We start from the raw sequence: 67,385 nt of genomic DNA on the forward strand, positions 1-67,385 counted from the left end.
ATAACAAATGATTGATTTGTAAGAGGAAAGAACTAAAAAGATCAATGATCTGATGTTATATTTCTTCTTTTTTTAAAAATAAAATAAAGAGGTGATAGACATGTTCTGTTTGCTTATCCATGGGAGAATGCAGCGTGGAAAAATTCACTCCATCCCATTTCCTGAATCATGAGAGCACTAAGAAGCTCACTGCAGAAGGGTTTTTCGTTGCTGCAAATTCTGAACTTCGTAATTTAGCCAAAGAATGGCTAAAGACCACAGCGGAAGGCTGCTCCGTGGTGGCAGTTCTCATTGCCACCGTTGCCTTTGCTGCAGCCTACACAGCTCCAGGAGGTTCAAATCAGAGCATTGTTGTTCCTGTCCTCCTCAACAAACCATTATTCGTATGGTTTTCACTGTAACGGACGTGCTCTCCCTTACCTTCTCCTTGACATCAGTAGTTACATTTTTCTCTATCCTCTCATCGCCATTTCGATTTAAAGATTTCAAGCATACACTTCCTGATAAGTTGATGATAGGATTGATCACATTTCTCTTCCTCTCTGTGACCATGTTGATGGTAGCATTTGGAGCAACAATCATTCTTATGATATACAACAAGGAAAGTTATAATATCCACTGATTCGCACATCTTCCATGAAATATCCCACATATAATTATGCTACAATAAAGTCTTCACAATTTCTTCATCAATCTGTACGTGATGCTGGTCATGTACGTATCCATTAGCACCAAGTATTTGGTTTCTGTCTGTAAACAGCTACCACCATGGATGATTATAAGTATGATGTCTATAAGAATGAGGCAATAAGTTACTGATTTTTGCATCGTAAGGATTCCAAATAATATAATGTTCTGATGAGTGTGATAGGTTATTTGCGGTCACGTTCTTTACTTGCAAGTATAAGGGATTGCATTATTGCTAGCTGCAGGACAGTCTATGTATGTCAGGGGAGTATAGGAAAGTAGACAAGATGATTGTGTTGTTTGCCCTAATGCATCATTAAGGCAACTTGGCTGCTTTCACATGCATCACAACTTCACAATTTCAAGGGACAAAAAAGCTATAAAAAAACCAATTCAACCTAAAAGCTTAAACGTTTAGATAAGGTCTCAAAATACATTTTATATTATTTTCTAATACATATCCTCAAGTGAAAGCCCTTCAAACTTGAACTTGCACAGACTTATACTACCTTGTGCTTAATTTTTTTTATTAAATAAATAGAGATGGTGAGATTCGAACTCGTGACCACTTGATCATTAAGCTCTGATATCATATCAAAGAACCAATTCAACCTAAAAACTTAAACTTTTAAGTAAGTCCCCAAGATATAATTTATATTATTCTCTAATAAAATTCATCCATTCTTGGAACAGGGTGTAAATTTAACCACTAAGTTCTTGTTCCTGGTCCCTCCTTTTCTTATTCACGACAATATATTTTATTTGAAACTTGGTCAGATGAATATATAGAATGATGAATCTGAACTTGGCTTCCTACATTTTGCTTGAGACAGGGTGAGTTCAATATACAAAATGACGAATCTAAACTTGGCTAGCTATTCTAAACCCTAAATATATATAACTTTGGTGCATTGAAGAATCATTTCCAAGTGAATAATTTGCTTACATGTTCTGTTCAAATATTTATCAGCACTACAAGTTAATAACAGTTCAAGCATTAACTCCATGAAATGGATCTGCAAAAACCTAGTACTGAATTCAACCTTCAATGTCGAAATCTCTTGAAGCGAATCAAGATAAATAACCTTTTGACTATTCTGATTGAGCTTTGGATAGTACTGTTTGTTGTAGCATTACAGCATACTTATTAACATAAGACTACTCTCTTACTTGGCAGGACTGAACCTTCCGAGTAACCATCCACCGAGAATGCTGACTAACAACACTAACATCTAAAAGATTTCTCAAGATTGTCCATCAATGGCATTTACAGCATAAAAACAGATTGGTGCAAACCTCATGGAAAACTTCCAGTATCATTCCATGATACTCTTCAGAGTTCATTGACATGTAATAATTCAACAGACTACGGAGATCTTTTGGCTCTTGTAGCCGGTTTGCCATGATCATCTCAACCATGGACTCTCTAAAATCTTCTCTTGGATCGTAAGAGCTTTTCTCCATAGCTACCATTACTATAAACTTGGTCCCATCACTTCTTAGTCTCCTTCTTCTCTCTCTTTGTCTTGCCTCTTGCCTTTCTCTAATCATCTGGTCTAGTCTCTCTTGTACCATCGCATGTGCCAGGCTTGAGATCGATGCAAACCGATCGGGATTCGAGCTCTCAGCTTCCTCAGAAGAAGAGACACTTAGCCTGCAACTGCAACAAAAGGCCTTGCATCCTCTTTGCTGAAGTTTTTGCTTCTTGTCTACCCTGGATTCTTTCATCCTGAACCAGGGAGCTATGAAGGAAGAGTTGCACAAAAACAAAATGATTTATGCACAATTGGCAAGTGGGTCAGATCAGGCATGATTATGTCTTGAATGTAGAAAGAGGTACACATAACTTATGAGATTAGTAGGTTGGTTGTCTGAGAAAGAAAAGCAAGCACATTTGGTCTTTTAATTGAGCTAGTGATTATGATGTGAACTAGACCTTTAACAATTCCCTTGATATGGCAGTGTTAGGTGGCATGCTTTTGAAAGTATGAGGTTCCAATAAGCCTATGGGATTAAATTAAGATACTGTATTAAGAAAGGAAGCACTGCCTTGACAGAATTCTTGGTTGGTGTCACGTGCCTGGTACGAATCAGTTCGGGTGTACTTGCTGCATTTTCAAGGATTGAAGCGAAGGCTGTTGTTGGCATGGTGGGGAGGGCTAATCATGAATTTGAAGATGATGTTAAAGTGATTATCCATTAAATTATGGGGCAAAGACATTCCTTTTGACCCACATGCTCCCATCTTTAAAGAAGCCATCCTTGCTAGTTAAGGTAGAAAGCACCCTCTCTCTCGAGTCTCAATAAAGGCTCTCAATTATTAACCGTTGGCCTAGCTTTCCTCTTCCAAAAGTTCGAAAGAACAGCTCGTTAGGAAGTTCTAGCTCCAGTCCTTTACCTAATTGTGTACATTCGTGTTCGCAGCAAGCTTAGCCCTAGGATACTGATAATGAAATAGGGAAGTGACGATTTGGGATGGCTGACGACATAAATGCCATGCAAGATTTATTCATGTAGCATCTAGTTGTCAGGTTATGGTAATCAAAGAGCTGCGATCCAGTTCTAGATCTGTTCTGACGATTTTTGAGGCAAAAACAGTGAACTACATCACCACATTCTGATGACGGTGGTCCATATGGCGATAATTAACATAATGATTATCGAGGAAGGTTGTGGGTGGATGAGAGACAAAGCATGTTTTAATTCTCGAGTTTTGCTTCATAATGTAGCCAGGATTCTCCTCTGTAACCACTTCTAGATGATGAGATGAACTGAATCGATGAAGGGTTGATGCAATCATGGAAGAAATCTTACATGGATTCTCACAGCTAGACAGGGGAATCGATCTCTTTAATGGATTCCTCCTTGTTAACAAAGATCAAATGGAAATGTTTAGCATGTGATAATCATTGTGGTACACCATGAATAACCAATCTTGTTCTGAATTAATTAATGGATATGCTTATCTCTTTAAAGCAACTTATTGTCATCTAAACGCTACACACCACATGTTGGCGCAATGATTAGCATCGAAGGTAAAGGCCATTGCCATTAAAGAAGCAGTATAGACTAATCAAATGACAACTGTTCCCTGACCTTTCAGAACATGTAGGACAGATAAAGGGAAGAACCAGCGACTCATAACTCATTGCAATGTTCACAAGAATGGCTACTTTTCGTTAGGTGAAGAAGGCGAATCGGTTAGCCACTAAGCAACCTATCTTCGACCTCTGATCACTCTGTAGTCTGTATTCCAAGTACCTGAGCAGGATTTGGGCAGAAACTTTCATAGCTAGAGCATTTGCATCTACACTGAATAACACCAGCAAGGTAGCTTCAGTGAATTAATGCAATGCGGCGGAGAGGAGATCAAACTGGCCTTTCCTTGAATTGTTTGTTTCACTTTGCGGAACTTCCATAGCCTAAAGCATGCTACTAACTGTCCGTTCAGCAATGGAATAGTTTTATGTCAACAAATTTGACAGCATTATTTCTTAGCTAATATCGAAGGTTCTTGAGGTTTGGTTAGTGTTTTTGGACGCAAGAGACAAATATAGAAATGGCATGAATTTTTTTTTTTTTTTTGGTAGGGACGGAGACAGAGACAATTTTAGAATCTGTGTTTTCAAAACAGGGGATCCAATCGTTTCAACATAGCAATCAAACAATTACTTAATAGTGTTTGCTTCCACTTGAGTGAAAATAGAAAAACAACACCAAGCACATTGCGCAATTACCTGTGCTTATCACTTTGTGTAGCAGCTTTTACTTTTAACTTCTTTTTAAAAATGTGTTTATCTTTAAAAAAAATATTAAAATATTAAATTTGATTTTTTTTAATTTTAATATTTTAATATTAAAAAACTAAAAAAGAAATTATTTTGATATATTTTTAAATAATTTGTTTTTAAAATATTATATACTATAATACCAGACACACTGTAAAAAATAATAATACATGGATCCATGTAAAAGACAATACAGGATACCATCAACTCTTCACTCAAATTAAAAAAAAAAAAAAACTATAATTAATAACTTTTTTCAATTTATTTTTATCATATACACAAAAACTATTACGTAATTTGCTTGGGATCATTATCCAATAAGTATCCTGGAATATCCTATAGCGTTTACAAAACACGCGCCGCCCACCAACAACAACAACACAGTGGTTTGGCACCCACAGCAAACTCAACAAAAGAATCCGAACCGTCCATTTGTACCCAATCAATTCTTACAACACGCCACGTCTAACACTCTAATCATCCATATCTTCATAATACTCTCAAAACCGTGGGGCAGGCCGCAAATTATCGAACTCTCTTCCCAGGGCAGAAGGGACATCTCGCAATCCCCCCCCCACATGGTCCCTCGATTAGGAATATTTGTTCAAATCAGTTACTCTTCTTTAATATCTATCAAATTAAGGCTTGTATTTTCCCTTCTTACACCCTTACTCCCACCTATATCCTTCCATGTGCTTGTGGATGAAAGAAAGTCAACTAGTTAATTAGGCTTCGATTGACTACATGTCAAGACTTTAGGGACTATTTTGGGCGGAAATCCCATTGAGACCCCAGAAACCAAAACAAAACGCTCTCACTCTCTCTCTCTTACAATATATATAAATAATAATAAAAAAACTGAAGTTGAGAGTTCAGTCAGGTGTAACTGCCAAACATGGCTCCTGCTTTTGTAATTAACGGCGACTCCGCTCGGGCCAGCGGTCGCTTTGCTTCTGTTTACAGCGAAGTCCAATCGAGCCGTATCGATCACGCGCTCCCTCTACCTTCTGTCCTAAAAAACCCTTTCAAAATCGTCGACGGCACTCGTAGTTCCGCCGCCGGCAATCCTGGTCATTTTCGTCTCTCCTAACTTCCCTATTTTCACAGATTGATCAGTGTTGTGCTGATTAAACCGTTAATTAATTAATTAATTAAATCTCTGAAGTTTTGATATATTTTTTTGGCAGATGAGATAGCGAAGCTGTTTCCGAATCTGTTTGGGCAACCATCGGCAAAGTTGGTGCCAAACGATGTGGACACGTTGAGTTCAGACCAGAAGTTGAAGATCGGTGTGGTTTTGTCCGGTGGACAAGCACCTGGTGGTCATAATGTTATTTCTGGAATCTTCGGTAAGTCATCTTATTGAACGAAATGTAGCTGTTATGGTTTGGTATCGTGGGGTTTGTGATTGGTTGGTGGCGGTGGCGGTTTAGATTATTTGCAGGATCGGGCGAAAGGAAGTGTATTGTATGGGTTTAAGGGAGGTCCAGCTGGGATCATGAAGTGCAAATATGTTGAATTGAATGCCGACTATATCTATCCTTATAGAAATCAGGTAAAGTTTTCCTCTTTTCAAGTTTTTTATGTGAATGTGGGATGGTTTCGAATTGTAAGTTGGATCAATGTTTTTGTAAGTATATATTTATTGGAAATTGTTAATTTTGCAGTTATGTGGGATGGTTTTGAGTTAATAATGCAGAGAGTTTAGTGATTGAGATGCCTCGAGAGTGTGTATTGGTAATTGCGATATGAGGTGTAGTTAGTTTAGATGTTGGATTATTAACTGGTTCAGTGCAATTTGAAGGCTTCCTGTGTGAAAGTTTTAAACATGGGGCGGGGGGGGGGGGGGGGGGGGGGGGGTCTCATTCTTTTCTTGTCCTGTACTTGTTTTCACTCCATTCTAATATAGTTATTGAATGTCCATCCATTTTTTTACGGGTGTACTTGCAGTATTAAGTGGAAGTTTGTATCTGATTTTATTCTTGTATCTTTTATTTTAGGGTGGTTTTGATATGATCTGCAGTGGAAGAGACAAAATTGAAACGCCTGAGCAGGTGACTATTTCCATACTTGTTCCTAGTGGAGACTTTTTTCTGTAGGTTTCGTGATTTTTTTTTTAAGACTTGCTGAGGATTAATGGGTGTGAACTGCAGTTCAAACAAGCTGAAGAAACAGCAAAGAAACTTGACTTGGATGGGCTTCTTGTTATTGGTGGGGATGACTCAAACACAAATGCTTGCCTCCTTGCTGAAGACTTCTGGTATGCCTTGATGGAAGTTTGTTGTTGGAATATTTTTTGAATTGGGATGTTAATACTGTGGAATGAGAAGAGAACTTTTTTCATCTACCAGGAGCCCTTTTGGTATAAATTTTGTTTCCTTTATTGTTCAATCAGGGTTAAAGGTTTGAAAACTCGGGTGATGGGATGCCCAAAAACCATTGATGGTGATTTGAAATCCAAGGAGGTTCCTACCAGTTTTGGATTTGATACTGCTTGCAAGGTAATTATAAGTATTCTTTTCTATTTTAATCAAAATGTTAGTATATCAGATTTTCCCTATATTACATGTTAAAAAATGTAGTTGTTGTTGGAATTACTTGATTGTACTCTTTCATGAGATCTGCTTAAAAATTATGTGTGATTGGATGGAAACTCCATGCTTGAAGCACAAAAAATTATCTCTGTATATAAAACCTTACAGATTATTGACGATTGAGCTACACTTGTTTTTCTTTTCTAGAAAATTTGTTACTTTTAACCTTATTTGTTTCATTTTATTGACTCTCCTAAAAATGTCAATATATCGTATAGAATTTCATTATACAAATGTGAATCCCAAAGCTCGACACTTTATTTATAGAATGTAGAATCTCAATTTTGTTATTCATGGTCTTCACCTGTATCTATATTTGCATGTGCACACGTGTGCAGTATATATTTACGCACACATATGTGCCTCTCTGTGTGTGTGCAGGGCTAGCCTTTGCACTTGCCTTTAACACTTGCTTGGCCTACCATGCCTGAGTTGTTCTATTTCATGGATGTTTATTTTGTGCACTCAACAGTGAAGTCCCTGCTGAATCAATATTATTGCTTGTATGCAATTTGTATTTCTGATTAACTATTTTTGGAGTTTTCAATCTTATCCTTCCCATGCCATGCTGCAAGTCTTTTCAGTTTGATTCTAATAGCGTGTACAGTCAACTTATTTTGTCTGCGTTCTCAATAATGCTGTCATGGAATGCAGTCACAACCAATCCTAATGCCATTGGTAGTTAGATATCCTTTTTGTCACTAACTTAATGCTATAGAACATTGATAATATTCTTGGTGCATGCAGATATATTCAGAAATGATTGGAAATGTCATGATTGATGCTAGATCAACTGGAAAATATTATCATTGTAAGTTAATACATAATTTTTCTCCAAATAATCTGTTTCTCTGTTAATGAATTTGAAGTGAATATGATATTAAGGTTAGCTAATTGTGTTCGATTTTCCTTCCATATAGTATTGTGCAGATGGCAATTTAAACTGTGCTTTCATGTTCTTTCACCAAGTACCTGTGCTTGAACTGGCTCTAACTTCTGTATTTTCCATGTTGTCACTTTGTTGTATTTATTCCTGAAATCTTTAGTTTCTCATGCAACCACACAGCTTAAACTACCTGTTGTGTCAAATTGAGTTCAATATGCTATAATGAATTTGCTTTCTCCATACTATCTCGAATGTACACAGGCATATTGTACATATTAACAATTATTAAAAGTAATGATTACTCTTAATTTGTGTTTGCTGCAGTTGTCCGGCTTATGGGACGTGCAGCTTCACACATTACATTGGAGTGTGCCTTGCAAACTCATCCAAACATCACCATCATTGGAGAAGAGGTACTTATGTTAATTTGTTTCTTTAGTTTCAATTATTTTATTGGTTGAGTTTGCTTACTGGTAATTTATCAGTGTATCACGTGTTTTGCATCTCTGTGAGAAACCCCCGTTCCATAGTTGGTGACTGCTTTGGACTCTGACAAGTTTCAAGCACCTTGTATCCTTCTTTTCTTGCATATAACTATGGTCTCCATTTTATGTTAGCTGACTTATCCAAACTGATCCTTTGACTTAACCTCATTAGTAATTAATGCTCAAGTTGATATGGGAAAGTTGAGGTTATTTTGACTTTTGATTGCGAAGCTTAGTAATTGATTGGCCCCTGCAATGGGCTGTCAAATGAGAGTGCTTACTTTGATAGATATGAATTTTCAAAAGTTCTCAGGAAAAATCATTTTGGTGGTGTCTGCAGTTCAGTTATTTTCATTTGAAGAAAAGCTTCCCATATACATTCTCTTACCCTGTTTTATCTTGTTGCAGGTTGCTGCAAAGCAGCTGACACTGAAAAATGTTACAGATTACATAGTTGATATAATCTGTAAACGGTCTGATCTTGGATATAACTATGGCGTGATTCTTGTTCCTGAAGGTTTAATTGATTTCATTCCTGAGGTAGGTTACTTTTTTTGTAACTTTAGTGGCACTGCTCCTATGTTATTTTTTTTTATCTTAATGTAATGTTCATTTTTCAATCTACAGCTATCTATTGAAGTGGCAATGTTTATTGGGTGTTTCTTTTCAGGTTCAGTACCTTATAGCGGAACTAAATGAAATTTTGGCACATGATGTGGTAGATGAAGACGGGCTGTGGAAAAAGAAACTTACAAATCAATCCCTGCAGCTTTTTGAATTTTTGCCACCAGCAATTCAAGAACAATTGATGCTTGAAAGAGATCCACATGGAAATGTCCAGGTATTTATACAAAGTCCCATTTTATGTCTGTTTTTCACCATTTGAATTAAGCTGGCATCATTATTCATTCATATCTTTGCTTTTACCTTAAGGTTGCCAAAATTGAGACAGAGAAAATGCTTATTCAAATGGTTGAGACTGAGTTGGAGAAGAGGAAGCAGATAGGTCAATCCAATTGCATTTTCAAAGGACAGTCCCACTTCTTCGGGTAATTATCTCTATTAACTACAAATCTAATCTCCATTTTGAGTCAGTATTTTCTAGGTCTGATATTACATGATCTGTTTGGAAAAATCATTTGACATTGTTCCTATCCTGGAATGTAATGAAAAAATTAGTGCAGGATTAGTTATAGATTTCCTGATATTTGGATTGTACTTAGGTATGAAGGAAGATGTGGTTTGCCAACAAACTTTGATGCTACATACTGCTATGCTTTGGGCTATGGTGCTGGAGCTCTCCTTCATAGTGGAAAAACTGGGCTGATATCGTCGGTGAGTGATTCTACCTTTGTAACATTGTTTATTTGCTTCTTTCTTCTTCCTTCTCCTTCTAGTTTTATTTTGTCTTTTCTGAGTGCTATAAGACTACTAAAAAGTTGTGCTGTTTTTGCAACATGAAAGTTCTGGCACTGCTGAATTAATATTTTAATTTAATATTGTTATGTCTCCAGGTTGGGAATTTGGGCGCTCCTGTTGCAGAATGGACTGTTGGTGGGACTGCATTGACTTCTTTGATGGACGTAGAGAGGAGACATGGTATTCTCCTGTTCTTTAGCATTTTTTGGACAGTCGTGTTTGTGTTGACTATGGCACATTCATTTCCTGGTTGGAATATACAAATCAAGTCATGGGTTAAAGTATTCTGCATTAGGACCTTGGGTTATGGAGATCTAATATAAGCTTCAAAAAGTTCTCAGAACTTTTAGTTGACCAATCTAGTGACATTTTGGAGTTCCCTGTCCTTTTCAAGATAAAAAGGTTATCAAATTTATATACATTTATTCTTTTGCAGGTAAATTCAAGCCTGTGATCAAGAAGGCAATGGTGGAACTCGAAGGTATAAATTCTTTTCTATTCACTCCTCTCCTTAATCGTTTAATACATAGTGCCATCTCACTTCTGATAGTAACTATGACCTCTGTATCATTCATTATAAATGGCTTCTGCACTGATCACTAACATGGATTCAAACTAGAAACTTGTTCAGCAAATTTTACATGCTATCAATGAAATTTCAGGTGGCCCTTTCAAAAAATTTGAATCCCTGAAGAATGAGTGGGCAATCAATAATCGCTACATTAGTCCTGGTGAGTCATAAATTTATCAAACAGTATCCTTTATTTGGCCATCTTGATAGGAGTTTTAATACGCTTTAATCCTTGTAAAACATGCACTTTATATCATCATGCTCTGTGATTGATTATCTGTTTTGATTGAATCTCAGGTCCCATCCAATTCATAGGCCCAGGATCAGATGCCATTAGTCACACTTTACTACTGGAATTGGGAGCTCATGCTTAGGCATATGGATAGGTGCAAATTTATGTTCTTCAAGAGCTGAAAAGTTTCCTGGACATGCATGAGATCCTCTTTTCGTTTTCTTGGTTTTTGATGCTGTTATCTGAGTTAGAGTTGTGGATTTTGTGTGTGTTTTTATTGGATGATGGTCCTTGGAAAACTCGGCTCTACATCCATCGACTGCACTTGTAAAATATGAAGCTTGTGATCTTGTCTTTTCACACTAAAAGTATAGTTTTAAAGAAATGTTTCTTGGAAAAAGAAATATGCTACCAATCCCATCCTGTTCCATTGAAGAAACGCCCATTCATTTAAGATCCAGTACTTGAACTCATCAAGTCGAAAGAAGCAGCAGAAGAATCAAACTTCTTAGACCAGCAGGACAAGATTTGATTTTGACTAGAGCAAGTTAATTATAGTCGTTGGACTTGTGTTTGGATCCCCACTATGATAAAAGTAGTAAGCATCCGCACCGCTCTGGATAGAAAAGGGAATGAGAAGGAAAGATCATTGCAGAACTGTCTTCTTTCCCTCTGGCTGTGTGTGATTCTGGCAGCTGCTCTCACTTTGAAACAGGCCAGAAAGGATTTTGATCACTTCTTTTCTTCTTCTTTTTTCGATCAAAACAAAAAACAAAGCATCCCAAAAAGGATTTGGATCTTTTCTCTAACAAACAGAGCATCCATTTTCTTTGCCGTTTTCTCGTTCTATTTTTATGCTTTCACGTCCAGAATTTCCATGAATCACATGCTCTGTTTATTTGGCTTTTTAGCTCCCTCTTCACACGTTATTGGAAAATGTCTAACCTTTATGGAGCTTGGCATGCTTCTCCAATCTCCATCCACCTTTTCCCTTTTATTTATTCTTTTATAGAGATGAACTCTTTCCCTTTTGTACGGCTTCATTTTTGTATTCTGGTAATCTTTCAGGGTGGTAATATTATATTTCGATCTTGACTAGCAATTAATAATAATCTTGGATGTTCCCCACGTTATTATCAGCAACAAATCTTGAGATAGATCATAAAAAAATAATATTTTATGTAAGAACATACATTTTCAAACAGTTTACCTGCTTAAAACCCTATTGAGAATGGATTTAGTCTTGGTATATGAAATTATGAATATCGGTAGATGAACTGTGATAAAAGAAAACACTAGCTGGACTGATAAGGAAATCATTATTATACACATATGATGCAAGTGATCTGATTTATGGACCTGGTTCAATAGAGGAGAGCTGTATATCTTCTCTACTGATCTAACCACCAGGGACCATGGCTCATTCATTACCTTCTCCCATGCAATAATGGTTCACAAACAAGGTGCAAGAACCGCTCATTGCATGTGAAACCAAAGAGAATAGTTGCAAATTTGGTGTCCTTTACAACATCTTGAAGGGGGTAAGCATCGCATCACATCACAGCCACCCAAAAAGGAAGTGTGTGTGTGTGTGTGTTGTTCATGGGATGGTGATGAAAAAACAAGATGGAACTTGGAAGGAAGAGGAAGGTGGTATAATATATAATACAGGTTAAAGAACTCCTTTTTACAGTGACAAGAACCAAAAGCAATCGAAAGTCAAGAGTGTGATCATCGAGGGAGGGAAAGAGAAGAAATGAAGTGAAACCCAAGGTCTAGTGCTACGAGCCACATGGTGTGTGACTCCAAACCAAACATTTAGTCATCACCATTACCTATGTCCCCCCCATAATCATGCTCGTGTGTAGCTTTCGTTCTAGCTTCACACTTTCATCAATGGCTATGGCTATGTTACTTTTTCCAACGCCTGAGGCATAAAGGCTAAATTAAGCCATGGCACAGGTTCATGGGACCACCCAAATTCTAGCAGTGACTGTAACTTCATGCTATGGCTCGAGGAGGTTATTAATGGTGGTATCATTTTACCCTCACCAACACCACCTACTCAGCTGCCTCTGTTATTATTCTTCCAACCTCCATGAATTAATTCTGATTGTAACAGCCATAATTCCTCCATTTTGTAACCATTAAACACCCAAAACATATCCGTTGCTGCTATTCCTTTAAATGGTAGCAGTACTTCTGTGACTCTGGCTATTTCTTTTCCTTTTTTTCTGATTCATTGAAAGGGCTTTTACGTAGTAGGCCAAATTGCTAAAAACTTCCTAGATTTAGTTAAAAAGTAAATGCCCTTTCAACAGAAAAATCTTTGATTTTTCACCTTAAATAATATGATTTTTAAAAAATACCCTTCTATTAGGGTTTTGTTGAAAAATTGTTGAAAAAAACTCTAAAAAATCCTTCTAACTCCTCTCTTTTACTCTTATTATGGAAAAATAGCTAAATATAAAAAGAAATACTCAAATCTCTTTTTAATTAAACTTGATCATCGACAACAACTACCCAGATCAATTTTTTTTTCTATAAGGAGTTGTATAGAAATAGAGAGGAATTGAGAGGGTTTTCATGGGATTTTCTGTAAATTTATTTTATTTAGAAGTAAATTCAAAAAACTTATATTGTTTAGTATGAAAATCAATAACTTTTTTACTAAATCTATAAAAGGCTCGGCCGCCTGGCCGTGTGAATGGCCATTATTTTTTTTTACTCCATCTAGATGGATAACATGTCGTTTGTCCCAAATGTTTTTTTTTTTTAAATTAGATAATATGTTGTCTGCTGAGGCAAACAACGCGTCGTCTGTAGTTGCCCAGATTCTGGGCACTGTGGTGACTGGAAAAGTAGGGCTTCAGGTTTTTTTTACCAAAAAACCTGTTTTTCAACCTGTTTTTAATCCAAAATACCTTAGTAATTGTGATAGACATATTAATAGCCTCAAAAAACCCAAAAAATTGTTCAAAAAACTGAAATCAACTCGAAATAAAAAGTATGACCGAGCTCAGATCTATTTTTTCATGAACTTTAAAGTAAAAAAAAAAAAACACATAATATGAGCTTTTCTCATCAAATGAAATCATTTGACACAAATATCGATATTTGTGGTGGCCTAAATCGGTGTCACCCGAAATCTACTGACCTCTTTTTTTTCCTCTCTCAATAAGGAATTAAAAGATAACAAAAATAAACTCTTATACAAAAAATGAATTGGAAAATATCAAGGTACTGAAATTGTATAATTTGTGTAATTTTTTAAATTTGAGGATCAAAGTGTATCTTTTTCAAAACTTCTAGCACGATCCATGTTTGATAACTTTTTCATTCCGATCCCTCTTCTTTTAATTTCATCATTAACTAAGAAATCAACAACAATTATCCTTTAATTATGATGAAATTGCATAAAATAAAACCTCGAGGACCAAAATTAATTCTTGAAAAATACACATTGTCGTCTCCACATTAAAATTCCCACACATTTTAGATTATAAGTAAGAATATAACTATTAAATATAATTTCAATTGACATGTAAAATATCTCGAGTATTTATAACTTTTTTTAAAAAAAAGATCGTTCATATTTCATGCTTGCAAGAATTAATTAAGATGCGGAAATGAGAATTCATGAAGTACAAGAATATCCGAGAACTCATGAAAGGGCTGGCTGCCTATAATCAGACAAAGAGATCCTCTTGCACAGTCACTTTGTAGTTTCTAGGGCATCATAATTCATAATTCATATGTCAAGTGTTTTGTGTCATTGTAAAATCAAGGATCATGGTGTCTCTGGCTACCTTAAGGTTTTTCAATATCATAATAATTCCTTTTTCTAAACATTCCTTCCTTTGCATTATTGTGTTGCTTTAAATAGATATAGTTTTATTATTTTCAAGAATCAATTCTCTCGATTCTCTTAATCATCATTATAATTTAATTAGATCCCATTTATTTATTGAAAAATAATTTTTTAAAAAATAAATTTCAAGAAAATTCTATACAAGATATGAAAGTCTTGACAAAAAAACAGAAATACTTATTATGAGTGTGTTGAAATATTTTTGAATTGAAAATATATTAAATTAAATTTTATTTTATTTTTAACATCAAAATCATTTTAGATTACCTACATAACATAAATTTAATGTTTTTTCAGTGAAATAAATATTAAAAAAAATAATTTCTTCCATGAAAACAAACACCAATCAAATTTGTTATTCATGTTTTAAATATTCCAGTCATAAATATAAAAGCAAAAGATATTTTATGATGAATGTACTTGTCACCAAACAAAACTAAATGGAAAAAGAAATTAGTCTTGATACATTAAATCTGACCAAATAATATATAAATCCTTATCAATAAAACAAAACAAAAACGTTTTAATTTCCCTTTTTGTAATCTCTCCTGATCTGAAGCTAGTTTAAACTTGTTGATGATTGAACAGCGTGTCAAGAAATTGCGTACCAAATAATGGCCACACCCCACATGATGCACTCTGCCTTTTTGGAGGTTTTAGCAATGTACTTTTGGGATGCTACTGATCATGCACTACCTGCAGATCCTACTCAATCAAACATTCAATAATGCAAATTAACACCAGGAGCCATTAACTGGAAAAGTCATGGGTGATCTTGAATAGGATATTGAAGCTGGATCTTTTTCTCGTCTGTTCATCACTCGGAATACCCTTTATCGCTAGCTATCCCAACATTTATAAGTACATTCTTGATCTTAAGCATCCCTTTCACATTTTCTGTAGGGTATCTTCCTCGGTGCTTCCGGTATTGCCTTTCTGTAGTGTTTTTTTTTTTAAAATTTTATGTGCTATTTATCTATCTAGACCATGACAGAGAGATCGATCTGGCTCACCCACCGAACGATGATCTGAATTAATGGATGTCGACAACTTAATTCTTTGCATGCGCATGAAGTGTAAGGAGTTCAATATCACGAGAGAGGAAAGCATACCGGCCGGCCGGTGATCACATGCAAGAAACAATTGATTGGTAGTAACTAAAACGTGAATGGGAATTACAAGTGAGCAGACGATCATTGATTAGGGCAACGATCAAGGCATTACAGGGCTAAAACAACAGCTACCTACAAAAAGCCATGGGGCAGTTGCTATCAAGATTTGAAGAATGAGAGAAGGGGTATGTTATGGGAGAGTGGAGGGACCCGAAAGGGTTAATGAAATAGTGTTTGTTCTTGCATGCACATGGCTCATCATTTACCCTACAAACAAACGCCTTTAACAATATAAAACTCATCTCTGCCACGCATAATTCTCTTCTCTTATCATCCTCTCTTGCTAGCTAGATTCCCAAGCGTCCGCGCGACGTCCCACCAAATATTCACCATCACTGCTACTAGCTAGCTCACAGCCAACCACTTACCCATCGTCCCTTTGTTTCCCAAGGGTCCACTCTTGTTGTCGCCTTGTAAACCCCCGTTTTTCTTTCTTCCTTCCCTTTGATTCTTAGCAATATTTTCATGATGCAACCGTGTGATGGATTATAATTTTTATACCTTTGACTTTATTATATATCTCTCCATCACATGGTTCAAATCCTTTGTTGATATTTTGTGGAACCCATCATGACATGAATCATTGTCATTTTCACTAATCTTTAGCTAGATAATATATGTATTATTGTAAAGAAGATAAGACATGGTATGTTAATCAACTATTTATCATGCGCACTTGGAAATTGTACCGGGTTCAATCTGTTTGGTAATGTGCTTCAACTTGTTTTTTAAAATGTTTTTTAAATTGTTTTTTTGCTTGAAAAAACATTAAATTAATATTTTTTCATGTATTTTTAGATCGTTTTGATATGTTGATATTTAAAATAAAAATTTAAAAAAACATTAATATATTTTTAATTGAAATTCAATTTTTTAAAAAAAACTTTAACATCCTGCTACTAAACAAACACGAAGGGACGAAGTTTCACTCACTTTCAAATCTTTTTTTTTATATATATATATATAATAGTGGAGATGTCTCACTTTCAAATCCATGTATATATTGATACATGCACTTGTGGTAGAAATTAAGATCGGGAAAATTTGTCCATTTCGCAAGGCATCGCTCGTACCATCTTGGAGGTTTCTATGTGAAAAAAGATGAGACAATTAATAGCTCATGCAATTATCTGAACGTTAATGGTAGCGTACATTCATATATAATATATTCAATTCAAGACTTGAAGCCCTAATGTTGGTGGGTGGTAATCATCTTAATTAGACATATTCTGTCCTGATTCATTTATATATATATATATATATATATATATATATATTAATTGATGTGTAATTAATTAATTAAATATTGTAATCTTAAACCTAATGTATATATATTAAAATATTTAAACAAGCAAAGAAATAGGTAGTAAATTGTCATCATCCCATGCATAGAAAGGCATCCACTTTGGCAAAGGGTGTTTTCAATCGAATGATTGGTTATATTCTCCCGCTCTAGACTTTTCAATCCATTGAATGGTTGAGATTTGCTGGTGGTTTTATGGAACAAGGTGGGTCCACTCCCGTTACTGCCACGGTGTTACTTTTATCGTCTTCCACAAAGCAATTGATGATGATCATTCATCACGCACGTTATTACTTCCTAAAAGGAGAAGGGACCATTAGCAATATCCTCCATAAAAGGCCACCCTGTTCGCTTGGCTGCTACAGAAACTCTATCACCTAACTAACACCGCCTTTCGAAATCTCCTCGAACCCCCCTCGCCTCGCCTCCCACAGACAATAAACCCTAATTAAAGATCCGTTTAACAATGCATTTGGACACGTTTAAGATGCAACTACGTCCGTACATACATTGAAGAACTAATATTTCTTTTCAAAAATTAATAGATAATCTAAACAAAATATACCTATGGACAATCCAGTTCCACAATTAAGTGCTTCAAAAATCAAGCTAGATAAATATTTGGTCATCTAGGCAAAGGAAAGTGGAGCAGGGATATATATATATATATATATATATATATATATATATATTGGACCTACACTAAAATAAACTATGGAGAATGAAGCGAACCTAGTAAAACATTCTGTGTGTGTGTACATAGAAGAGGAGATCGAAACCGCAGAACCCTCACTTTGTCTTAGATCTTTTTATTCACATCTAAAAAGGAAGAGGCGGCATGGATATGAATAATCTAACATGGGCCCCCTCATATGGATTATCCCCACTTAATTGCCACCCGATTTACCACGACTTGACATCACTCTTTCCATTACTATCTATGTAGGGCCCCCCCTTCCGTCTTGAGGTCAACCCCCACTCTTGTCATCAAATTACCCCCCCTCCCTTTCTCGTAGGGTATACATATTATTATCATAACCATCATCAAAAAGCTCCAAGATTCAAGCATCCCATGGCTCAGATTCCTCGATAGGCTGGTTTTTGTGTGTTTATTATTATGGTGTTATTTTTGAATTGAAATTCAGCTTAAATCGATCCTTGCATGTGCCCTTTCAAGTGAAAATGACAATACGAAAGCTAAAAAAACAATGGAATAACACCCTTTTTTAATTATTCCAAAATGAAAACCAATCAAAGATAATTATGGATATCTTCGATCGTTTGGAGTGGAAAAACTGAGTGTATACGATGATGATAATCATGACCTCTCATGAGATGATCCACAGTTGTTATGATCTTGACAGAAATTGTTAACCGACAGCATGTTTCACTAGCAAATAGCTAATTAAGCTACAGATATATATAATTAAAGCCTTGTTATTATCTTACAATCTTTCTTTCAATATGATCATGAAGAAGGTGCGTGTGTAGATTTGATGAAGCCATCATCTTCCCAATTCAAATCTAAGATCATTAAAATCAAGTTCAATGGAATAATTATTGTGAAAGAGAGATTTTCATGATATACATTACGTTTTTGAAAATCTTATCGTTGAAAAAGGGAATTGGTACTCTCTTTTCTACATATATATATATAGTAGTTAATTTATCGCAGTTTTAATCACAGTTTTTGATGAAATATTTTTTTAATTTTAATCACAGTTTTAAATACAATAGAGATCTTATTGACAAACAAAGACTTTAATATTGGTTTATACGTACAAGCACTGGTTAGAAAATAATTATATAATTAAAATTTAATTTAAACCTATGCTAAACGGTAAGGAATTAAATTCTCATTATATAATTCTCTATAAAAATAGTTTATCTCTAATATATAAATCGAAAAAAAAAACTTAATTATAATATGGAAAAGATCTCAAAATATATCTTCTTAAAAACAAAAAAACAAAACCAAAAATAATAATCTCTTAATTCTTTTTCTTGCATGGGTGCATATATAATGGACCGAAAACCTTTAACCTCCCTATCTCCTCATTTTTATTAGCTCATTCTCCTTTGTTTATTGCTCTTGTAGGGTCAAGTTGCACCGAACTCGGAACCCAGCTCAGCCCCAAGAACACTCCTCCCCTTTCCTCTCAAAAACAAACCCTCTCTCTCTCTCATTCTCCAACAACATGGACAGCCCACAAAGAATATCCATTAAAGAACCTCAAGTAATCCTCTCTCCATGCAGCAGTGCTAGAAGGAGGAGGAGAACAAGCACTTGTTCAAACTCACCCGAATTCGAGTTCTGGATGGTCAGAAACCCATCTTTCCCTCAACCAAATCTTGTTTCTGCTGATGAGCTCTTTGTTGATGGTGTCCTCCTCCCTCTCCACCTCCTCCACCAACCCAACAACAACACTAACAACAGCCACCCTGACCCTGACCCTGACTCACCCGAACCCGAACCACCCAACGCTCAACCTGACCCTGGACCAGAAATTTCACCAGCAAGCATAACCATAGAGCCAACCTCAAGCTCAAAGAGATGGAAAGATATGATATTCAAGAAAGGTGACAAGAAAACTTCAACAGCAGCCAAGAAACAAGAAGAAAAGGATAAGGACAGAGACAGAGACAAGAAGAGAGAGAAAAGGAGTCAGAGTGGAGCGAGTTCAGCTGAGTTGAATATCATCAACATATGGCCATTTTCACGCAGTAGATCCGCAGGGAACAGTGTGACCCGACCCAAGTTGTTTCCCGGGGCCCCTGGAACCCGGAAGGTTAGCAGTGCCCCTTGTTCAAGGAGTAATTCAGCAGGGGAATCCAAATCAAGAAAGTCTTGGCCAAGTAGTCCGAGTCGACCCGGTGTCCATGTGGGTCGGAGCAGCCCGGTTTGGCAGGCTCGACGTGGAGGTAGTTCCGGTATGAAGAGTAGTTTCCCCGAAGCCGTGGTTCGGAGTGGTGAAAAATTGAGCAGCAAAAAAGAAGTTACCGAGCCTGGCCGCGGTAAGAACATAGCAAGTGGCAATGGCAGCACTAGAGCAAAGGTTTTGAATATAAATGTTCCCGTGTGTATTGGTTATAGAAACCATTTGAGCTGTAGAAGTGATGAAAATAGTGCTATCGGTGCCCGCGGCAGCGGCGGTGGCAAAAATGTTGCTGGTGGTAGCACTGATGGTAGTAGTGCTACCAATAGCACCATAAATGTTGGAAATGGTGGCAATCTTTTCAATTTTCGCAGCCTCTTCTCAAAAAAGGTTTATTAAGAGTTTGTAATTAATTGACACTCTAATTATATATTTTTCTTTTAAGGTTTGATTTAGATGTATTTTTCTGTGTATCAAGTCTCTATATTCTTCCTTGTGTAAGTAAACAAAGAGTAAATTAATTAGTTTTCTCACCAACAATTCACGTATTGTACAATTACAAGAAAAGGTTACTAATTTTTCTTGTAGACATAGTATTTTTAATAATTTGTTCAAGACATTCTGTGTTGGCTTTAATACTTTATTATGTTTTTTTTTTTTTGGTATATGGTGTTTTGTAAAAATATTTTTAATTTGAAAATATATATGTTAAAATAATTTTTTAATATTTATTTTAATTTTTATATTAACCCATTAAAAGAAATAATATAAATTTGATGTTTTTTTTAAGATAAATATATATACTCTTACAAAAGTACTAATGGGTGGTTAAAAAAATATGATTTTTTTTCTTCTAAATTTAAATATTGAAATTAGTGTGTAGATTTTAAAACCCAATTAACGAAATAAAAATATTAAAAAATACTACTTAATTGGGAAGGATCAAAACCTTTGTTGTTTCATCGAAATTAAGGAAGCATGCATGGGTTAGCTTCATGCTAGGATGCATGCCATGGGGGCTCATCATTGTATTGTATGAGCTTGTGCTTTTCATCATCGCTATCTTCTGCTATTCTCTGTGCATTGGCTTCCACTGAGAGCAACGGTACACGCGTCAAGTCCAGATAGGAAGAAAGAATGAAAGAAGTCTTGTGATCTTGAGTGCTGTAACGGGGACTGACCTCGGGCAAATTGTCAACCCAGCTGGACAGAATTAATTTACATCAGAAGCAAACTAGAGATGAATGAACGATGGACCCATAATATAATATGAGCTTGGTTTTCTGCATTTGTTTTTCCCGATTCCCATTTGAATTGCAAGTAGTGGATGCCTCATCCCATGTGTCCCCCCCTTCTTTTGTTGCTGTCTAGTCAAACAAATTCACGTAGTGAAGAACACAAGGCGGGAGTCAGCTATGAAAGAAGCTAGGGGAGGGGACAAGTAAACATGGCAGTTCCAATTATATTCATTAAATTCTTCCTGGTCAATGTTTTTATTAGCATGGTGCTCATGCTTCTTTCTTGTCGTGGCAAGCCATGCTCAAACTAATCAGTGCGAATTGTGGCCGCCACCACCACCAGCTACGTACTAAACAGTAGTTGTTTTCTGTTTGTTCCGTGGACCTCCACTGATAAATGCAAGAAAAGAAAGATTGCAAGCAAAGCTCTCAAGTTTCTGTCACATGAGTTTGCCATTGCCCTTCAGCTACTTTCACCCTTTTAGCTAGCCACATGGCTACGAAGCCCCACTGGGATCCATAAGCAATTCCTGCCTTCCAATATTCATTCCATGGTGCGTGGTAGGCTCGACATGTGAATCCCATTCACTTGATTCTTCTGGCCATGTTTATGCAGTCCTTTTAGGGGCAGCGGCTCCTGAGCTTTCCCCCCCTTCCTTGTAGAGTCCTACTAGGCTTGAAATGGAGGCAGGACTCTCCTTTCCAAGACCCAATATCGGGCATGAGCCGAGTTCGATCTCCAATTGTTTTGCACATCAAAGTGACTTTGTTTAGACGAGCCCATGGGGATGCCATGCCTTCTTCACATGATTTCAATCGGTAAAGCAGCAAACAATAAACATGCACTAAATCAGTCAAGCCCATTTTGTATAAGTGGACTAGGCTTTCATAGAAACTCAAACACAAAGATGGGCTAGATTAAGGTCGTTGGGCTTCCATAAGTCTAGTCATCATCCACTTGTCATAATTGTCTGAAAATCAATTACTTTATAAGATACTTCAGAAAATCTAAGATCAATTTTTTGTATATATATAAAAAATACACACAGAGACTGAAGCAGGAAGCAATGGCGGTGTTCAGTCGATTTGCGAGAGCAACTAGGTCATGGCGAACAATCCCCTCCTCCTCTCTTAGAACCCTAAACCCTTCACGTGCCACCTCATGTGACCTTCCTCCTCCCACCCCCCTCTTTCTCCGTAAGTCCTTGATTATTGTGATTATAGCTATGATTAGGAAGTTTTTAATTTGGTGTTAATTCAATGATAAATGCAGGTTCTTTTAATCACCAAATTCATTCAAGTTCATCAGAAATTCTACGGCCCAGATGGGCTTCTAATGCTAATGAGCTGCCGAACTCTTTATTTCCAGCATTACTAGCTAGTTTCATTGGAGTTGGAATGTTACAAGTAGCCCATGCAGATTCTGATGAGGTTTTCTTTCATAATGTATTTATTTTTATTGCTAAATAATGACTTGTATGCTAAGAAGATGCAATCTTTGATTTGGGTTTTAATTTTTGGTCAATTTGGTTTCATGTAGAATGCTAGTAAACCTCCTTTGCCATCAGAATCTTCTCCTTCGAGTTACGGTGACTTGGAGGAGATTGCTAAGAAAGAACGGCAGCGAATTGAAGAGTTGCTTAAAAGCAAAGGAATCAAATATGGGTCTTTTCCTCGCTTCACTATTGCTGTGAAGGGCCAAAAGGTTATTGATTAGTATTTAGTGACGCTACAGCTATTGTGATCACACTTCAAATTGCATTTTTGACTAATTATTGTTTTCCTTTTAAGAGTGTCTGTCTTGTCGTAAAAAATTGAAGTCTTGGAATGTAATTCAATCTATGTATAATCAACATTATGGCGACAGTAATGGGATTAAATGTTGCATTGTAGGTTACAATCAAGTTCCAAATTCCACCTGCATGTGATACGCCACAGTTGATTGCAAACCTTGTTTCTAATCTTGGAGTGAAGGTCGATGAGCGTGGTGCTGGTTCAGATATGTCATTACGTGCTTGGGACAGGTGAGATGCAGTTTCAGTGTCTCTGTATTTTCCGTATGGAGTAATATCTAGTTTTGAATTAGATAGAGACTTGTTAATTCTATTGTTTTTTTCCCTTCCTGGTCATTCATTGCTTGAATTATGCTAAGTTTATCTGATTTTTTGTGTGTACAATTCCAGTGCAGTTGCCTGGCAATTAACACTTAATTATCCAGAGAAACAGAAGGAAATCAGTGGGGAAAGGGGGCATTCAGGAGATATGAAAGTGCCCGAGGGAGATCTATGCATCCTCTTATTTCGTTCACTCATAAGTTCAGATAAACCTGTGAGTTTATTTTTGTAAATTCATTGATTTACAATACTATGAAGATCTTCTTACACATCCGAAATAGTGCATTAGCTGATTATGAATATACACATCATTTGCAGGAAGTTGAGTTTATAAAGAGTGGGAGCTTGAGCACCACAGAGCTTGATGCTTTTGTGTCTGTTTTACAATTAGCTGGTAGTAAATTAAGGCCCCTGGACAGAAAACCGGCGGAAGGTTCTGCACGGGTGCCATCTGCGGACAAATCAGTTGCCAGTTTAGAGTCCATGGGAGTAAGAATATATGGACTTGATGAACCCCTTGTGAATTCTTCTAGCAATGATATATCATGGGAAAATATTGCTGGATATGATCAGCAAAAAAGGTATGCAGAGCATGAGCTTGCATAATGCATCTCTATTAATTCTTTCAAATTTGTATTTTAATTTTTTATTCTATTTTCTGGCATGAAATGCAATCTTGGGCTAAAAATCACAATGAAATAGCATATACTTAAAGACACAGAAACAATTATATAAAAAAAAAAACTTGCAAACACAGACTGTCATATTTCCCCCGTGAATTGTTCTTTCAATAACTGAAGCTTCATGTTGGGATCCATAGAGATGCCTAATTATTTTATTTGAGATGCAAAAGTTTTGAGATTTCATCCCTATGCATGCCCCGTGTTGGGGCTACCAATCAAGAATCGGTTTTTCTCTCGCCTTCCACTTAAAAGACTCTTGATTACTAGTCATGCAGTTATATGTTTGGCCCAAATTATAGGTCCCTGGTTTAGGCAACATAACCAGTGAAGGCTATGCAGTTCAGTTGCTATTGCATGTCTTGATAGAGCCACAAAGACTGGTCACTCTATTGTATGTTGAGTTTAGAGAACGTATGCCATTAGCATGATAGCATATTTATTTCTTCCATGTCTTATCTTTGTATTTGCATCATCCTTTTTCCCTTTAATATATGCATATGTTATGTGATGCATCCAATAACATGCATGGAAGTGCTCATGAATATTTATATTTAACTGGTTGTTAGAGAGATAGAAGACACAATCTTATTGGCTCTTCAAAGTCCTGAAGTATATGATGATATTGCTCGTGGGACTCGGCGCAAGTTTGAGTCAAATAGACCTCGAGCTGTGCTTTTTGAAGGTCCACCAGGTTTGTTATCATGTCCAGATCTCAGCAAAAGATATTGAGTGATTAATCTATATGAGCAATTTTCCTTGTTCCATCAGCGGTGTTTCTTATTTGCCATGCTTTAAGGGTAATTGCACATGTATAAGTATGCCACTTCAAATTCTCAACTCTAAATTAGGTCTGAATGTATTTGCTTTGTGGTCTTTGTGTACTTGTCAGACAATTTACCCAAAACCACCACTATTATTTCTTGCGGTCTTGGATAGAGTATGATGCAAGATAAAAGAAGATTTAAAGTCTAATAAGAAAGAAAAGAAAAGGCTAAGAAGAAGAAGCCAAAGAAAGAGAAGAAAATGCCAGAGAAGAGAAGAATAGGAGTTGGGAAAGTCTGCAACTTTGTAATTTTTATTCAATTCATCAAAACCCCCTAATATTTAGAAAAGTATGATATAAATACTAAAACCCTAATTAAAACAAGCAATTGGGCTTATAGCTCACTAAATAAAATAACCAACAATAATTAAACCAAGCCTAACAAATAAAGCTTAATCAATAAACATCAACTAAAAGTTCAAATAAATTAAACCAAAACATAAGTTAAAGCCCAATCTCTCAATGGTTTGGACTATCTTTCATCGTCTATGATCATATAATTGCGTAAACAATGTCTCAAGTCTGGTGTCTCCACAAGAACAGTTACATTGAATGAGGTGACCTTATAGTTATCTTGTCATTTGTCAGCATTCCTCTCTGCATGCTTACTTTGGCTTTAAGACCCTATATATTGAAAATTCTCATTAGCTGATGGAGTGGGCAGCTTACTTAAAAATTGTGATCAATTTCAGGTACAGGGAAGACATCTTGTGCACGTGTCATTGCTACTCAAGCGGTGAGCCATTAGCAGTTTATGGAAAATTTTAACAGTTCTCATCTTAGCCATCACTGTGCATTAATTGGAACATTAGTTTTACTCTTTGTAGAATTATGATTTACAGTTTAAATAAGTTTTTTAGCAGATTAATGTGCATTGAAAACCTTTTTATACACATGAATTACTTGCTTCAGGATGAGGAAGGTCGCATAGCACGTAGATTTGATAGATTCCCAATGGGGAAACAATATTACTCTGCACATTTTTCTGAATGAGTCAATACTGAAAGACATGCCTGTTGCATATGCCTTGGCAGGGTGTCCCATTGCTGTATTTACCACTGGAGGTTGTCATGTCAAAATACTATGGAGAAAGTGAACGCTTGCTGGGAAAAGTTTTCACACTTGCAAATGAGATCCCTAATGGTGCTATTATATTTCTAGACGAGGTAACATGTGCTAGTGATATGCACTTGATACTGTACACAGTATTATATTTTTTTTCATTATGCTCTATTTCTAGAAATAAATGCAAATCTTAACAATCTGGTTTCATGTTTCTTTTCAAAATTGTAACAGGTTGATTCATTTGCTGCTGCTCGAGACAGTGAAATGCATGAAGCCACTCGTAGAATCTTGTCAGTTCTGTTGCGACAGGTAAAAATGGGCTTGTGTTTTCTGTGGGACAAAAATCCGAGCCTTTATTATCTGCTAAGGACATAAGACTCTCTTCTCATTATTAACGGTCCTGGTCCTGCCCCGGCCTTTCCTTTCTTTCATTATTTTTTTTATTAATGTCATTACTATAGGTTATATTATCAATTTTCTAAACTCTCGGAGTAAGAATGCACTTGCTATACTAGTAAAAAAAAATGCTTAAAATTTTGACTCGTTTATATAGGGCATTTGGGAGTCTCTTATTAGAGGCCTTAATTGTAAGTAGCAAATTAATATTAGAATTTTTTCCCAAATCCAATCTCATGTTGAGCCCTAGATTTCATGCTCCTTTACGTTATAAATGCTTTTTTCCTACCTGTGTTTTATTTATATTGTGCAAGTAGCATTTATAGAATTGTTTGGATGCTTGTTTCATGAGCTAACTTGCATGAACTTCAATGGATGGTATCAGCCAAATTTGTGGTGTCCTTGATGAATAGACTTTCTGTGTTTTCAGATTGATGGATTTGAACAGGATAAGAAAGTGGTAGTAATTGCCGCGACAAATAGAAAACAAGACCTTGACCCTGCTTTAATCAGGTATATCAGTGAAAAGTTGATGTTGATCATCTCACCTGAGTCAATTGGAGAGTTTTCTAACAAGTTTTATGTGTGTTCTCAGTCGGTTTGATTCAATGATTACCTTTGGCCTACCTGATCGGCAGAATCGACAGGAAATAGCTGCCCAGTATGCGAAGCACCTAACAGAATCTGAGTTGGAGGAATTTGCTAGAGTAACAGAGGAGTAAGATTGACAGATCTCGTTCAAATCAAATTCTTCTGTCATTCTCTTAAATTGTTAATTAGTTAGGAGTTCAAATAGAAAATTCTTAAAAATATGGTTTTGAGGGATGGGTGCAATGGTTGTATCCTCATAGTGCCTCTTTAATTTGAAAAGATTTTGGTAATTTGAATACATGTTGGCCCATATGTGGAGATCATTTATTTAACATGCGAGTCTGTGGTCATCTTCTTGTTTCGTTTTCCATTTTCTTTAACACCTATGTTTGCTCTTGCTGTCTTCAGCATGTCTGGAAGAGACATTAGAGATGTGTGTCAACAGGCAGAACGGTCATGGGCATCGAAGGTAACCAACTAACCATCTAGCATCTACATTTTTCAACCTCACATTGGTATTGTTTACATGTCTTTGTAATTGTGGCGTCTGATAGATAATTCGAGGACAAGCGAGTAAAGATGGAGGACAAGGAAATCTTCCACCTCTGGCAGAATACACTGAGAGCGCCATGAATAGAAGGAAGGCTCTAGCTAGTATTGCAGAACAGAAAAGCCAAGGTTCTATCATGCGCCCACAGAAACCTCAATTGGATACATGTTAGAGAGGTGATTTCAGTGATAGAGACACAAACCATAGGTATATCTCTGCATATAAGGTGTATTCCAACAATCATATCTAGATATAGTTTCTTATGCGGAGCATGCAAACTAGTCCTTGTAAATAATTCAGCAGAAGACCAATTTCAAGTTTCGCTGTGCTTAGGATTAGGATGTCCCATGCTCATTACACAACACCATCAAACATAATGCAAAGATTGGATGCAAAATCTCTTTATTGCTCTGTCCATTCTTGATACAGAGAACATCAAGCAGGCATTTTTATTTGTTAAAAACAAAAGAAAAGGACAAGAAATCAGGGCCAGATTGCCATGGATAGACTTCAAAAGAAGTTGTTGCATTGTAGCAAATTTAGTAGCAAAGCTCCTTCCCTGCATTCACCAATCACAACTCAGTGAGTCAATCGATTAACAAACAGCTTAAGGTTCCAAACTTTTTCATTGAAAGAGCACGAACGTTACCTTGACGAGATGGGCATCTCCTCGTCTTCTTCACCAGCTCGTTTCCTCTTGCTTCCCATTCCTTTCCCTGCCACAATCGAAGCAATCCGCAACCGAGTCTGCAGCATCATTCGAGTCAACTCAGCCTCCAACTCCATCCTCCTCTTCTCTGCCTCCAACCTTGAAGCCTCTCTTGCCTTGATCATCTCCATCTCCGCAAGGTCCATCCTTGCCATTGTCTCAGAAAAGACTCGGAAGTTCGCTGCAAGATCAGCAAGTCTTGGTGGTGACACGGAGCTTACAGAGTCAGAACTCGGTGGATTATTAGAATCCTCACTGTCTGAAGGGATTTCACCAGACACCATTCCAGCGTCGCAAGCATGCTTTAAGCGGTTCTCCTCGGCCCTGTTCTGTCTGGTTCGATCGGCTGCGTCTGCCATCACAAAAGCTTTGCTCAATAACGCTCTTTCTCTCCATTATTACAGTCACACATTTGTAAAGATGCTGCCACGTCACCTAACTTCGTGGTTAATAGGACCCACTAACAAGACTGAACCTTTTGATATTTTTAATGATTGAAGCAGCCAGTGGCCCAAATAGCTAACTACACTTCGATTTTTTTTTCATCATTCCTAAGGAAATTTAATGAATTTCAGACTACCTAATAGGATGATTAGCTACGTTAAATCATAATTAAGGAAGTTGAAACCATTAGAATTCATACTTTTTACATTGAAAGAGAGCAATAAATTTGTGTACGGCAGTGTAGCTGAAAGTGTTTTTTTATCCGGAAAAAACTTCATGGTAATATCTTTTTTAATGTAAGAGGGTTAAAATTATGAGAAATTATAAAAAGAATTAAATTGATTTTTTTTCACTTTAAACATTTTTTGAGAAAACAATTTCATGTTTTTTTCACTATTAAATTTTAATTTACACATCATTCTTTATTGTCATTGCTAAAGAATATTCTTAAAATGCTTATCAAAATTACTATGTATTTAAAAAAATAATAGCCATTAATTTGAAATTTTTATGATTGAAAAAATACATCCACTCGTATTACAAAATAAATCTAGATTTTTTTTTTACAAAATTAGCATTATTTATTAGACTCAAATAATAAAATAAAATCATCCACATATTTTAAATATTAATTAAAACTTCAAATGAGTTTGTTAACTATACTATCATATAAAATTAAATTTCTAGGTAAATCAAGATTGTAAAATGTTTCATAAATACATTCATTTATATATGAATAATCAGCTTAAAATCTAATTAAAAATAATAATCTTAAAAATATTACAGCGATTGCTTTTTAAAATATTTTTTTTATTTGGAAATGTATTAAAAAAAATTTATTATTTTTTTAAATTTATTTTTAATATCAACACATCAAAATAATTAAAAAAATTAATTTAAATAAAAAAATTTAAATTTAATAAAAAAAAAACAAGTTAAAACTTAATTCCGAACAGCCTGGGTAAGCAAAGTGATTAGGAAACAATACAAAAAAAAAAACCAATCGCTGTACATAGATTAAAAAAATAAATATAATACACTGTACCGAAATTATTGATATCTGATGATTCTAAGCAGTCCTTTTCTTTTTCTATCTCATCGAGTCTCCGCAAATCAATCTAAAGTAAAAAGCAATGGCTTCAAGGAACAAGAAACCAGCAAAACCCTCAAGCAGTAGAGCAGGCGGTATCCGTACTCTCTCCGATCTGAACCGGCGGTCTGGACTTGACTCTGACAGCGATGATGAGGATGCTCCTCAAGAGTACTACACTGGTGGCGAGAAAAGGTAACAAACAACTACTCTCCCTTGAACCTAACTTTATATTCAAATTTATTTCTTCTGTCTTTTCAAAGTTTTGATTTTTAATATAAAGTTGTAGTCTTTTTTGGGTTAGCAAAAATGGGATTCTCTTATAATTTTATGAATTCTTTGATTTGTCTGTTAATTGATGGGTTAATAGTGGTAATTGGTTGAATTATGAAGTGTGTTTTTAGTGTTGAGGGTCGAGGATGAATTTTTCAAGAAGAAAAATGGATGGGGGGGGGGTGTTTTTAGTCATGGCAAGAGCGATACTTGAAAGTTTAAGCATTGAAAAGCATGGAGTAGAAAGTTGGGCATTTGAGAATTAGACCCTTGGGTGGAGGGATAGTGTGGAAACTGGTTCTGGGTTTTACAGCTTGGTGTGTCGCACGGTGTGATATTAGTAGTGCACTGTTAGTTTTGTTGGCCTGTGGAAACAGTTCCTTCTGTTGGATGGGTTTTAATTTTCATTTTGATTCTGTCTAGAAGTAAGCACTGAACTCGCTGTCTTGAAAATGCTTCTGGGAGGTTGCAAGAGGATCCGGATAACAGCATTAGTAGAGTGTGGATGATGATGGGATTTATCTATAGAGCATACTTTCTGTAGAGGTTCATTTCCCACTTGATTCTGGAGCTGGAGCTGTAGCATAGGTAGAGAAGAAACACCTTATTCAGAGTCTCAAGACTAGGCTTGTAGACTGGGTGCTTACCAAAGAAAGCTTTGTGGTCTTGGAATGTGTATAGATGATGGTTCTTTAGTGCATTTTTAGCATTATTTCAGCCTTGTATTTATCGGGTTGTGTCATCAGTAAATCCGTTTTATTTTGTATTCGAAGCATTTATAATTTTCAACCTTTCATAATTCTTTGAAGAACCAAATTTGATATTTGCTTATTTTCATATTCTCAACTATTTGGTAATTCAATTTTTTTTGTGATTTTGCTCTTTTCAATCCTATAACTGTGGCACCACTATTATCCAATTCTTTTGGTAAATTCCCATGATTGCACTTAAAGCTTTAGTTGCTATGCCTATGTCTATCATTACTTTTATCTGACTCGAATCCCTTGGTTATTCCTTCCTATGTATGAAATGTGTTTATATTTAAGTACTTCTTCATACTTCTAACACTAATTTTTATTGTTGCAGTGGTATGCTCGTCCAAGATCCTACAAAAGGTAATGATGTGGATGCGATTTTCAATCAAGCTAGACAACTTGGAGCCGTTGAAGGTCCTCTGGAGAATCTTAATCAATCTTCAAGCTCAAGAAGCTTTACTGGAACTGGTAGATTACTATCGGGGGAGACTGTACCATCTGCTCCTCAACAACCTGAGGCTGTCGTTCACAATATTGTTTTCTGGACCAATGGTTTCACTGTAGACGATGGCCCCTTGAGGAGGCTTGACGATCCCGAAAATGCATCTTTCTTAGAGGTAATAGCAATAAAAGTTTAAAATGAAATAAAAGAATTTTTTCAGAAATTAGACTATTGCTCTGGATTTCAACATCTCTGTTTCCACCACTCTACTGTGAGAAAAATTCAAAGCATGTGTTGAATGCAACATTCTCGATCATAATTTTTTCACCATTTTTCTTGAATCAACAATGACTCATATCGATCTAGCTACATAGGTAGTTCATCCTTGGGCTTCTTTTTCCACATCCTCTTGAACCTTCACTTATAGCAACATAAACTAGCGCAACTTTCATTATATTTTGTTGTGTTTTACTTTTACATATTGATGTGATCCAAATTAGTATCAAAGGAAAAGTTGGAATTAGAATGAAGGAATTGATAGGAATTGAGAACAAATACATAAACCTTAGAGAGAAGCTCTTTTCTAAAATTTATTTTATAAAATGACATTCAAAACTTCTTAGGAATACAATTTAAGGCCTAATTTATAAACTTCCTACATCTTGTAAACACCTAACAACAATAGTAAAAAATTACAGCCATGACTTGGACAAGAAGTCAAAAGTTATGGCTCAAAACCCAATTGTAAGTTCAACTGAAAGCAGCCCACAATCCTTGCTAGAAATCAGGAACTAAATCATCAATTTAGTCAACATTTCTAGCTGCATACCATTGAACTTGCTGAAAATCAGCAAGGTAGTCAACAATTCAGTATACTTTACAGCTGCACATCATTCTCTCCCTCTTAGGAAGACTTGTCCTCATGGGTGTTAGGATAATATGACTCAAAATGCTTAACATTGAAGGTATTTGAGATGTTAAAATGAGCTGGCGGCTGCACAATATAAACATTATCATTAATCTTAGCCAATATCTTGCATGGATTTAACCTTCGATCAACCAACTTTTCATAGGTCCATGAGGATGCATTTCTTTGGTCAATACCACCCAAAACCAAATTCCATTCTTCAAAAACAAGTCGTCTTCTGTGTTAGTTGATGCTTTATATTCAGCATTGGACTGCTCAATTTTCTCCTTAACTTGAGTGTGGACAGCTTGTATAAATTCTGTAAAATTTTCTTACCCTTGCATTTTCTTTCTTGAAAGTTGGTAGTGGAGTCAAATCAAGAACACTTAAGAGGTTTCTTTCCATAGACCACCTCAAAAGGAGAGTAATTGGTAGTTCTTTCAGCCAAAGGTAGGATGTTCTTCCAATTCCTAGGATTCTTACCAATTAAGCATCTTAACAAGTTGCCAAGACTCCGATTAAAAACTACCCCCACTTTAATAGAGTCATGCTTCCTTTGAGTTAACGAAAGTCCAAGAACAAAATCCATGCACCTTTTGAGATTCACATAGAACTTTTCTTGCCTCAAGATCCTCCAAACAATGTTTGAGGCTGTGCAAGCTTTATAGAGGGTTTGAGTGTAGTTAAAATGGAGAAATTGCTCACGCAACTTTTTCTTCATCTTCTCTCAATTATTAACGTTACCTTTATCACTTCTTTGGCGAGAGACTTGCAAATGTTCCCACCAAGTTGAAGCACTTCCCTTGAGGCAGATAACCACAAGCTTAACTTTCCTTTCATCTACGTCATGGTAGTCAAAAACTCTTTTCACCATGTTTAACCAATCTACAAAATCATCCAGGTTCAAACTTCCTTGGAATTCTGGAAGTTCAACCTTGATGTTTTGCTCAAGTCATGGCTCAAACTGAGAATGTGAATTCTCAAGTTCATGATCAACCACACTAGGAGGAACCATTTGTTGTCCAAGCCCTGTAAGGAGCTCAACTTGTCTTCGTAATTCAACAATCTCATCAATTCTATAATCATTATGCTGCTGTCCACTATTCCTCCACACGAGGGTTGGCTTCAACTCCTTCTCAACTCCTTTTTTTTTCCCCCAGCTAGTAACCATTTTAGAACTTGCTGAAAATTAGCAAGATTGTTAATTATACAGTCTACTTTCCAGCTACATATTACCCGTGCCCTTATTTCTTCAGTTGTATTGTTTGTGGTGATGTTATGATATTGTTCTATTATGTTTTATTGCAGAGCATCAGGAAGTCTGAGTGTCCGAAGGAGCTTGAACCCTCAGATAGAAGGTCCTCAGTTCATGTCAATTTGATTAGGAGGGACCAAAAGTGCCCGGTGAGTCTCTCTCTCTTCCCTTTGTTAGTATTTACTGAGACTAACAATTCTTTCTGGAACTTTATAAATTACCATCTTGTTTGTAATCTCCAATTCAGTGTTCTAGTCGATAGTTCTTGTCCAAAAAATGCACCCGCATGCTTTCGCATGTGAGCGTTTGAAAGACATGGGTGTTTGAGTTGTACCAACACTCTGCTATTGTTTTCCTGCAGGAACCAGAGAAGCAGCGCCATGCTGCATTCCAAGGTATAGGGAGGACTCTAGGAAGCAGCAGTGCTTCACCTGCATCTGAACCACCAGCTGATTCTGCTCCTCTGAGCTCTGCTCCAGCCCCTTTAATGGGCCTGGTTGTGGATGAAACGCTGCCATCGACTTCAATTCAGCTTAGGTTGGCTGATGGGACCCGCATGGTGGCCCACTTTAATAATAGCAACACAGTCAATGACATTCGATCCTTCATTGATGCATCCAGGCCTGGGGGTGCTCGGAATTATCAGCTGCAGTTGATGGGGTTCCCTCCGAAGCTTCTTACTGAGCCAACTCAGACAATAGAGCAGGCAGGCCTTTCCAATTCAGTTGTTATTCAGAAATTCTAGCAAAGCTGCATGCAGGTCGCATACTATCTCTAGTCGTTATTGTGCTGTCTCTTGTAGTAAGTAAACCAATTTTATGAACATCAAGACCTTGAATATCTGTTTCCTAATATACAAAAGGGAGGGTTTTGGTGGCTGGTTGCTTGGACGATGGAGTTGAGTTTTGTGATTCGAAAATATATTCTTCTGCAGTCTTGTAAATTGTATGCTCTTGTTTTGCTAGCTTGACATGTTCTCATTTCTCACTTTTTTCATGCTGCTGGTATCATTTCCCCCGTACAATTGTACAAACCACAATATATTTTACTCTCTCTCTCTCTCTCTCTCTCCTCTCTGCTCTCCGCTCCTTCAAGCATGGCTCAACTTGGTGAAGAGGATTGAAGTATATGACTGGCTATTACAATTACAACAAAAACTAAAGCTTGTGCCTGTTTTTTCGGTTGCGTTTATGAATGCCCACGCGATTTAGGTAGTTTTAGTTAGTGTTTTAGGTAGTTTAGTTAGTGTTTGACATTATAGTAATAGTTATTTTTGTAAGTAATTTTTAAAAAATATATTAAAATAATTATTTTATTTTTTAAAATTTTGTTTTTAATGTATATTAGTATACCAAAATAATTTAAACACATTAAAAAATTATTTTAAATTTAAAGTAAAACAAAAATAATTTTTTTAAAAAAAATATGGTGTGATAGCTATAATAAATATGCTCTCAACATGGATGTGTTGGAAACATGTGGTTATTTTGAAAAAAAAAAACAAAAAGTTCATTTTAGTCCATGTACTTTTGAAGATATAGCTCTTACGTCCCTTTGGTTTAGGAAAATTCAACTTTGGTCTTCATTTATCAATCATAAAACAAAGTTTAAATTTCAAATTCATATATAAAACTATAAGAATATTTTATAAATTAGAAATTCAAACATTACATTAAAACAAAGGGATTACAACTCTAAAACAAAGATTGATCCAACGGAATCGAAGAACACCCTACAGTACTCCACTAATCGTAATTCGATTCCCATTCCTACTTTGGGATGACTAGGAATTTCAACTGTGGTTTTTGGTGACTGATAAATCTGGATGTACGTAGCTGTGGGTGTTGATGGAAAAGGTGTTTGAGAATGAATACTGTGTCAAAATGTTTTTATGCTGAACAAAACGTAAAAACAGTGAAAGATTTATTTTATAGCTAATTCTGCCTTTTAGTTTTAAAAATATTGGCTTTCAAAGTATTTCATTAATTTGGGATTTTACGTACCAAATAGATGTTCTTTTAGAGCCAAAGGTCCTAAAAGCTCTTAAAAATCTATAATATTTGTGTAATTACTAAGACAACAGGACGTCCAACGAATAATATTGAGAGCCTATTTGGCAATTTATGGATTTTTATTTATTTTTTAGGGGCCTTTTTCTCCCAAAAAAAAAAGTGTTTGTAAAGTTTTTAAAATTATTTTGAAAGCCCTTTAAAAAATAAAAATCAAAAATTATTAAACGAGTTTTTTAGCCCTCAGTTATATAAATCTCGTTATGAAAATTAATCTAGAGTTATTAAAAAAATTCAAAACAATGGGTTATAGAGTCAAATTCTTACAATGCTATTACCTGGATTAGAAGGAAAAATGTTTGGCATTGGCACTTCCAAATTGAATTCAATTATATTTTCAATGCATGCAATAGGCTTTCTTTTATGTGTTTTAAACATGTTTTTAGAGAGATATTGCAGATCATTTGACCAAGCAAGAAGTTCTTAGAGAATATAAGGTAGTTGTCTTGTTATAACTTCTTTTATTCAGGGTTTATTATGCTTTATTATATTTGTGGGTTTGGTTTTTTTTTTTTTTAATAATTGGGGAATTTTATTAAATAAAGTTCTAGTGCCATGAAAGTATAATGACAAACCAGCACGGGAGATACATGCAAGACTATTTACAAACTACTATATAAAATAAGAACAAAACCAAGTTGGGATCGAGGAAGTTCATCCAGTCGACTTACTCCTCCATACCTTAACCAGCTACCATTCAACACAGTTACAATTAACAACCAAACTCATGAGTATAACGGAAAAGGGTGACCAATTGTGGGAAATAATCATGCAGTTCTTCTTTAAAGGAAAGTCTGCCTTGGCGATCAAATGATGCTGACTGAAAGTGCCCTTACTTCATGTCAAGTAACTTATTAAGTCATATGAATTATTGACGCAGCAAGAAAATTAACAGAGGGATCCTCACGTTCACCCTCAAAAGTTTATCTGGAATCCACCAGAAAATGAGAGAAAGTCTCAAAACTGTATTGAATATTTGGAATACAAAAGTGAGAGTAAGGCAACGCTTACGTTGTGTATTTATTCTACTTGAAACATGCATGATTAATTATACCTATTGAATGCCATTTAAATCTCAGCGTACAATACTCATGACCTTTTCGTCTTCACTGTGCACCTATCAATTTATGTTTTAAATTCCCCTGCCAAGCGTTCTGCATCAGCAGACTCCTCCACTTTGAAAGAACTCGCCTCTGAGTTATCTTCAGAATAAAGAGCTTCATCTTCATGATACTCATACAAATCTGTAACATTAAACGTGCTTGAAATTCCCATAGATGCAGGCAGGTCAATAACATAGGCATTATCATTGATCTTCCTTAAAATCTTATAAGGTCCATACTTGCGTGGCTTCAGCTTGTTGTAGGTTCCAACAGGGAATCGCTCCTTTCTGAGAAAAACCATCACATAATTTCCTTCATTGAAAACTTTAGCACGCCTATGCTTGTCTGCAGCAACTTTGTACCTAGCATTGATTTTTTCCAGCTTATCTCGCACTTCTTCTTTAACCTCAATAACGTCTTTAGCCATATGCTGAGCGCCTATGCTAACTCCATGAGCTTTGGGAAGTTTTACCAAGTCAACGGCATGGTTAGGAACTGAAGTATATACCAAAGAGAAAGGAGACTTTCCTGTGGCACTATGAACTGCGTTATTGTAAGCAAACTCTACTTGCGGTAAGGCATTGTCCCACTTCTTTGATTTATCAATACATACACTTCGAATCATGTTGCCACGCGTTCTATTAGTCACCTCTGTTTGGCCATCTGTTTGTGGATGTGTTGTACTGCTACGCTTCAAGGTAGTACCGAAAAGCTTCCATAGAGTAATCCAGAAATGACTCGGAAATTTGGTGTCACGATCAGATGTAATAGTTTTGAGTACACCATGCAAACGCACCACCTCCCTGAAAAATAGTTTAGCTATATGAGTAGCGTCAGAAGTCTTTCTACAAGCTATAAAATGTGCCATCTTAGAGAACCTGTCAACCACAACAAACACAGAATCAACCCCACTTTGGGTTCGAGGAAGCCCCAATACAAAATCCATGGACAAGTCTTGCCAAATATCGCTAGGAACCGGTAAAGGCATATAAAATCCAGTATTTTGAGTTTGTCCCTTTGAAACCTGACAAACATAGCAGTTTCTCATAATTTTGCCAACGTCCTTCTTCAACTGAGGCCAAAAATAACGTTCCTCAACTCCTGCAATGGTTTTGTCTCTTCCTAGGTGCCCGCTCAAACCGCCTCCATGAATATCTCGAATAAGCTTCTCTCGTAAGGATGAGCTGGGAATACATAACCTGTTGCCTTTAAACAAATACCCTTCTCTCATGTGGTAGTCTGAAACCGGTTGACTCTGAGCACACTTCACCCAAACTTCTTTGAAATCAAGATCAGCTTCATATAACTCCTTTAGAAATTCAAATCCCACAATCTCTTGTGCTAAAGTAATCAACAAGTCTGCTCTCCGACTTAAAGCATCAGCAACACGATTGAGAGAACCAGATTTATGCTTAATCACAAAAGGGAACTTCTGAAGGAAAGTGGCCCATCTGACATGCATTTTACTCACACTTTTCTCGCTGTTGATAAACTTCAAGGCTTCATGATCAGTGTAAAGAACAAATTCTCGTTGCACTAGATAATGCTCCCATTGTTTCAAAGCACGCACAACTGCATAAAATTCTTGATCATAAGTACTCCACTTTTGACGGGCCTCACTTAATTTTTCACTGAAGAATGTCATTGGTCTTTTTTCTTGAGACAACACAGCTCCCACCCCCAATCCACTTGCATCACATTCGACTTCGAATATCTTTTCGAAGTTGGGAAGGGCCAAAACTGGTGCAGTGCTAAGCTTTTCTTTAATCAACACAAAACTTTTATCTTGTGCTTCACCCCAATGAAACTTCCTTTGCTTGAGACATTCAGTAATAGGGGCTGCAAGAGTACTAAAGTTTCGTACAAAACGCCTGAAAAAAGTAGCAAGGCCATGGAAACTACGTAACTCACTTACAGGTTTTGGAGTTGGCCATTCTCTGATTGCACGTACTTTGTCCTGATCCACATGAATTCCATCTTCGCTCACAATATACCCCAAAAATAGCAGTTTATTTGTAAAGAATGTGCACTTCTTCAAATTAATATAAAGCTTATTCTCTTTCAAAACATCCAGAACCTGTCTTAATTGCACCAAATGTTCTTCTTTGTTTTTACTGTAAATTAGAATATCATCAAAATACACAACTACAAATGACCCAGTAAAAGGACGCAAAACCTGGTTCATGAGTCACATGAAAGTACTTGGTGCATTTGATAATTCGAATGGCATCACCAGCCATTCATACAGACCCTCCTTGCTCTTAAATGCTGTCTTCCATTCGTCCCCTGGTTTAATTCGAATCTGGTGATAGCCACTGTGCAAATCAATTTTTGAAAACACCTTGGAGCCCTCAAGGACATCCAACATATCCTCCAACCGCAGAATTGGAAATCTATATTTAATGGTGATTTTATTAATGGCTCTGCTGTCAACACACATACGCCAGGTGTTATCCTTTTTTGGCACTAGCAAGACAGGAACTGCACAAGGACTCATGCTCTCACGAATAAATCCTTTTTCCAGCAGCTCTTCGATCTTCTCCTTCAAGATCACATTCTCCTTCGGGCTCATTCGATAATGGGGAAGATTAGGTAGGCTTGCTCCAGGGACTAAATCAATCTGATGTTGAATATCTCGCATAGGAGGAAGTTGTGCTGGTAAATCCTCAGAAATCAAATCTTCATACTCACTCAAAATTTCCTGCACTTCTTTTGGAACGTGACTTGAAACATCATTTGTCACCATAAGCCCCTTAAGAACAATTGGATACATGCATCCAACTTCTTTAATAATGTCTTCAAACTCGTGGCTATTCCTGGAGATAGCTAGAAAATTTGAACTCCCAGCTTGTGGTTTTTCTAATTTTCCAGATTGATCAACAGGAGCAAGTGCAATTTTATGAGAACCCCACTCAAAGATAAACACATTATCACACCCTTTGTGGGTAGCATCAACATCAAACTGCCAAGGCCTTCATAGTAATACATGGCTGGCATCCATATCAATTACATCGCACCAAATCTCATGTTTGTAATGCTTACCAATAGAAATAGGAACCCTGCATGCTTCTGTCACTTTTACTGATGGCCCTCTCTTCACCCACCCTAACATATAAGGATTCTTATGCTTCTCTATTGAAAGTTTTAAATAATCAACCAGCTTTTGTGACACAAAATTTTCACAGCCGCCTCCATCTACAATCAATGTGCACACCTTGTTGTCAACAGAACATAAGGAACGAAATATGTGATTCCTCTGTCCTTCTTGTTTAGGTGAAAGAAGAGCTCGTTGTAGCACCATGCTGAGCACTTCGTCTTCTTCAATAGCAGTACGATTCATCATCAAATTAACAACCTCATTATTATCTTCATGTACAAACTCAGCAACATCATAATCATCATCATAATTTCCACTATGATCATCAGCTTCTTCGGTTCCTTCTACAAGGTTCGCTTGCTTCCGCTTTGGACAGTTATTTGATCGGTGGCTAGGCTGGAAACACCTATAACAGACATCACCAGTTGCTCTAGCGTATGGGCCATGGTTTGGTCTCTGATTTCGATTCTGATTTATGTCATTGTTCTGGCTGCTCTCTCCTCTGTAATTCTGCCCTTTATAATTATTTCTTTGGATCGGCTGGACCTCTTTCTTCTCCTTGTTAGGAACATATGAATCTGCTGCCTTCCTCGGGTAATTATTGTTGTTGCCATAGTTCATTTTTTTCTCCTTCTATTCACGTTCCTTCAGTTCTTTCTCTAACTGTTGTGCCTTCATAGCCATATTTTGAGCCTCATGGACGTCCCAGAAAACTTGTAACCCGATTCTATCCTGTATTGATGTCGTCAATCCATTGACATATCTTGATACCGTCTGCCCCTGAGTCTCATTCAACGAATTTCTCTCTGCCAACCGTAAGAACTCATCAGTATAATCCTCTACTGTCCTGCTTCCCTCGGTACAATTATGGTAGAGGCGATAGAGATGCTGCTCATAATCTACTGAAAGGAAACGGTCCATCATCAATTGTTTCATCCTTCGCCATGTCCTGACCGGTTGTTTGGCCTGTCTCTGTCGTGACTTCTGCAAATTATCCCACCATACAGCTGCACTCCCTTTTAAGCAAAAAGTCGTTATCTTAGTCATCCTCTCTTCTGGTACTAACATAATCTCAAAAAATCTCTCTACCTCCATAAGCCAATCTAAAAATGCTTCAATGGATAGATGACCATTAAAATAAGGGATGTCGGCCTTCATCCGATAATCTTCAATGGGTTGTCGATTATTTAGATTAGCAGCAAATGCGTTCTCGGGACGTTCCATCTCCTCCTCAGAATTCGATTCAATCTCCTCCCGTTGACGACGACCATCACGGTTGCCTCTGCCTCCACCACGTTGGTTATCTCGTTCATTGTTGTTGTTGTTGTTGTTTCCCATGTTGAGAAGCAATTGCCGAATCTCTTCAACGCTCGTAGCAAGAGCGTCAAACTCTCTCCTGGAAACTGGTTCCCCACCAGGAAGGGGTCGATCATTGTTCGGGTCATTCGCCATCGAGCCAAGGCAAACCTGCTCTGATACCAATTGACGCAGCAAGAAAATTAACAGAGGGATCCTCACGTTCACCCTCAAAAGTTTATCTGGAATCCACCAGAAAATGAGAGAAAGTCTCAAAACTGTATTTAATATTTGGAATACAAAAGTGAGAGTAAGGCAACGCTTACGTTGTGTATTTATTCTACTTGAAACATGCATGATTAATTATACCTATTGAATGCCATTTAAATCTCAGCGTACAATACTCATGACCTTTTCGTCTTCACTGTGCACCTATCAATTTGTGTTTTAAATTCCCCTACCAAGCGTTCTGCATCAGAAGTTATGAATTTAAGCACACAAATATTGCAGTAGTTTCTGTCATGTGTTGCATCATTTGATTCATACAGCTCTATGTGAAGGCTGTGGAAGCTTATTGTGAGTTAAATGTTGCATTGTGCTATGTTGGTGTCCCCGTTCTAGGTGATAAGAGAGGAAGATATATGTGCTTCTCGTACAGGATGTTTTTGGTCTATTTAGTTCTGCATGTGCAGATAATGCTGGCCTATAAGTATTGACAAGTACACATAGATTCTTCATACTTTGTTCGCTTTGGAGCAAGATAGACTGCTGAGTCTAAAATGAGCACTAATATGCCGGTTTCATTAGACATTAATTAATGAGAAAGTCTTTGTTCAGGTGAAAACAGCGATTAGGATATTCATTCGGTGTAAAAGTGCAATCCATTCCATTTACAACTAAATAATTAATTATTAAGCTCTTAGTTTTTCTAATAGATTTCATTATCATAGGTAATGTTATGATTCTTTGATCAAAATGTCAGATTTCATGAGCATGAACACGGTATGTGCAAGAGTTTCTGGAGCTCACAGGCGTTCTTCAATCTTGGTCAAAGAAACCCTAAACCACCGTATGAAGGTTTCAGAGTCGATACAAGAAAGTTGCTGAACTTGTATTCATATAATCTCCCCCTTCCCCTCAGCAAATATAGGGTAAATTCATAATGAGGTGGTCTATTAGAGTCTCATTGATCTATATATAACTCCATGAAGCCTTGCACTTCATTGCAAGAGTCTCTCCATCGTCAATTGCTTTTTCATTAGACTTTTAAGGATGTTTCATCAGAATCAAATTTCAGTCAAAATGTTACTGAATCTTTTGTTGTAATTCATGCAAAAATTAAGGAACCGGAATTTGCTCATCTCGCCATAATTACATGCCATAACCCTACATTTACATGATGATAGTTAAATTATTATATAGATTCATATAGAGGTGGTAACATATCAAGTTTTGTATGTTGTTTTACTATCTCCCAATGTAAAAGTACTGCAAAAATATGCGATGCTGGTTGCTGCAGTAACTTTGCACGTGTTATTTTAATGCATTATGAGCTGCTAACAGCTCGTTTATGTTTCCATCAGCTTAGGGCGAGGGCAATGATAGGAATGCATCACCAGAAGAAGAGCTTGATGTTAAGAACTACGTCGTAGATCCTCAAGCAGAAGATCAAGAATTGAAAGGTCAGCTACTGCGCAGGTACGGTGGATATTTAGGCTGTCTCAAGCGGGATTTCATGAAAAAGAAAAGGAAAGGGAATTTGCTAAAGAAGCGAGGCAACAGCTGCTTGATTGGTGGAGCGGGCATTAATTACAATTGGCCATATCCATCGGCATGCACATCTTGTATCCTCAAACCTCATTAAAGCCTTATTTTATTGTGCCTTAGTGTAGCTGTGTTTTATAGTCAGCAGGAGCTATGGCTTTGTCGATTTCGAGAAGGGTTAATTTTGCGTTCTTTTGGATCATTTTCTGGGTTTGGTCGCTGTGGTGATTCTTCTAGTCTTGCCAGTCAGTCATTTCGAGCTTCTCATGGTAAAGGAACTTGCTTAATTTACAGGGATTGATTCGAGGGTTTTCTTTCAGATTTTCAGCTTTTGTTTGAGTTTTGTTTACCGTTATCGTAACAGATTTGTATGGACACGTTTCTGGGCATTGCTTATTTTCTGCAGAATCTTCTAGTTTTATCAAGGTACGTACTCATTGAGCGTAATTTTTCTTTCTTTCTTTCTTCTTGCACTCCAATTCTGAACTTGGAGGGTGTGGGTTATTTATGTGCAGCTTGTCGAACTCCATTTGGATTTACTTTGACTGATAAATGCCTTGTGTGTTTTGTTCTTGCATTGGAAATGAACTTACGAGCTGATGGTATATCGCGTTTTAATGCAGGGTGTAGTATCTTCCCTCGCTTATCAGAGGCTTTCATTGCCTAAACTAAAAAAAAATGTTAGCCTTAAAATGTTCATGTATTTAAAATATCGTAGAGATTAATTCTAATTTTTTATGATTGAATAAAGACATCCACTCATATCAGAGTAACATAAAGTATGCAAAGGTGATTAGGAAATAGTGAAAAAAACACCAATCACTGTATAAATTTTTTTTAAAAAAAAATACAAGATGCTGTACCAGAATTATTAATATCTGATGGTCTAAGGCTGTTCTTCCTTTTCTACCTCATCGAGTCTCCACAAATCAATCTAAAGCAAAAAACAATGGCTTCAAGGGACAAGAAACCAGCAAAGCCCTCAAGCAGTGGAGCAGGCAGTATCCGTTCTCTCTCCGATCTGGACCGGTGGTCTGGACCTGAATCTGACAGCGATGATGAGGATGCTCCTGAATAGTACTCCACTGGTGGCGAGAAAAGGAAACAAACAACTACTCTCCCTTGAACCTAACTTTATATTCAAATTTATTTCTTCTGCTTTTTCAAAGTTTTGATTTTTAATACAAAAATTGCAGTCTTTTTTGGTGTGTCGCACAGTGTGATATTAGTAGTGCAGTGTTAGTTTTGTTGGCCTGTGGAAAAAGTTCTGTCTGTTGGATGAATTTTAATTTTCATTTTGATTCTGGTTAGAAGTAATCTCTGAGCTCGCTGTATTGAAAATGCATTTGGGGAGGTTCCAAGAGCATCCGGATAACAGCATTAGTAGAGTCTGGATGACGATGGGAATTATCTATAGAGCTCACTTTTCCCTACTTGATTCCGGAGCTGTAGCATAGGTAGAGAAGAAGCACCTTATTCAGAGTCTCAAGACTAGTTGTAGACTGGGTGCTGACCAAAGAAAGCTTTGTGGTCTTGGAATGTGTATAGATGATGGTTCTTTTGTGCATTTTTAGCATTATTTCAGCCTTGTATTTATCAGGTTGTGTCATCAGTAAATCCGTTATATTCTGTATTCGAAGCATTTGTAATTTTCAACCTTTCATAATTCTATGAAGAACAAAATTTGATATTTGCTTATTTTCATATTCTCAACTATTTGTTAATTCAATTTTTTTGAGATTTTGCTCTTTCAATCCTGTAATTGTGGCACCTGATATTATCCAACTCTTTTGGTAAATTCCCATGATTGCACATAAAGCTTTAGTTGCTATGACTATGTCTATCATTTACTTTTATCTGACTCGAATCCCTTGGTTATTCCTTCCTATGTATGAAATGTGTTTATATTTAAGTACTTCTCATACTTCTAACACTAATTTTTATTGTTGAAGTGGTATGCTCATCCAAGATCCTACAAAAGGTAATGATGTGGATGCAATTTTCAATCAAGCTAGACAACTTGGAGCCGTTGAAGGTCCTCTGGAGAATCTTAATCAATCTTCAAGTTGAAGAAGCTTTACTGGAACTGGTAGATTACTCTCAGGGGAGACTGTACCATCTGCTCCTCAACAACCTGAGGCTGTTGTTCACAATATTGTTTTCTGGACTAATGGTTTCACTGTAGACGATGTGGCCCCTTGAGGAGGCTGGACGATCCTGAAAATGCATCTTTCTTAGAGGTAATAGCAACATAGGTTTAAAATGAAATAAAAGATTTTTTTCAGAAGTTGGACTTTTGCTTTGGAGTTGGAGATATCTGTTTCCACCACTCTGCTGTGTTTGAAAAAAATTCAAAGCACTAATGAAGCATTCTCAATCAGAATCTTTTCACTATTTTTCTTGAATCAACAGATCTAGTTACATAGGTAGTTCATCCCTGGGATTCTTTTTCTACATACTCTTGAACCTTCACTTATAGCAACATAAACTAGTGCAGCTTTTATTTTATTTTGTTGTGCTTTGCTTTCACCCTCACCCTTATGTCATCATCTGTATTGTTTGTGGTGATGTTATGATATTGTTATATCTCAGAGCATAAGGAAGTCTGAGTGTCCAAAGGAGCTTGAACCTGCTGATAGAAGGTCTTCGGTTCATGTCAATTTGACTAGGAGGGATCAAAACTGCCCGGTGAGTCTCTCTCTCTACCAGCTTTCTTTTCTTAGTATTTACTAAGACTAACAATTCTGTGGAACTTTAGAAATTACCATCCTGTTTGTCATCACCAATTCAGTGTTCTAGTTGATAGTTCTTGTCCAAAAAATGCATCAACATGCTTTCACATGTGTGCATTTGAAAGACATGAGTGTATGCATCAATTCAACTTAGGTTGGCTGATGGGACCCGCATGGTGGCCCACTTCAATAATAGCCACACAGTCAATGACATTGGATCCTTCATTGATGCATCCAGGCCTGGGGGTGCTCGGAATTATCAGCTGCAGTTGATGGGATTCCCTCCGAAGCTTCTTACTTATCCAACTCAGAAAATAGAGCAGGCAGACCTTTCCAGTTTAGTTGTTATTCAGAAATTGTAGCAAAGCTGCATGAAGGCCGCACACTATCTCTAGTTGTTATTGAGCTGTCTCTTGTAGTAAGTTAACCAATTTTATGAAAAATATCCGTTTCCTTGTATACGAAAGGGAGGGTTTTGGTGGCTGGACGGTTGGACGATGGAGTAGAATTTTCGGCGTTGTCTTGTAAATTGTATGCTGTTGTTTTGCTTGCTTGACATGTTCTCTCTTCCCACTTTTTCCATCACTGCTGGACCGCTGGTATCATTTCTCTCTCTCTGTTCATTCAAGCATGGCTCAACTTGGTGAAGAGGATTGAAGCATATGACTGATATATGGAACTATTTATTATACCTTGCTGGATGAGACCCATCTCTTACAAGCCGAGTCCCGAACGGAGGAAAGGAATGTTGGCCTTTACAGGACGGCTCAGTTACACTCCATCCCATAGATCAGATTCGAGCCCAGAATTGCAGGTCCAAGTTAACAATCTAATAAATGTCTCTTCTTGCCTAGCTAACATCCTATGCAAAGTAAAAAATTCTCCCATGTGTGAGTACCACATATTGTTCGAGTCTAATAGAAGCCTGTCTCTGTAGCTGATGCACGCATGGTATCTGATTTCACTACCTGGTAAGGCATCTCATGATCACAGTGACCTGGTGAGGCATCTCAAGACACTCCTCATCGTTTCCATCTCCATTCATAGTGCCATGGATTAGACATGATAAAGCCTCCTTTGTCGGCCAGAAGAAGGCATTTGTGCTCGCATTTCAATTTTCTTTCCCTCATTAGGGCTCACCCGACTAAAGGGTCCCTCTAAGCCCATGTGCAAACCATGCATCACATCACAGCCTTACCTGATTTTACATTCCAAATCCCATCTTTAACCATTTATAACATGAAAAATATTTAATTGCATTTTGTCCATGCACAATTCTGTTCCACTATATCTGAGATGGTGCACCTAACCAGCATGAAATTGGTCAAGACAATTCATTTACTAGCTTACACACAGACACACACACACACTAGGATGGTCCTGTTCATGGATCGTTTGTTTACATGACCAACCTTGTTTTAAATTGTAGTTTGCGGCTGAGTTCGTTTGATATTATAATAACGGTTATTTTTTAAAATGTTTTTATATGAAAATGTTGTTAGGGATTCTGCTCCCCCTGCAGAACGGTGGTGTTCATGATCATTGCTCAAAGGAGGCTAAGCACACTGACACAATATTTAACGTGGTTCGGCAAATCGCCTACATCCATGGGAGAGATCGATATTATTAGAGATAGAGAAAGAATACAACACACGGAGGAGGATCACATCCACTCAACTCCCATATCTCATTGCTACATAGGGCAGCAGCTGCATAAGGCAGCAGGGCTGCTGGTTGCAACCCTTCTCTTTCTTTCTCTCTTCTTCTCTCTTTTATAGCTCTACTACAAGACTCTCTCTCATTTTGTGCTGCACTCTTGGTGTCTATTTATAGGCTTCAATGACAGCTCCTCTTACTCCTTTGTCAACAATGGTGGCTGTCAAACTTACCAAACTTTGACATTAGACAATGGTTGGTGGCTGCCACCAACAACCCACCATTGTAGCCTCCTTCTTTGACAATGTCAAGGGGCTGTAAATGCTGCACCAACAGCTCTCTTTGACTCTCACATGACAACCATCTTCTTTGACAATGATAGTCATCTTCTTTGATAATGACAGCTACATAATTGGCAATATTCCAACAAATGTATCGAAATAATTTTTTTATTTTTTTAAATTTATTTTTAACATCAATATAACAAAATAATCTGAAAACACCGAAAAAATTAATTTGAAAAAATAAATAAATTTTTTTAAAAAAACATTTTTAAAATACAAAAACAAATGGAAGTACAAATTTAATGATGGTTAATGGTAGTACATGGTCTAAGATTGTGAATATTTGTTACAAGTATGAGAAACTTCAGAATATTATAGATAAAGAAGTTTGTGTTTTGGCTGGCAATGGTCATGGTACTAGCTTTTGGAATGATGTGTGATTGAGAGAATATATACATGCCTTCTTATCCAGTTAATTCCTAGACTTTTTAGTCTATCTGAAGATCATGTTTGCTCAATTGCTAATATGGATATGTGCAATGGATTTTCCCAAATATAGAATTTCTAATGGAAAAGGGCTCTTAGAGATTGGCTCATTTGATGCTCTCTTGATAAGTTATCTAATGTATTATTATCAAGTGACGTTGATAATAAATTGATTTGGAAGACAAATTCTAATGGTGATTATTTATTCAAATCTATCTGTGGCTTTTATCATCTCCTGGAGTGTCCATTTGATTCTTTTTAATCGGGTATGGAAAGGATTTGTTCCTCCAAAGATTGAATTTTTTTTTGTTGGATGGCTATTCTTGGTAAAATCAATACTAGATGAGTCTTGGTTAGGCGAGATATTCTTGAAGCTAGTGATGCATTTTGACCACTATGTTTCGCGTACGAGGAATTAGTGGATCATCTACTTGTTCAATGCCATAATCACTTACGCATTTTGTCTAAATTTGTTGATTAGAGGGGTTTATCTTAGTGTTGTATAGAAAACATGTTATCCTTATTTCATCAATGGAAATCTCTTGTTTATGAAAAACTCCAAAAAACAAAGTTTGGTTCATGTTGTTCTTTGCAATCTCATGGTATCTTTGGCTTCTTCAAAATGAATTACTCTTTAACCATAATCAGCCAAACTATGATATCACCTTCCTCCCGATTCTAATCAAATTGTGTGTGAGTCAAAACTTTATACTCTGATTTTCATTATTGTTACTCTTCAATCATACTCGGTTTAATTATGATATCATCTTTCTCATGATTCTAATCAGACTTTGTGTGGATTAAGGCTTTATACTTTGGTTTTTTTTTTATCGTGCTCTTGATTCTTTAATTTTTGTTGATGGTTTGATTCAATGGTCAAATAACAAGAGTGTTAAAGCTTTCATTTCATTGTTTCCCTTGGATTTCATATGTTAAAGTACTGGAATGTTGATGGTTTTTCTATTGGCACATCCTAGACTTGCTGGTATTATAAGGGTTCTTCACAATCCTAAAAGCTTAGTGCTTGGCTTTTTATTAGATTATGTTGGGATTAAAGATTCAAATGAAGCTTAGTTGATAGCTATGATTAAAGCTTTTGAACTATCTTCTTTGAGAGATGATTTTATCATAGTAAAGTTCATTTCTGAATTTAATTTTTTTTTTGTGATTAACTGGATGAATAAATCATTTAATAGGCCATGAAAATTTGATGAGCTTTTTATCCTTGCATTTAGATTTTCTTCATAATTGGATTCTATGTTTTTCTCTCATGTTCCGCGCGATGCTAATTGTATGGTTGATGGTTTTACAAAACAAGGTGCGAATAGAAGTTGTGAATATATGGCCTGACTCTGATCTTTTGGGGCTATTTACTCCCTAAAACTCTGCTTGAATTGATTCTAATTCCTTTCTTTTCGGCCATAGATTTTGTAGATTCGTTTTTTAAAAAAAAAAGACATTTTCACCTCTCGTTTGTCATATATATATATATATATATATAAAAGGTAAGCTAGCTGTTCATGAAGCAGATAAGCATTGACATCTTCCTGTTGCAGATTTATGGACCAATCTAAGACCATTAGGGAAACACATTGATCACTTTGATATCCGCGATATAAAGTAAGTGTGGTGCCATCCAACTTTCTAAGTGAAATCAATCGATAAAATAATTAGAGGAGTAGTGGTTGCATTGATTGAAGATCTTCTGCAATGTGGTGCGCATACAATTTTGAAAAGAAAATTAAGACCCCACTAATCAAACTTGGTTTCCATTGATGGCTAATTTCTCTTTAATTTAGAAGTTGACTGTACTTTACATTAATCATAACATCCCATTTATGGTCATGTTCATGTACTGTTTGCCAACCATGTTGGCCTCCAAGTTGAATCTAGATAAGTTGACAACACAGTAGCTACTGGCCTGCTGTCAAAATCATTAGTAGCTGCCTTAATTATCATTTCCATGCCTAAAACCTCTAATAACACCTCCTCCTTCCCCTGACAATTATGCCTTTATAAGCTGTCAATGAACAAAAGCATGCAATTATCATTAATCTCAAGTAATCAAGTGGTTCTTGTAATGACGATCGAGTAAGGCCTTTGATTAATTTGATGAGACCCACAACTCATCTCATAAGCTGTAAAGGAACACGAGCATGCGATTGCCATCAAGCAGAAATCCTTACAACAGCTAGCTGCTATGGACACTCCTGGAATGTTGGAGTTTGCAAGGATGGTATACGGCTTGATGCATTTGGTCGTTTTATAAACATGAAATTTTTTTCATTTCTCTAAGAGAACTAAATAAGGTACGTGTAGATAAATTAACAGGCATCAATTGAAAGATTATCCAATTGGATATCAATCTGGATAAAGGTTAATCAAGACTTAATAACCCCTTCATTCACAAAAGCTAACCAATGACATACATGTAACAGAGTTCATGATCAGTTTTTAGAACATTGTAATTACTTACTGCTTGTTTGAAATTAAATTAATTCTCTATTATAATTTAATATAAACACCATTTAGTACACCATTTAGTAATGTGTTAAGGTTCTTTTTAAATTGTTTTTTATTTTTAAAAATATTAAATTAATTTTTTAAGTATTTTTTGATTATTTTTAAGTATTAATATAAAAACAAAACAATATGCATTGCATTCTTAATTTAAAATCACTTTTAAAAATCAATAAACACAGTTTGAATTCAATTAATAAATAAATCAATTTATTTTATTTTCTATATTACTCTTTATCATTTTTAGATTATACCTTCAAATATCTCTAAAAAAACAAGTAGATGAATATTTTAAAGAAACTAAATTAAATATTAATTTAATTCTTAGTATAATAAGTTAAAAAGGTTAGTATTTAATTTATTTTTATATTATTTTTGGAAATTAAATTAAATTTAAACTTTAATTATTAATATTTAAAATAATCTCAAACATAAAATTAAATTGGAATTATTAGAGAGAGTCGTAAAAACTTAAGATCATTGCATATAAGCTATCCACACTCAAACCCGTAGATGCTATATATAAAAATATTAATGGGTCATATCTTTGCCTTGTTGTTAATTAATTTAAGCTCAGCTAATAATCATGTCATGTACTTGACGATTCTGCCATCATGTTCGTTTGTATTTTATGGTAGAATATAGAAATAAATTTTTAAAATATTATTTTAATATATTTTTAAATAAAAAATATCTTAAAAAAGCTAAGATAAGGTATTATCAAACATGCTCGAAATCCACCCTTATGTGCGCACACAGAAAAAAGAGATGATAGGATAGGACAACAAACCCTAGATGGTAGGTTAAATCATGCCCTAATTTTGAGCATGAGCTAAAGCTTTATTTATTGCAAGCCAAGTGGACCACAAATGATCTCTTAAGATTGATGGGGTCATTCAAAGAGGAAAGGAAATCGGAGCTGGGTAGCTGCTTATAAATTTTGTTCATAGCTATTGCCCCCTTTTTGTGGGACAAGATTGAATAATTTGGATTAAATATTGCAATACAAGGGATGTTAGAGTTTCTGTGGACCTGTAATAAATTTTACTGGCTTGTCTTCTTCGTTGTTTTGGATGTTCTTGTTGATTATGACTACACGTAAGGGAGGGGATTAGGGAAATATATGGAGTACGAACATTTCCAGAAGTGATGGCGTGTAGAATATTTCCATATCAAAGAGAATATATACATATATAGAGAGAGGGCCAGGGGGGGGAGGGGGGGGAGGGAGAGGGAGGGGGAGGTGTTTTTAATTGTTTTTATTGATGAGGTAGGTACCAAAATATTGAGATTAATGTTCTGTTTTCCTTCGTTTTATTGCTTTAATCTAATGTCTAAATAGACTTTAAATTGAAGGAGAAAATGTCCAAAACTGAAAAAACAAAAAAAAAAAAAAAAAAAAAAGAGGAAGAAAACCCTTTACGTTATATCATGCAACTGTTGATAGAGAAGACGTAAAGTGGATCAGAAAAGCTAATAATACAGGAGGTTGAAAGGGCCTTCCTTTCATAGCTAGGGCTTGCTGTCCCTTCCTTTCCCTTCCCGATAATAATATACCCTCTGCATTCCCCTGCTCTCAACACAGCCTTCATAAACCAAAACTTCACTGATGACGTACCTCCTCTCTCTCAGCTTTTCTCTTGTTTGCTTCCCGCTGTTGTGACGGATTCGCGTACTGTGATCCTCTCTCTCTCTCTGTCCCTCTCCAAATTGTCACCCTTGCCCTAACCCTAACCCCTCCCACCAGTATGGTGTCATCAAAATTTATTGCTAAACCCCTGAAACATTCACCTGTTGCTAATGGTTTATGATTACCGTTTTGTGTTTCTTAAATTTTCCTTAAAACCCCTAAAGCATCTTTCAGGATTTAAATCCAAAACCTTCTAGTCCTAAATTGTTTTTTGGTGCTAGCTAGGTTAAAAAAACTGAGAAAATATTTTTCGTCTAGACCAATTTTTCAGTGTTTACCAAATATTAAAAATTGTTGAAAAGATATTTTTCACAAAACGAATACACCCTTAAATTGATAATCTAATATATATATATATATATATATATATATATATATATATATATATATATATATATATATATATATATATATTAGTTTTATCATTAGGAAGAAATCGTACAGAACTCTTGTCTTTTAGAATAACAATCCTTACCATATGCAAACTGCAAAGAAAGAATTTGAGAGTTATGTTCCCATGCGAGATTGTGTGAGAGCCTGTACAAAAACCCAGCATAGTGTCCAGCTTGTGCTCCATCAGGAACCACACACTTCCTGCACCCGATGCCACCACTTTGCGGATCTTGTAGATTTTCTGTTCCTGAACAGGATCATATGCTTGGGTTTGTACATGGACGACATGACATTAACCTTGCTTGCCTTTCATGGACATATCCCTTTTCTTGATAGATTCACAAACAAATATTTAGACATAGGTTTACCTATAACTAGCTCCTTGACTCTTGTTGGCGGGCATTGTCTAGCTACCAAATTCCTTGATCCCGTTTCTAGTTTTAAATTCTTAGGGGAAAAAACTAGATAGTGAAGATTGAGAGAAGAACCAATCAACTTTAAAAGAAATATCAACAGAAAACAACAATTAGGGGATTAAATTAAGGCTTTTAAAGAGGAAAGATCATGTTATAATTTCGTTCAAAAGTAGGGAATAAAGGATATTTTACTCCCCGTTTTTCCAAGCGACTAGCTAGACATTGGCATAAAAAGGAAAATGGAGAGCACATGATAATGGATTCAATCAAGGTTCACCACATAAAACAAAAGAAAGCACCATTACTACCAGTTGATGACTAGCAAAAGAAAAGGCCCTTTAGGTCTCTCCTTTCTTATTACAGGTTCTCAAGTGGATGTGGTTTTTGAAAATAACATTTACACATTAAAATAATTTTAAAAAATACAGTATTTAAATACGTACATGGACAATAGTCTCCACTCTCTCCGTATGCAGGTCCTGTGGCCAAATGCCTTCCTCTCGCACTTTTACTATTCCCGTAAGAAGAAGAGACAAGTTGCTGAACATGAGCCATGATTCTTTGAAGATAGGGCTGCCATCCATCCTTTTTTTTTTTTTGCTCTGAGAGAGAGAGAGAAGCAGAGACATTCGGACTGTCCCACAAGCTTTATCAGCTTTTTAATCGGCGGTAACCCACCTTTTATCTCTGCTAATAAAACAGCTTGGATTAGATGCTATGACTATGACTAACCTAATAATTAGGCTGCAAGAAAAGCTACACATTTCCTATCCAATCCTGCAAAAAGATTTTCTTCATTCTGTTTCTTTTTCGTCTTTACTTGTCCATAAGCCGTAGAGTATTCATGCTGTTGTTGCTAGCGTTGTATTTTTTTTTATGTTGAATATATAACAATAAAGTTTTAATATTTTTTAAAACTCTTGTAAAATATATAAAAAAAAATAGGCTCGTAGTTGGGTGAGCTTACATGTGTTGTGTCATTGGAGGCAAGATCACTAGAGATTTTGCAATTTCTTTTTCAATTGATGGAAATCTGATTACAGGAGAAGAGAGTGCAGTTTTTCTAGCTATGTAAATACTATAATTAGATTTTAAATTTATTTTCTAAAGATTATATAATTTTAAAAATTAATAAAAATACACGTAAACTGAACTGAATATACATCATTATCAAATAATAAAAAAACAAGAGTAAAGATGTCACTAATAGCCTAGGGACAGATTTTTTATCCATCCATATCTAATATCTGCTATTTGCCTCCATCTCCTTGATTTGTTCGGATTGGGTTGGGATCTTTCTTTATCCCGTGGGCACCTGATCCTACATCTTTTTCTTTTTTTATTAGAAAAATTAATTCTTAAAAAGTTAGATTTCAACTTAAAAAAAACACTTTGGATCTTTATCTATCGATCATGAAACAATTTTTTTAAAAAAAAAATACATGTATAAAATTGTAAAAATCTTTCATAAATCATAAATTAAAAGTTCATACATTACATTGAAAAAGAATTACAAATACAGAATAAAATAAAATAAAGATTAAAAAATTGGATTGCAAAATATTTTTCCAAATACATGTTTTGTTATTAGATTTTAATATAATAAAAATAAAAATTAGATATTAAATATTTTTTTTTTTTGGATTTTACCAAACACATGTTCTATTATTGGAGTCAAAGGTCCTAGAAGCTCTTAAAAATATAAAAGTCATGCCATCCAACGGTTCCATTACTTATGCATTGAGAGCCTGTTTGGCATTTTATGGCTTTTTATTTATTTGGATTTGTTTCTCCGAAAAAAAAAATGTGTTTGGTAAAGTTTTAAATTTTAAATCAAGCTATAGTTAAAAGCCATTACCATTCCAAACATTCCCTCAATTACAAGTTAATTGGCTGTAATTATCTACGCTTAATTGATTTTATTTTTTCAAAAAAAAAACTTTTATAATTTTTCTTTTTAGAGGGTAGGGTGCAAGACTGGCCTTGTAATTCTATAAGCACTTTTTTTTTCTAAAAATATAAGATAAATGCATTTTTAAATCAATAATTACAATGCTATTTGAGAATTTTTTATTATTATTTCATACTAAGATTAGTTATTATAGTTGTATTTGCAATGCTTTGTTAAAAATTATATATGAATGTAATACAAAACAAATTAAAAATAAAATTATACATGAATATTCAATGAAAATAAAATAGATATTTTTTATATAATTCTCGCAAATTAATTATTCTTTTATTTTTTTCATACAATCCATAAACATTATGAAGATATAATTTTTTATTTTTTTTATCGTAACTTGTGTTTTAGACTATGATAAGTTTTTATTTTAAAAAAATACAACACTAATTAAAAAAAATACATGTCCTTATAAAAAAGATTAATATGAAAATGGGAGTTTTGTCCCAAGAAATAATAATTATCCCCCCTTAATTCAAACTATTAAGATTCTCACAATATGTTTTATCTAATTACTTTGGGTACCCATTGAAAATAATTAAAAATATTTTTTTTTGTCAAAACAAAAAAAAAACCGAGGACTTCGACTTGAGAAATATAATTTCTCTTCCAGGATTTAAATTATTAATCATGTAGCTTTTAAGTTTTCCACGCAACATGGTGCTGATGTAAAATCCAAAGCACTTGTGATGGGGTCAACTTAACATCAATAGCAGGTAGACATTAATACGATTACATTAAAAATCTTCACATAGTGAGCACTTAATTTCCAGCATAGCTATCAAATCCGGTACAGAGGTAATTCGGTTTTGGAGACAGATTCCGAGTTTTATAGATTAACATAAAAAATTAAATATATATTTAAAATTTTAATATTTTATATAAAAAAATTAAGAAAAAATCTATGTAAATATATGTTATACATATTGTAAATAATAGTGAAGAATCCACTTGACAGCGATGAGTCGTTCTTCGTGGGAGATGAATGAAGTTTAAAAGAATATTTTAAAAAGTTTTTTATTCCATATTAAAAATATACTATGTTATCCTTTTAAGTTGAAGTATTTAAATAAAAAAAAATTTATCCTACATTGAAAAAACATGACTTTTTTCTTGTGAATATAGAGTATATATACTAAAGGGCTTTTAATCTCATTTGGAAAAAATAACTTTATTCTTGGAAACATAGGGTATATATACTAAAGGGTTTCAAATCTCATATTAAAAAAACATAATTTTTTTCTTGTGAACATAGAGTATATATACGAATGGGCTTCCAATCCCACATTGAAAAAATAACTTTTTTCTTGGAAACATAGAGTATATATATTAAAAGGCTTCAAATCCCACATTGAATAGATACTATGCTATCCTTTTAAGTTGAAGTATTTAAACCATAGTTTTGAAACCCGGGACCCGGCCGACCCGGGCCTGGGACCGGTCCGGGTCTAAGTAAAAACCTGCCTGGGAGTTGGCCCGGCGAAACCCAGTCTACCCGGCAGGTGGACCAGGATCCCGGGTGACCTGGGTAAACCCGGCTGAGACCCATCCTTTATATATATATAAGTTTGTAGGTGTCTGCTGCTGCATTTAAGTCGCTTGGTTGGCGAGAACGAGTGCAGGTGAACGCAGAAGCTTACCATTCCGTCGTCGGTCAGTGATTCAGCTAGGCAGGGTATCAACGGCACCACAAAGCAAGCCAACCCCGTACACAAAACGAACAAACTCAGGCTTAACCAAGGCTCTACTCTCTTCCAAAAAGGGAACAGCTCCATCCCGCCCTATACGGGATGCCGGACCGGAATCCGCCTCTTCTTTGTTGGTTGAGAAGTACTCTTCTCTGGTAGGGGAACCGTTTGCAAGGGAAGAGTCAGCAAGAGCAGCCTAGAGATGAGAGGAAGAGGCGTCTATGAAAGAGAAACGCAGGCGCTGTTGTTGGGCACAAGAAACTAAGGGAGAGACAGACAGACAAAGACCGTGCAGTTTGAATTTTGTGGTCCATGAGCTTGTTTTCTTTCTTTCTCAGTGGTCCACTACTCCACTCCACTGTGACCAACTGGTTTGAATTTTGTGTGCGTCTGTGGATAAAATGCCAAGGGTCTAACTTGGACTGGCTTTTACTTGATTTTTTTTGTTGACTCGGGTCAACCCATTTGACCCGTGACCCGATCATTATACCAGGTCGACTACCGGGTCGGGTTTAAAAACTATGATTTAAACTAGTGGTGAGCAAAATACCCAAAAAACCGATTAAATCGAGAAAACAAAAAAAAATAATCGAAAAAACCGAACTGTGAAAAAAAAACCGATTAGAATTTTGAAAAAACCAATCGGTTCGATTCGATTTCGGTTTTATAAGCTTGAAATCGAAAAAACCGAACCGAACCCCAACTGAAAAAAAACCCGAGCCAAACCGATTTTTGTTCTAAAAAACTGAATTGAACCGAAACCGATCGATTTGAATCGGTTTCGGTTCGGTTTCAGTTTTTTTTTTTTTAATTTGGTTTGGTTATTTGTTTTTAATAAGAGCCAAACCGAACCGAAAATGATCACCCCTAATATATTTAAACTAAAAATTTTTTATCCCACATTGAAAAACCATAATTTTTTTCTTGTGAACATAGAGTGTATATACGAAAGGGTTTCAAATCCCACATTGAAAAAATAACTTTATTATTGGAAACATAGAGTATATATATTAAAGGGTTCCAAATCCCACATTGAAAAAACATAATTTTTTTCTTGTGAACATAAAGTATATATACGAAAGGGTTTTAAATTTCACATTAAAAATATCTTTTTTCTTAGGAACATAGAGTATATATATATTAAAGGACTTCAAATCTCATATTGAAAACATACTATGTTATCATTTTAAGTTGAAATATTTAAAACAAAAAGTTTTTTATCCCACATTAAAAAAATATTATTGTTTTCTTGTGAACATAGAGTGTGTATATATATATATATATATATTCATGAAAGAGCTTTAAATTTCACATTGAAAAAATAAGTTTTTTCTTGGGAACATAGAATATATATACACGAAAGGGTTTTAAATCTCACATTGAAAAAATAACTTTTTTCTTGGAAAAATAAAGTATATATACTAAAGGGTTTCAAATCCTATATTGCAAAAATAAAATATTTTTCTAATATTTATATAGTGAATTTAAAAAGTGTTAATAACCAACTAAAAAAATATGAAAAAAAGAGGTATAGGAGAAAAACCACATTTGAAAAAAAAAACATCGGGTCTCGTCCGGGTTCGCCTGGGTTGCCAGGTCATGGGTCGACCCACCGGGTCGACCGGGGTTTTGCTGGGTTGTTGCACCGGCCGGTTTTTTAACAAACCTGAACCAGTCCAGCCACCAGATTAACCAGGTCTTAGGTCGACCCGTCGGGTCAGTCCGGGTTTTATAACAATGCTTTACAGAAAGCAGCACTTTAAATCTATCAAGTTCCATGACATCACATGATTTAAACTAGTAGAAAAAATATTTGTGTTCAAAAATTTAAAAAGGATTCATATTTTTTACTTCAAAGAAAATGCAGTGCTATTATTATAAATATAAAATATTAAGAAATGATTTTGACTTTTATGAAAAAAATTGTAATCTTAATTTTTTTTTTTGAAAAACTTGGTATTCATTTATTTTTAATAAACGGACACAATTTTTGTTTTTTATTTTTATTTAAAAGATAAAACAATGATTAAAAAAAATTGAAAAGCTAAATGAAAAATTGTTTTCGGTTAAAAAAGCAACCATGGTTTTGGTGTTTTTTGGAAAATATGGTGGATGTTATTTTTCAAAATATTTTCCACTTGCAAATGCATCAAAAAAATATTTTTTTTAAAAAATAATTTTTGATATTAGCACATTAAAACAATCAAAAAATATATAAAAAAATAATTTGAACTGCAATGACAAAAGGAGCCTTTTATTACTCTATAGAAACAAAAAATTTATATCAATCAAATTTCATCATGTGTCATTTTTATTTTATTTTTACATCAAAGGATAAAATAAAATTGAAATGAATGACATGGAAAATAAATAAGCCTTCATATATTTTTTTTGTCAATGAAAGATTAACACTTTAGATGAAATATTCAAGATATCATTAATAAAGATCAACCAATAAAATCATATCACGTGACATTAAAAAATGATATGAAAACGCCTATAAATCTCTATAAATAGAGGACCTCCACCTAGAAAGAACAAAAAAAAGAATTAAATTTTCTTTAAGACAAGCTTTTTAAGCAAGAAACTCTCTCTTCAAGTAAGGAAGTTCTCTGCAAAGTTTTCAAGCCTCCTTCAGCTATGCTTGAAAACTATAAAGAACAAAACTCTGTTGGTTTAAGTCTAAACACTCCATAAAAGTTTTTTAACAGCACTTGAAAGCAAATAAACGATACTCTTCAAAACATCAAATTTCACTTCACAATACACACTAAAATTCAAGTTCTTATAAAGTACAAATCTTGGCTTGATTTCATAAATAAATTAAATCACCATATATCAAATCCAAGAGAAGAATAAGAAAGTTGCCTTATTTTTTTGAAAGAATATTTTAAATAAAAATTATATCCGGTCATATATTTAATAAAATTATAAATTTATATACATATACTTGTTTAAATTTAAATGCTTAAAATTATGTCTATATACTAATGAGAAGAGAATGAGATGTTCATTTGTTAAATGCCTTCTAATTAAAGTTTTCATAGAAGGGGCATTCATTTCACTAATTAAGACTTTTAACACCCACATGTTATTTTATGTTTTGTTATTACTGTAACTTTTGTTTTTTATTTGAAAAATTATCAAATTGATATTTTTAAATGTTATTTTTAAGTGCTTTAATATACTTATACAAAAAATAAAAAATATATAATTTTAATTAAAAAATACATTACATCATATTACAAATACTTTGAGACCTTATATAATACCTTGCATCATATTACAAACACTCTCGGATCTTATCCGAGAGTGTAACAACTTTTGTTTTTTGAAATTAGTTTATTTTGAAAAAATATTAAATTAATAATTTTATATTTTTTAATAATTTTGTTAATGTTAAAAATTAAAAAGATTAAAAATTATTTTAAAGTAAAATATACTTTTAGAAAACACTAATCATAATATTAAACACGCATTTAGTCTATTATCACGACCCTTCGCAAAAGATTTGTGACAAATAATATAGCAGCCGAGAGTCGTGGCACCGAAGAGGTTGAAGGTAATGGCAGCAAAAAAACAGTGGAGAAGAAGAGGAGGTAGCAAAAACATAGTGACCAAAAACGTAAAAGAAAGACTAGCGGGCACACTGTCACAGTCAAAAAGAGAGGAGGAGGAGGGGTAGGAGGATTGAAGTTTTTGCCTTTTGGGTCTTTAGGGTTAAGGGGAAGGAAGAGGACAACAACATTTAAGTTTGGGAGAATATTAATTATCTGAGTGGACAGATTCCAATCAAAACTCCCCCACCTCAGTCAAAATCTTAGAGATGAAATGAAATTAAAGACTCTGTAGTACTCTACAATCTCCTGATACTGTGAGGGAGGGAGGGAGAGAGAGAGAAACAGTAGCGTAGGAGTCTGTTGATATCCGTGCCCCTTCAACGCTTCCCTTTTACAACACTACACTGCACTACGTTTTCCTGCTTGGTTTCTCTTGCTTCCTCGTTTTGATCGGTCATTTCTTTCTCTGCTTCTTTCACAAATTGGAGAAAAACAAACACTTTCGCTTTCTCTCTCCTTTTCTCTGACAGTAATGGCAGTGGCAGTGCAAGACAAGAGGGAGGTAGAGAATTGAGTTTTTATCGGGAAGGTAACGTTTTTGGTCAGTCCCTCAGAGATCACCCAAATATTTGCTTTCATTTTACCATCTATCAACCCACCACCAACCTCTGCTGTTCTTTCTCTCTCTCTCTCTCTTGTGCAATCTGCTCTTCCTCCCTCGTCTAAAGACCAGAAATCCAGCAAGAAAAAAACACCCATTTTCCAAAGGAAATCTTTGCAGTCTTTTTTCTGCAGACAGATTCTACCTCTCTCTTGCCAAGATTGAACAAAACCCTTCACAAGAACACAACAAAATACTGACTCCTTTTCTGCTTCTTGCTGCTGCTGCTGCTGCTACTCTCATTATTTAGGATTTCCCTGTAATACGTGTGTTCTTTGTATAGCATAAATCCCGGGAGAGCACTGCACAATACTAATACCACACCCCACTTTTTGAGCAAAAGAAAATAAGATTTTGCCTAGGTTGGTGAGAAGACAAGAAACAGGGAGAGGGAGAGAGAGAGAGAGAGAGGGTTAAATTTTGGTACTGCTATTACTACATCTACACAAGTTGCTACTACCAAGTTGCAAGGCACACAAGAGAACAACTAGGAAAAAGATAAGATAGTAAGTGAGAGAGAGAGATAATGGAGGGAGGTGGTGCTGGTTGTTCAAGTACCCCTTCACTTATGATGGCTTTTGGAGACAGCAGTAATGGACTATGCCCTATGATGATGATGCCGCTAATGTCTTCTTCATCTTCTGCTCATCAGCATCACCATCAGCAACAACATGTTAATGCGGGGGATTCATCAATATCAAATACCTTATTCCTTCCTCTACCTCCTACCAACTATCAAAGTCAAAACCGTATTAATAATAGCGCTAGTGGCTCTTCTATGATTCTTGACGATCACAACCACAACAACAACACTGTCACTGCGACTGGGTGTTATTTCATGGAGAACAATGATGGTGGTAGTAATTCTACTTCTGTAAAGGCTAAAATTATGGCTCATCCTCACTACCATCGGCTCTTGGCTGCCTATGCCAATTGTCAAAAGGTGAAGAAAGACACTGGATTTTCAGCCCTAGTAACCCTACTAATTACTAAACATCCCAAACCCATATATACCTGTTTTTGTTATTTCTCTAATGCATGTCCAGTAAAAGAACTCCTCTTCTTGTGGGAAATAGATTAACTCAGTTGCCCTCATACATTCCAAAAATTCTTGTAATTATGGATCTAAGAAGTGATCAACATCTCCCAAATTCTCAACCTGTGTGCGTGTGTTCTTTCGATGCATCCAAGAAAAATTCTGTTGCCAAGAAAGTGGGGGTCAGAACCCTTATAAGCAATCCACATGATAGGGACAGGAGCTCAATTACTTCTTCTTTTTTCTTCCCTTCAACCCTTCATATATATATATATAGACACATACATAGCTCACATGTGTCAGTATTTCTTCAGGTTGGAGCACCACCTGAAGTCGTGGCTAGACTTGAAGAAGCTTGTGCATCTGCTGCCTCAATGGGCCCTGCAAATACAGACGGCATCGGTGAAGATCCAGCCCTTGACCAATTCATGGAGGCCTACTGTGAGATGCTGACCAAGTATGAGCAAGAACTCTCTAAGCCCTTGAAGGAAGCCATGGTTTTTCTTCAGAGGGTCGAATGCCAATTCAGAGCCCTCACTCTTTCCTCTCCAAATTCTGGTGATCATAATCTCTCTCCCACTCTCCCTCTCTTCCCCATCCTCTCTCTCTTGGTATGTGTGTTCGTGTCTTTTGAGCTCCAAAAATAATTTTGACTTCTTTATTTTTTGTGGATTTGTTTTTTTATTGAAGGACCAACAGTAATTCATGCATGTGTTTGTTTCCGAGACGGATTAATTAACAATATATGAGAGCTTGTTTCCCAAAGTGGGTGCTATTCTTTATATCTTTTTTCCCCAGTCTATACGTTTTTAAGTTTAATCTCTTTCCCTAGATGGAACACTTTGAGGTGGTAGGGTAACCATAGAGAAGACAGTATTTCTTGCTGGACATAGATGGGATGGTAGAGTAAATATTCCCTGACTTGCTCTCTCCTTGGTGTTTGTGTATTTTATTTTGTTTCTCGTCAATTCTACTTGCTGTGTTGGTTAATGCCTGTCACATTTCTTTCCAATCAATATTGTAGTTGTACTATTGTTGATGCTGATAAAACTAGGTTTTTATATTTATATTCGTTTCAGCAATGCAATTTAAGTGCTTTTGGTTGAAAAGCCTTTTAGAGATTGCTAGTTCGATGTCTGGCCGCTAGATTCTTGATTGCATAGAAGATTCTTCATAGAAAACAACTCCTCATACAACTGGCTGATAAGATGGAAAATTGCAGGTTTTGATGTTTGAAGTATTGTAAATGGGGCTATGTTTATTGAGCCGAAGGACATAGGGGGTTCTACTTTTTGTTTAGATTCTTAGGGTTCCCTAGGATTTTGAGTTCTCATACGTTGGATCATGAGCATGGACAGGTGGATTGAATCTAATCATCTGAAGAAACTAAGGGCACAAGTACAGGTATGGATCATATGATGGTATTTGGATCCGCATGGATTTCTTAGGTATGGAAGTGAGCTGTACTGTCCAATATCGAGGGATTTATGCTCCTGCGGTTGTATATTTAATGGAATTTCGATAGCTTCTAACACCTATTTTAGTTCTCTGCATTGCTAAGTCAAAAGCATTACTAGAATTGGAGTAGGGGCACCTGTAGGATACTTCAATTATTGTACTCGTTAAGGGTTTTTGTTCACATACTTTGATTCTCAATCTTCCCATCTTCTTTCATGATGAACCGTAACGATAACCATTTATTAATCAAGGGACTAGACTTCTTTAAATGTTTTCTGTAGGCATAGCTTATGGATAGATATGAGAATATAGTCAACATGTCAAACTTTTCATTGCTTATCTTTTGGGATAAAGAGGGAAGCATCTACAATTAGGTGCTGTGAGGAAGCTCATCCAGTCGACTATTCCTCCATGCCTTGAAGGGAGTTGTTGTTGTCTCTCTCCAATGAAAGATTTCTGTAAAACAACCGAAAATTTCTTACCCAACTACTATCCACCATTGTTCAAATTAATAACAGCTCTCATTAGTATACATCTGGTTAAGGATTCATGTTAGGAATAATCATATCATATATAGTTCTTTAAAGGAAATAGCGTTGGAGACCAAATGATGCCAAGTAACCTAAGTCATATGAATTGAAGTAAATCATGTCGGCTCAAATATTACAGTACTTTCTGTCATGCATTGCATCAATTGATTCACACAGCACTATGCATAGGCCGTGTAAGCTTATGTCCAACAGTCTAATAAGGCGATTTTTTACTGAGTTAAATGGTGCATTGTTCTATGTTGGCGTCCCCGTTCTAAGTGATAAGGGAGTAAGATATGCATCTCGTAAAGGATTTTTTGGTCTTTCTAGTTCTGCTTGTACAGATAATGCTGGCCTGTAAGTATTGACAAATGCACAGATTCTAGTTATATAGTTTCATATAAACATGTCATTACCCTCCATTTTCATGATGATAGTCAAATTATTATTAAGTTTCATATATAGGTGGTAAAGTATCAAGTTTTGTATGTTGCAATGGCAGTTATGAAGCTGTTTTAGTATCTGTCAATGTAGATGTACCGCAAAAATATGTGATGCTAGTTGCTGCAGTAACCTTTCATGTGTTATTTTATTGCATTACGAGCTGCTAACCCGTTTATGTTTCCATTAGCTTGGGGCGAGGGCAATGATAGGAATGCATCATCCGAAGAGGAGCTTGATGTGAATAACAAATTCATAGATCCTCAAGCAGAAGATCAAGAATTGAAAGGTCAGCTACTACGCAAGTACAGTGGATATTTAGGCAGTCTCAAGAAGGAGTTCATGAAAAAGAGAAAGAAAGGGAAGTTGCCCAAAGAAGCGAGGCAGCAGCTGCTGGATTGGTGGAGCAGGCATCACAAATGGCCATATCCATCGGTATGCACGTTTCATGTTGCTTTTCATGTCATAGCACCGCAGATGCTTAAAGTATATTGTGTGCAGCAAGTGGTTCAAGAAAACTTGAAGTGGAGCTGAATCGGCCCCTTGTTTAGTTCCCCTCTGATAATTACTTCTTGATTGTTTTTAAAAAATCCTTTTTCGTAGCTGCTAGATGATTTTTCAAACCTTTTCCTTCTGGTTTGTTTGGCTCTGAACGGAATTTTATTGAAGAGCGTGCTAAAAGTAAATCAACTCTTTGGAAACACAGAAGCAAATAGTCACTGCATCATTTTGCTTTTGAGATCAATTTATGTTCGACACAATTGCTTATGCTCCCAGATAATTAACAGGTTACATGCATCATAACATTCTTAGTTCATGTAATTTTCAGTTATTTTATGCGATGAGACATTGTATCAACAGGAGTCACAGAAGCTGGCCCTCGCAGAGTCCACTGGTCTGGATCAGAAGCAGATAAACAACTGGTTCATTAACCAAAGGAAACGCCACTGGAAACCATCAGAAGACATGCAGTTTGTGGTGATGGATGCCGGCCATCCTCATTATTACATGGATAATGTTTTGGGCAATCCTTTCCCAATGGACATCTCTCACACACTGCTTTGAAGATCATCATGATCATACGTGACTGATCATCACTCCACGTGACCTGCCTATGTATGCTGGGTACTGGCATGCATCCGGAGGCTATCTAATGTAACCGCATGTTGTTAAACCTGACCTCGTCTTTATCTATATCCAGTATAGCATGTTTCTCTTTCTAGACGGAAGTGTGTCGTTAAGCAGATGCCTAGTTCCTGCTAGGTTAAGACTTGCAGTGCATAAAGAAATGCCAAATTTAATTTTAATTTTTCTGGGGTGACATATCATGTTTTTCTGCTATTTTTTTTTTTCAATTCCTCCTAACTTATTATCTAGTAATAACTACAAGTATATAGAATTAACAAACAAATTAAGACAATTTAATACATGGAATTCGTAAACAAGACAATTAGAATATTTAATATATAAGGAGCTTTGATTATGAAATAATTTGTTGCATGTAGAGAATAGCAAGGTGGAGAGTTATTTATTGAAAGTTTGATGCACACAGACAGAATTTTTTTTATATTTTACCCCAGTATTAAGAATACACCCGTTTAAAAGATGAAATTAGTGTGACTGTTTTTTATAATAAATATGTTATTTTATGATCCAACTTGTATTTTTATTTTTATAAGAATATAATAGTATTTTAACTATCAGACCAAACCAACTCTTCATTGGCACATGAATAAATAAAGGTGGAGTTTAAAAATGGAGAAAATATTTGAAAAGAAAACTTGTTTGCACGGCAGAGTTTTTCTTTAACTTATCTCTCTTTTTCTATAAAATATCTTCTGCTTATTTAATTCTAACATCTAATTCATTAAATAGAAAATTGCATTTTATTATGCAATTAAATTATAAAAATAAAATCCAAGTTTTTCCAAAAAAATAGTTTTTATCCACCACCATTTAATTTCTTTTAAAACATAACTATATAACTCTTTCAAGAAGGAGTGCTTGAAGAGAGAGCGTTAAAACTTAACTTTAATTTTTCCTCTATTATCTCATTTAGCCCTGCAGTAATAAAAATAAAGAATAATAGTAGATTACCATATTTAATAGTTTATCAATAAATTTTTTTATTGGTATTTACACTAATAGTCTATCAGAACGTATGTTATCGCCAAAATTATGGATGGAAACAGTTCATTGAAAAACTTTCATTAGTAATTTATGGATTGTCGGTGAATCCGTCGGTAAAAAATATACCAAAAGATTTACAGATGGACAAAGCGTGTTAAAAAAAATTTACTCACTTTATTTCATTGGTATATCCATCAGTAAATATAAAATATTACCGAAAGAATACCATTTTTAATGTCGTTGGTGTGTTGATAGTAGCAGTAACATTTAAAGTAATTCTTTTCCAGCCCTATCCCCATATTTTTTTGGGTTTTTTTTGCCTCATACAAAAAATCACGCAACCTATATATATATGGTACAAATTAATTATCAGTTAGTAAATGAAAAAAATAATATTTGAAATAAAAAAAATATCTTGAATTCGATTTTATCTAATTACAGCGTAATTTTCCTAAACCCTCCTCGCAACATTATCATCAACTCTCCTATTGAAATTTCCCCTTGAAATAAAAATATATAAAAGGAAAATTTTAGTGATTTCAATAAACAGTCCAAATTAACATACAAAAATATTTAAGTTAATACTAACATTGAACATTGAAAACCACGTATCAATTTGCGGTTTCTATTTAGGATATTTGGAAAACTGGCTCTATTAAAACAATGAAATTTCCATCTATAATTTAAAAGTTGATGTTATTGTTCCAATAGCCTTAATATTTGTAAACTTAAAATTGCATTCGTTAAATGATATTATTTTTTTCAAAATTATTAAATATGTCGTTGTGAAAGCAAAACAAACTTTCATTGAAAGGTCATCCTTCCACTGGATCTCGTACTTGTGGGTAAATAAATCTTGCTATGAAGGGACCCCTCCTCAACATTGCGGCATTCCACTCGACGAGCCTGCATCGTAAGTAAATGCATGTGCTCTAGATGCTTGTTCTTGGTCAGCATTTAATGATCCATGGTCATCAACATTGTTGCTAATAGAACTATAAGAGATTTTGTCCTCGCAACATGTAATAAACTTTTCATTAGGTATCTACACAAATTAACGAATTAAAAAAAAATTAAATGATTTTTATTTTTTAAAAAACAATTCTGCAACATCTCCCCGATACATAAAATATATGTCACAAAACCACTTGATTTTATTCAATTTTTTCTATATAATTTAGCATAATTCAGTT

General features: G+C 35.5%; 7 protein-coding genes and 1 pseudogene across 8 annotated transcripts; 6 read left to right on the plus strand and 2 right to left on the minus strand.

Annotated features, from left to right (window-relative positions):
• Positions 1 to 1,609: 1,609 nt before the first annotated feature.
• On the minus strand, positions 1,610 to 2,798 carry LOC18097302 (probable transcription repressor OFP9). Its single transcript, XM_006383787.2, has one exon. The coding sequence runs from the start codon at positions 2,413 to 2,415 to the stop codon at positions 1,945 to 1,947; it is 471 nt and encodes a 156-aa protein (XP_006383849.1). The 5' UTR covers positions 2,416 to 2,798; the 3' UTR covers positions 1,610 to 1,944.
• Positions 2,799 to 5,286: 2,488 nt separating this feature from the next.
• On the plus strand, positions 5,287 to 11,066 carry LOC18097303 (pyrophosphate--fructose 6-phosphate 1-phosphotransferase subunit beta). The gene is made up of 16 exons (XM_006383788.3): positions 5,287 to 5,545; positions 5,663 to 5,824; positions 5,909 to 6,030; positions 6,476 to 6,529; positions 6,629 to 6,735; positions 6,871 to 6,976; positions 7,817 to 7,880; positions 8,280 to 8,368; positions 8,849 to 8,980; positions 9,111 to 9,281; positions 9,374 to 9,489; positions 9,664 to 9,775; positions 9,955 to 10,039; positions 10,296 to 10,340; positions 10,522 to 10,590; positions 10,728 to 11,066. The coding sequence occupies exons 1-16, from the start codon at positions 5,371 to 5,373 to the stop codon at positions 10,802 to 10,804; spliced, it is 1,686 nt and encodes a 561-aa protein (XP_006383850.1). The 5' UTR covers positions 5,287 to 5,370; the 3' UTR covers positions 10,805 to 11,066.
• A 7,982-nt stretch (positions 11,067 to 19,048) lies between these two features.
• LOC18097304 (uncharacterized) lies at positions 19,049 to 20,339 on the plus strand. Its single transcript, XM_006383789.3, has one exon. It carries the CDS (start codon positions 19,207 to 19,209, stop codon positions 20,281 to 20,283), a length of 1,077 nt encoding a protein of 358 aa, XP_006383851.1. The 5' UTR covers positions 19,049 to 19,206; the 3' UTR covers positions 20,284 to 20,339.
• Positions 20,340 to 22,134: 1,795 nt separating this feature from the next.
• On the plus strand, positions 22,135 to 27,755 carry LOC18097305 (uncharacterized). Of its 2 annotated transcripts, none has more exons than XM_006383790.3 (14): positions 22,135 to 22,319; positions 22,396 to 22,553; positions 22,663 to 22,827; positions 23,016 to 23,146; positions 23,306 to 23,450; positions 23,555 to 23,817; positions 24,486 to 24,610; positions 25,435 to 25,478; positions 25,777 to 25,908; positions 26,039 to 26,116; positions 26,634 to 26,716; positions 26,799 to 26,921; positions 27,203 to 27,263; positions 27,349 to 27,755. In XM_006383790.3, exons 1-14 carry the CDS (start codon positions 22,190 to 22,192, stop codon positions 27,514 to 27,516), a joined length of 1,806 nt encoding a protein of 601 aa, XP_006383852.2. In that variant the 5' UTR covers positions 22,135 to 22,189; the 3' UTR covers positions 27,517 to 27,755. The 2 variants fall into 2 exon arrangements, with proteins under 2 accessions (XP_006383852.2, XP_052308523.1); XM_052452563.1 differs by having other exon boundaries at positions 22,145 to 22,286.
• Positions 27,730 to 28,466, minus strand: LOC7479051 (uncharacterized protein At4g22160). Its single transcript, XM_002304861.4, has 2 exons — positions 27,994 to 28,466; positions 27,730 to 27,903 (listed from the first exon to the last, which is right to left on the minus strand). Exons 1-2 carry the CDS (start codon positions 28,410 to 28,412, stop codon positions 27,855 to 27,857), a joined length of 468 nt encoding a protein of 155 aa, XP_002304897.2. The 5' UTR covers positions 28,413 to 28,466; the 3' UTR covers positions 27,730 to 27,854.
• A 1,075-nt stretch (positions 28,467 to 29,541) lies between these two features.
• LOC18097306 (plant UBX domain-containing protein 4) lies at positions 29,542 to 34,183 on the plus strand. The gene is made up of 4 exons (XM_006383791.3): positions 29,542 to 29,782; positions 30,947 to 31,232; positions 33,273 to 33,368; positions 33,581 to 34,183. Exons 1-4 carry the CDS (start codon positions 29,631 to 29,633, stop codon positions 33,962 to 33,964), a joined length of 918 nt encoding a protein of 305 aa, XP_006383853.1. The 5' UTR covers positions 29,542 to 29,630; the 3' UTR covers positions 33,965 to 34,183.
• Positions 34,184 to 43,359: 9,176 nt separating this feature from the next.
• LOC18097324 (plant UBX domain-containing protein 4-like) lies at positions 43,360 to 45,865 on the plus strand (annotated as a pseudogene).
• A 14,210-nt stretch (positions 45,866 to 60,075) lies between these two features.
• LOC7463625 (homeobox protein SBH1) lies at positions 60,076 to 65,385 on the plus strand. Its single transcript, XM_002304864.4, has 4 exons — positions 60,076 to 61,540; positions 61,948 to 62,191; positions 64,253 to 64,497; positions 64,924 to 65,385. Exons 1-4 carry the CDS (start codon positions 61,124 to 61,126, stop codon positions 65,125 to 65,127), a joined length of 1,110 nt encoding a protein of 369 aa, XP_002304900.3. The 5' UTR covers positions 60,076 to 61,123; the 3' UTR covers positions 65,128 to 65,385.
• The last annotated feature ends 2,000 nt before the right edge of the window (positions 65,386 to 67,385 follow it).

The sequence above is a fragment of the Populus trichocarpa genome, chromosome 4 (assembly GCF_000002775.5).
Source record: "Populus trichocarpa isolate Nisqually-1 chromosome 4, P.trichocarpa_v4.1, whole genome shotgun sequence".
In the NCBI taxonomy this organism is placed as follows: domain Eukaryota; kingdom Viridiplantae; phylum Streptophyta; class Magnoliopsida; order Malpighiales; family Salicaceae; genus Populus; species Populus trichocarpa.

Bases quoted from the DNA above. Each gene is read 5' to 3' on its own strand.
- LOC18097302 (XM_006383787.2), bottom strand. From the start codon at position 2,415: ATGAAAGAATCCAGGGTAGACAAGAAGCAAAAACTTCAGCAAAGAGGA.
- LOC18097304 (XM_006383789.3), top strand. From the start codon at position 19,207: ATGGACAGCCCACAAAGAATATCCATTAAAGAACCTCAAGTAATCCTC.
- LOC7479051 (XM_002304861.4), bottom strand. From the start codon at position 28,412: ATGGCAGACGCAGCCGATCGAACCAGACAGAACAGGGCCGAGGAGAAC. The intron at 27,904-27,993 runs GTAACGTTCGTG...TGGTGAATGCAG, and splicing joins GAGATGCCCATCTCGTCAAG to GGAAGGAGCTTTGCTACTAA.
- LOC18097303 (XM_006383788.3), top strand. From the start codon at position 5,371: ATGGCTCCTGCTTTTGTAATTAACGGCGACTCCGCTCGGGCCAGCGGT. The intron at 5,546-5,662 runs GTCATTTTCGTC...TTTTTTTGGCAG, and splicing joins TTCCGCCGCCGGCAATCCTG to ATGAGATAGCGAAGCTGTTT. The intron at 10,040-10,295 runs GTATTCTCCTGT...ATTCTTTTGCAG, and splicing joins GGACGTAGAGAGGAGACATG to GTAAATTCAAGCCTGTGATC.
- LOC18097305 (XM_006383790.3), top strand. From the start codon at position 22,190: ATGGCGGTGTTCAGTCGATTTGCGAGAGCAACTAGGTCATGGCGAACA. The intron at 23,451-23,554 runs GTGAGTTTATTT...CATCATTTGCAG, and splicing joins TCATAAGTTCAGATAAACCT to GAAGTTGAGTTTATAAAGAG. The intron at 26,717-26,798 runs GTATATCAGTGA...GTGTGTTCTCAG, and splicing joins CTTGACCCTGCTTTAATCAG to TCGGTTTGATTCAATGATTA.
- LOC7463625 (XM_002304864.4), top strand. From the start codon at position 61,124: ATGGAGGGAGGTGGTGCTGGTTGTTCAAGTACCCCTTCACTTATGATG. The intron at 61,541-61,947 runs GTGAAGAAAGAC...GTATTTCTTCAG, and splicing joins CCTATGCCAATTGTCAAAAG to GTTGGAGCACCACCTGAAGT. The intron at 64,498-64,923 runs GTATGCACGTTT...TTGTATCAACAG, and splicing joins ACAAATGGCCATATCCATCG to GAGTCACAGAAGCTGGCCCT.
- LOC18097306 (XM_006383791.3), top strand. From the start codon at position 29,631: ATGGCTTCAAGGAACAAGAAACCAGCAAAACCCTCAAGCAGTAGAGCA. The intron at 29,783-30,946 runs GTAACAAACAAC...TTATTGTTGCAG, and splicing joins TACACTGGTGGCGAGAAAAG to TGGTATGCTCGTCCAAGATC. The intron at 31,233-33,272 runs GTAATAGCAATA...GTTTTATTGCAG, and splicing joins AAAATGCATCTTTCTTAGAG to AGCATCAGGAAGTCTGAGTG.